Genomic DNA, 72,089 nt, shown 5'->3' with positions numbered 1-72,089 from the left:
AGAAAACCCAACCCAACAAAGTGCCAGCACGCAGGGTACAAGTCAGCAAAACTGTATTCACATTTTCATAATTCATGTGAGCTGCCATACCTGCTAAACTGCTTTGGGCCACTGGACAAGTGTGGGGTGAAAAAAGAAGCAGAAAGGGAGACAAACAAGCCATTCATAAGGGCATCACTGCAGCACTTTATGGCATTTCATGCTCATGGAAAGGAATCATTGCAAACACCGGAAGGAGGTTCATCGTTAACTGTTGCACAGGTCTTGAACTCTCCTGCTACTTAAAAGTAGATATGTTCTGTCACTCCATGGCTGGTCTGTTAAGGGGGACCCCACCTACAGATGTGTTAGGTAGGCATCAAAAATGGAAGTTTTGCTTTTCCTAGTTTGCTGAGGTGCACAGGGCATATTTGGAGTTAAATCGTGAGCTGCTATTTTTATTGTTTCTCACTCATTAGAGAGGAAAAAAACCCAGAAGGGGCAAAAAGAAAATAACTTGATTTGTGGCACTGTGTATGAACACTGAACTTCTTTAGTGTAGTTAGTTTTGACAGTAACCAGACTGAGTGACTTGAAGGAAAATATTTCATGCTTGACATTACTATTTGAAAGATTTCACAGGAATCTTTCTTTTCTCCCCTGGAATGGATGGGCAAATAACCAAAGCAATACTATCAGCTGGGAAAGAGATGAATATCATTTTAGTCAAACCATTTTGTAAGAGACGTATTGTAAAATATGCCAAAAGCATTGTCCTATGAATTTATTCAACAGACTTCAGTCACTGGTGGATCTGGTGGCAATCAAAAAACTGCAATGCTTTTTTCTGCCAGTAAAGCACATTTTTGAAACAATTGGTTATATGCGACTGAAAAATCAGAAACTGCTTCTCTGCATACTTGAAACCTACCACTTGTAGAAGTAGCTGACTGCTTAAAAGCCCCCACAAAAGACTTCAGTATTGCTGAAGAAATGTAATAAAAGAAAGAACAAAGTACTTCCTCCTGAAAAAAAAAATATTGCAACCTTACACAATTAGATGCAAGACTAAAGCAGAATTAGGAGTACAGCCTGTGTCTCTGAGCTCCATCTTCTGTGTATTTCACTGTATGCAGGCTTACAGATAAGGTGCAATTTCTTTTCTTCTTTCAGTATGTGAATTAAATATAAAAAGGCCTCAATTGTCTGGAAAAAAGAGGGAACAACAAGTAAAGATATAGAAGTTTAGGTAAGAGTCAACTAAGTCTAAAACTGTGAGGAAAACATTATTAGAGAAATTAAAATATTCAGTGATTTTGGGAGTTTTTATCCCACTAACAGCATTGAAATGCAACAGTGAACATAGATTTTTTTTTTTTTAACTTGTTTTCTTTGATCAGGTTGATCAACTACAGACAGAGAATCTATTTTATCTTTAATTTATATTTAATTCCATAAATTGATCCCCTCTGATACCGCACTTTATTGAAGTGATATTTAACTTTGTTATCTCATACAAGGATTAGCTCCAAGGTCTAGTACTCATAGTATCTGACACGTTTTCAAGGCATCCAATATTTGCCATTCCTTTCTCTGGAGAAAAAGAATCAAACACACTAAATTCATAAACATACTATACCCAAACCAGCCAATTTAGGGAAAAAAAAAAAAAGCTCCTTAAACATAACTAAGAGTTTCAAAGTATTTGTACACATAGTTAAGCTTCTTCAGATTCCTCATTAGCCAAAGTCTGTGAAATTCTGTCATTTTTGGTAACAGCTACAGTCCTGTGCTTAAGGAAAATAATGCCTCAGATTATTACCCATATTAATGAAAACTCGATATACCCTTTGAATTTCACAGCTGAACCCTTAATAACAGCTGAAACCCCATTCCTGCTAAGTGCTACAGAACTTGTCTGATTTCATGGTGGGGGCAGCCTGGTCATCTATTTATAGCATTGAGGTGAACGTTTGCTGACATACACATGGAAACAATTGGGAATGCAAAGTGGCTCATGCTGGGTCACAGACTGACACACATTTGTTAATCCCCAGTTTCGCCTTCACCTGAAATTGGAAAGAAATGGTGATCACACTTCAGGCTAAACATCTCCAGTGAACGTTTCAATTAGAGCTGATAAGACACTTGGCATGTTTTGGTTAAATAGTGAAGGCACTGTGAAAAAAACTAATTAAGTTTAATTGTTGTGCAGTGGTTTAATCAATGTGGTTTGTAATTAAGTGCAAATTATGCACATAATATATTACAGATGTGGAGCCTTACTTTTGAAACATAGAGCTATTATGGGATGTAGGAGAGGTTGTAAGGAGGGGAAGAAATTTGTTGCTAAAGTTGCATTGGAGACTTTGGTTACCCAAGGGTGAGGTTATATATCTCTGTGTGTCACAGTAGTTTTAACATTGGAGCTTATTCTATCAAGAACCTTCTTTGTTGTTGGGCTTTAAACCAGCAGAAAATTTAGACAACTCAAACCCTAAAATATGGGATGTTGGTGAGATTTGTGATGGTTATTAGTTTCCTCAGAACTTGAGTAATACCGTAAACACAATAAACTTGAGTTGAAAGACTCATTCCATTCTAACCCACTGTTTTTATATCTTCCCACATAACTTTCTCAAAAAAAATTTCCTTTCTGGCTACAATTTCTCATGTTTAGTCTGAACTTAGAGGTGACTTTTGTTTCTTTCAAGGCTGAAATAAAATTAGCTACTTGGTTACTATAAGGTTAAAGACGCGAGGAAGAAGATTGTTGGAATGAATTTCCTTGCTTTATATATGATGCATCATATAAATAAATAAATAGGATATTTTAAAAGGGTTTGTCAATTTTTCCTTTTGAATTCAGCCTGGAAAGAGTAAAAAAATTCTTGGCAATGGGGTATCTTACAGTAAGGAAAAGGTTTTTAAATGCTCTGAAGAAATTTGGTTAAAATTGAGTGATTTCAGAAGTCTGGCTTTGATTCCGCGTCAAACATAACTAAAGAGAGGCATAGGACTGTATGAACATGCACAGACCACACTTACTTTGAATCAGCTGCTTCTGTTTTATTATCAGCACTTGCAAATGTAGTGCCATCCATCATTCACTAAGGGAAATACTCTGAGTAGCAGTAAGGTAGTAAGCTAAAAAGATAATCCTTTTAACAGAAACAACTGATTTTCAATTTATTTGAAGAAAAATGCAGTTAACTGTCTTACGTTTGATCATCTGAAGCATACCACTGACTATATGTTCACCACTCTTTGAGAAAGAGAAGTTCAATAAGTTCCATTTTATAAATGGGGAAACTGAGGCACGGTGGGGAAAAAATGGGTTGATTATGGTTTCTCAGGAGGTGTATAACAGTATCAGCCTGACCCACCAAACTTCTGACATCTGCTTATCTTCTACACTTTCTCCTCTTTTTTACCTAAGCTAAGTTAACCAAGCAGTATACATATATAATACTAATTCTGTCCTTGGGCAGACTCATGATTTTAAGCCTTCTGTCAAGCTCTATAAGATTTTTTATCTAGAATATGAGGTGTGAATAAAAAGAACTGCTAAAACAATTGAGGTCAGAACCTGCCCACTGGATATGAGAACTCCTGTGGACTTTAATGGGATTATTTGCCTGAATAAAAAGAGCAGGGATACCCCATGGCTTCCTCATTTATTTCCAGAAAATGGAAACCCGGTGTTATATGACCAGAAGAAAATGAAAAAGAAGTGGTTGGAGTCTGGTAGTTCTCCAGTAATTTTATAACTAACTGAAAAACCCTGAATTTCCAAAGAAACGTTCTCGTTTACTGCCAAAACCCCCAAACCTAACACTTTTCCAATTTTTAACAACTGTTCTTCAGTTACTTCCTGGTTTCTGAAAATTAAAACATCTTCAGATATATTCATATATTTCTCTCTTTTGGTTTTCAGCCACTCCTTCCTTACAGAATCCAGTAACTAAATCATCCCAGCAGAAATATAAAATTTAGCCAAAAAATTCAGTTAGAAGAAAAAGCCCTTTTTTGTTCCAAATAAACCCTGGAGGGCAGCTTAACTTGTGATAATAATTATAATATCAGACAAAGGTTCAAGATGAAATGTTGCTGCAGCCCAGCCCAGGTAGAGCTGTGCAGATCCTGTCAGTAATATACCCCAGCCTTCATAGGGAAAGGTCAATGGGAAAGGTATCCCCATGCCCTCTTCGCTCCTTAGGACAATGAAGTCCATATGTTGCATGCGCTCCCGAGACCATTGTGACTGGAAGAAGGTCAGCAATGCAGAATTATGGGGAGGAAAGTGAAAAAGTGAAAAGAGGTTTCCAAAGGCCAAAAAGCAAGTCTTTCATTTTATATTTAATTTATCTTTTCACCTCTGAAAAGGGCACAGAGGTTGGAAATTATGATTGAGTTTTTTAATTTTATTAATGGCAGGCTTTGTGGTTGCTAGGGGAATTTGACCCAACCAGGAGAAAGAAAAAAATTGCCCAACTCGGTATTATCAGGATTAATCTCCTGCCTTGAAATAGTTGGATCTCTCTCCATTGGCCTCACAAGTCCTTCCTTCTCTGTTTCTATCTCCACGACCACCTTGTTGACATGAGCCTACCGCTTAATCCTTGGAAGGAAACCTAACCCTTGGCCTCAGAGAGATGTCCCTGAGAGAGGGTAACCAGAGTGCAGCCGTGCAGGAGGTGAACCCCACTGGAGCTGGCGTTCAAACCTCCAGGTAGTTGCTCCCATCAGACAATAAAGCAGCGAGCACAAGTGAGACGCTAATTTAACGGGAGGCTTGATTACACTGCGATAGGGCCCTGCTGGCTGTTTCTAACAGACCCCTTTATGGCATTAGTATTTATTACACCCCATATTATAAGGCATGGGGATTTGCTTCTGTAGGGCAGTTTGGCTGAGCAATGAAACATAACGTTCCTTTTATTGCTCAATAAACACTGTTCTCTCTTTCACTACCTCTCCAGCCCAGCTTTTTCAAGCCCGTTAAGCCTCTAACACAATAATCTTAGAGCCCAGCAATGAGAGATTGAAGTTTCTAACCATTTTTGGTTAATTCTGAGGCCTCCTAGAGGTGAGATTTGTGGATAATTCAGTCTCTGGGACTTTTGCAATCCCCACCTAAGGGTTTTTTTGGAAGTTGAGGTTTTTTTGAAAGGTTTTAGTCTGCTGGATGGAGAGGTTCGATGGGTTCTCCTCACTACACACAAAGAGAGAAGAAACCCAGTGTTGAACTGAAGAATATGGCTGTAGAGCATCTGGTATTTTGTTTTCCCATCCGTGTATATCCACGTGTGGGTTTGCATCCCATGATTTAACGCTCCTGGTTGGAGCCAGGTGAAGTGCTGACAAGCAACCTACAGGCATCTTCCACACTTCTCTGCCAACAAACCCAAATCTTTTCCTGTGACATGCCCGCCTCAGAGCCGTTTCCAGCTTGGCCTTCTCCTCTGAGGAGACCAGTGTCTGTAGCATATTAATTGATAGTGTTATGAAGTGTTCAGCTCTCCCACCACAGTCAAGAATAAGATTTTCCAGTGTCGACTTCCCTTCTGCATTAGTTAATGTTTGGAAACTTAGTACATCAACATGCCGGACTTCTGCACTGGCCTCTCATCACCTTGTAGGGCTCCTAATGTGCCAGGCCATTATCCCTCATGCTGTAACGGGATACAGCGATCACAAATACACCTCCTTGCAATAATATTGCGAATGGGTAGTATTTACAGCAGTGAAATTGAACCATTTTAGACATTGGTTATGTAGGGCAAACAATTAAGGACTTAAAAAACCCACTATACAAGCTCTAAGGGTGTGACCAAAGGTTACAGACAAGTATGACAGTGATTACTGAAATTTTGCACGTTATGTTTTTAATTTCAGTTTCATTTTTTACACTCAAACTAACGCTAAACTTCTGTTTTTCTTTTCTAATTTTCAAAGCATCACAAATCTTTGGGTTAGATTGTGCCAAAATCTTGCACAGGATTTGTGTTTTGTGTGATTTATTATGAATGGTGACAGCAGTGTGTGTGCCATTGGAAACCCTCTTTCAAGCAAGTGGCTCTTTCTCTGAAGTTCTCCTTGAAATATAACCTTTGATTTTTCCTTCACAGTGAACCATTTTGATTTTCTCTCTCCCTCTTTATTTTTGTCCTTAAATAATTACTCCTGAACACTCTTTTTCACATATTTGTATATCACTTTAATGTCCCCATAGGTCAATGTCAAGTTTCACTGCAGTTAGTGATTTTCTCTTTTTTTTCAGTCCATGGAGCACTCCCAGCAGGAATATTATCCGTATGATTTTGTTTTATGATGCTGTCCCCCTCTTCTGCTAAGTGATAGGGTTTTTGTTTTAATTAAATAACAAAAATATAACAATAGAATTATTGCGCTGTCTTCAATGAACATCATGTCAATTTTCATACACGCCATGATGCAGATTTCTTGTTCTTCCCTAGAGATTTTCAGGATACTAAATTTCTCTTTAAATGCCCATGCGTGCACATTTATATAAAAATCTACTGTCATATTTACCTGTTTAAAATTATTTATACATTTTTCTATATTGTAAAAAAGTTATATTGAGGGGAAATTTATACAATCAATGTTAGTACAATTGAAGAAGAAGAGAGAATCACAGAATAGTTAGAATAGTTAAGGTTGGAAAGGACCTTAAGATCATCAAGTTCCAACCCCAATAGAGAAGTTGCCAGTTACATGTTTTCTGACAAAGGTAGCCTGGTTTTAACTGAAAAATATTACTCAGAAATTAAGAAAAGTTAGTTATTGTAGCAGCAGCTTCTCTTCTCACTTCTAAGATGATTTAGTCCTGTGTAGGGAATTTTATCTTCAAACTGTCCAGATAGCCATGCTTCTTTGATTGCTAAATATTAAAATGCCTCTTTACAAGATGTTTGTTCTCATTTATTCATCTCTGTAACTAGAAACAGTGACTAGAATCTTGCTATGGATTCAATTAAAAACCTACAGAAGTCCGCTGGAAGATGTGCATTGACTTCCCTGGGTTTGAGTGTGCCCACGTTACCCTTGAGTTCTTTTAGTTTACAGGCAAGTGTAACATCCTTAGTCCAAGCCTCCAACCACATCAATGCAACCTCCTGCAGCCCTGCAAACACTCATGTTCTGAGCTCTTCCCCTTTCAAACAATCACACATCTCTATTAAACACTTTGTCCTGCCAGCTAAGGGTTAAAAAATACAGGTTCTGAAAATAATCCCTTTGAATCATGGCATGAGAGTGATCTCAAATATTTCCTCAATGGAGAGTTAGTGGAATTTTCTATAGATCTGGGGTGAAAGAAAAGTCTTCAGAAAGTCTCAGAAGAAAGATCCTTTGAAATGTCCCAACTTCTGTTATGATAAGCAGTTCGATAAGCCCACCCATGGTAAAGTTATTAGGAATTCATATCATATGGATCCCATTAACCTAAACGTTTGCTTTTAAAGTAAACTTCTCGGTACATGACTACCACTAAGTCCAAGCACTTCAGGTTTGGGGACTGTGTTTTTACAAATGAATCTAGGGTTATCCAATCAATTAGCTGAATTCCCTGTGTAATTGTGCTTAAATGAATCACCTGGTACTAATGAGGCTGCTTACCCATTAAAAAATGAAAAGGAAAAAAAATTATCACTGCCTTTAATGAAAATATTTTAAAATCTGTAGAAAACAATATTATGCAGTATGTAGTTAGTCTTTGGCACTCACTGGGATATAACCATGGCAGGTAGATCTGAAAGATTAAGTAGAAGGATTTGTGTCCTATGGCAGTCAAAATATCACTCAAGTAATTTTGAATTAATTATTACAAGACCATCTGAAACCATTATTGAGATCAAAGCACATTATTTAGGTGATAATAAGCCCAACAATAAGTTTGTAGGTTATTCTTCACAGGCAGGAAGCAGAGCAGTGCCATCGAGATGACAGATAGAAGAGGAGGAAGGAACTGAAGCTCACTGAGGCTGAATGACTAGTGCCGGTTACACAGAAATTCAGCTTTATAGCTTGGAAGAAAACCCTGTCATTTTAATCACCCTGCCTGCTACACTCTGTTGCATTTTGGAAGGGCTTAATACATGAGCTTTAAACATGAAATAATTTATCTCTGTGCCATATTATTGCACAATTTAGACATATTATAGGCGTTATAGAAGCATAAAGGATTCCAGACTAAATGGGCTATTTGTCTACCCCAGTCAGGCAACACTTAGCTATCAGTGGTTTAGTGAAGGATTTTATCATTAACTTATATTGTGCTTCTAAATGAATTCAGTTGAGCAAAAAGAAAAAGAGGAGGGAAAAAAAAACAATTAATGCCTTGCTATAACCAGTGGAGTCCACAGGCAGGAGGCTGCAGTGAATTACATGGAGCATACTTCTCACAACCACAACTTGATTGAAACAATTTACTGGATGTGTGCACTGAATAGCAGTGGATCTGAATGACTGATGGGGGAGCACCATCAGCTTTCCTCCCTCCCACCCAGGAAAAACTTGGTCCTCCTGTTCGGGAAAGGGTCAACAGTCTGTCTCACTCCACTTTGTCCTGATGTGAAGTGATGTAGCACATAGGATAGAAAGGGGCCTCCAAATCAGATATTAATCATATTGTTGAAATTATTGCATGGGCTATTTTTGGTTCATTCGGAGGTCACCACCCTTCCATGAACATGGACTTATTAGCTATTCCCCTGGACAAGCAAAGAGATAATCACTCAGCAAAATAAAAGAAGGCATTTAGAAACTGGCAAACCAGAAAATAATTTTGTTGTAGTTTCTAGAAGGTTCTGATACCTAGGGCTGGGATTTCTGGCATGTAAAAGGGGTCTGATTGAACATCTACCCAACTGTTTTCAGTGAAGTGGAAAAAAATGATAAACATGCAAGTACCTATTTTTGATCACCACAGTGTTTTGATGTCATAAATTACGTCTGAAATTAGGCATGGACTGGAAAATGTGAGTGTGTTTTCTCTTGGTCTGGGAGCTTCTTGTTTTAAGAGAAGGAGCACTGTTTCTCTACCTTCACCAAATATCTGCTTTATTTTTTCCATCTCTTCTTTCTAACAAGTAGCTTTCTCTTGCCATTTGTCAGACGTGTCATGAGTATAGGATGAAGAAGCATTGCATATTGCTCTTTCTTTCTGCTCTGGGACTTCCTCAGTCTAAAACTCAAGCTTAGATCCAAAGAGACCTGAAAATGTTCCAGTCTAAGGAGCAGGTTGACCTACAGCCTAATCTCATCCCAACTGTCATAACACTATGTTAGCCATGCACAGCTAATAAATCATAATAATGCTCGCTTAATGGACTAGGCTTTGACAGTGCCAGGATTAGAAGGGCATACAATAAACAAAGAGTGTCTGAGTAGAGAGGTACAGTAGAGCAGTGAAAAATCACCAAACGATGCCACAAATCTTCTGCTGGTATTTCCATGGGCCTCTGCTATAGGCGGTGCTGAGGGGAGCTCAGCTCCCTCCTGCTGTCCCTCTCCTGTTCCTCTTTTACCAAACCCTAAGAAAAGGCATAAGAAAAAGAGGCTTGCTGTAGGAGCTCAGCCTGGTATAACGTGCAGCTGAAGAGACAGGATGGGCTGTGGAAGTGTGTGAGAAAAGGCTGGTGGATTATCTTGCCTCAAGCAGAGATTTCCTCCTCTAGCAGTAGCATTGCTCACCATCAAGGCTGGCAGTTTGTAAGAGAGAGCACAGTCCATCTGTCTGAGATGAAGCATTGCCTTAAGTGTGCCACCAGGTTCAATTTAAACAGAGATAATGAATAAAGAGAGAAAATCACATCAGAAAAAGCTGCACATTTGTTGCATATTTCAGGATGTCCTACAGAATAGACACACGCTCAAAGAAATTTCCCTGTAACTTCTACAACTTCTGAAGCAAACATGTGCATAGGTAGAAAATCTGTGGAGATGCTTATTATCTTTTTATTAGAATGGTTTTGGCATCTCTTGGATCCTGAAATAGATTTTGCCATTGTTTTTTTACCCTGTCATGGGAAAGAGGGTGGATTTTTTCAACCTTTGTTAATGATGGACAAGCCTGAAGACTTTTGATAATTTACTTCACAATGGGTAAATAGCCAAAGTAACCTTATCTGAACTAGCCAGGATCATTTGGCCTGAATAAAGAAGCTGAAAGCCTCATGAGAATGGGACTTCTTACAAGATTTCCCATTATTTCCTCTTTCCAGTAGGAAAAGTGACATAAAGAGGATATCCTATCTTTCTGTATTTCGGCACCTCTGTTTCTCCTCAGAGCTGGAACCAAGAAACTGCAAAGTCATGTGAAACTAGAGATTGGGAATCATGTAACTGACCTTTTGAAAAGATTAAATGTGGCTGTAGGTTTATCTGCATAACCACATAGTGATAGAGAAACAACATTTCTTTGATGCATTTCTTCTGTTAAGCCTACTAATTCCAGTGGTGTCACTTCTTCACTTACATATTTTGTTAAGAGATGAATCAGAACACTCTTTATCCCTTATTCTTCAGCAATTTTTTTTTTTTTTCTGGTAGAACTGGGGCTGTTTTAACAGATGAAAAATCTTAATTCACCTTGTAGGCACCCAGAGAGGTGAAAGAAGTTGAAAGAGTAAATCGTCAACACAGAGGCACTATAAGCCGGAGTGAGCAAAGTGTGATTTAGCTTTCAAATGTGAACTTTTAGAATTGCTAGAAATAACCCTTTCCTGCAATCTCTTGGATTTCCAAGACAAAATTATTAAAACAGTACAAAAGGTCTGGCTGACTTGACTAATATGGAAACGCACCATTTGTAAGTGTTCTGAGCTAGAAAAAATAGGGAACCTGACATAAGTAATAGTTTGCACCTCCAGACAGTAATGGGACCTTATGCTTTAAATTATGTGTATTAAAAAAAAAAAAAAAAAAAAAGGAAGGAAAAGAAACCCCAAAACAAAGGAAAAGAAGGGCCATGATCCATGCTTATGCCTGCATTTTTGTTATCAGCCGTGGCCCTGTCCCAGCCAAGAACATATCACATACAGAAATCAAAATTAACCATTGAACAATGTACTGAGGAGGTGGGGGGCAAAATCTCCATGTTTGGGTTTGCTCCAAGATGAGCAGAACAGTGTGATCTGGATCCACTCACACTTCAGCAAGCTCCAACAAAATCTGTTCACTGGGCTTTTGATGATGGTAAATGCCAAGGAGACCCAAATCTCATTGAAATAAGCAACCATCAGTGACTTCCTTAGTCTTTGGCTCTTCCTTTTGAGAATATATTTGACTTGTAAGAAAAGTGGGTGTCTCCCCTAATTCATGCAAGGAGTCACAAGTAATGTAATGGCTGCAAAGATTATAAACTTCTCTGTTTCAGGCAAACTGGTAAATGTCTTTTGTTAGCCAATTCTTCAATTTTATCTTTTTTTTTAATGTGTGTAACTATTGGAGGCTGAGCCCTTGGGTTGCCTCAGTATGGCTATGATCCTGTAACATGTATTTCTTCCTAGGTCAAAACAGACGTACAGTCAACTCTTGAACATTTGTGGGTGCTTTATTTTCTTGCATACTAAATTTAGTATGGGTGCAGAAAAACCTCAGTCACCTCCATGCTGATCCAGAGTACTCCAGCCAGGCTTATTAACCCAGTACAGCTCTGCCTGTACCCAGAGACAATCAAGACTCAGGCTGAACACTGGTTATTAAATCCCAAAGGCTTGAGCCTTTGCTGATGGGTATCTGCCCATCTCCTGGTGGTGCTTTCTCTCATTCATTGAATACTTGAGAACCTGATGAGTTCCTTGCCCGTTTTATGAACTGTCAAGTGTGTGAACATACGACTTAACTGCATCAAGTTGTTACTATTAGAAAAATATCTCATTTCAATTTGAGTACTAAGTTTGTTGGTTTCGCAAGTTTTATCAGGATTTTTTGTGTGCTTGTACTATGTAGTTCTGATGACCAAGAAATGGGAGAGAACATTGAACTGGGAAGCATAAAAAGGAGGAAATGTGAAAAGTGATGTTCTCTCCTTCCATAAGTAAATATTTATGATTTCACCAATAGGTTATCTTGCTTCAGCCTTGTACAAGCACTGTCTTCAGCAGAGGTATTCTTGATTTTAAGCCATGTACCCTCAGATGCAGAGTCCGGGTCTCCATTGCCTGGAATAGGGGTTGCAACAACTCAGCTGCTCACAACTTTAAAGCTTTGGTGATTAAAATATGTGTCCGTGTACTTTCTAGGCAACTGGGAAACTACTTTATGCAGATCCACTTACACAATATGCCCTGAAACTTTGCAGTGTTAGTCTTTGCAATCGCTGTCACTGAAAATGTATCTGATCTATTAAATGAATAGCTGCAATGTTGCTCAAATTCCTTGACTCTTGTTCCCTGAACACGTTTGTTTTTAAGAGATCCTGTCCCTTCAGGCTGTCCCTCCTCTTTCCTTATGATGCTTCAAACCAAACTGAAACGAAGACTGTCCTGCTGTTGACATTCTGATTTTGGTTGTGAAGAAGGATGTTTTTTCTCCGAGAGCTGGAGTTTCTGCAAACAGCTGAGTTTGTTTACTCCCCAAGCATTTCAAAGCCTGCACTGTCCCGTGGCTCCACGTCATTAGTGCAGCTTTAATGCTTGACAACAGTGCAGAGGAAAACCCCCTTGAGCACTAGATGTTACAACCTTCTGCAGAGTGGCCAACTTCAGCCTCCCAACACAAGCCTGCCAAACCACGCAGCTATAAGATGCTAAAATATGTTCTTTCCTGGCAGCACTCAAGAATGGCCAATTTAGTGGAAGAAGGAAGTTGGCAGAGTTCTGTCCATGGAAGACTTTGAAATATTATGATTTTTATCATAAATGACAACAACAAAAAGAGCGTGGGCCAAGTGTGCTCCAAAAGCTATGCTTCTCTGCTGCCTCCCTTTACTCTCACCAACGTCATGGAGAAAATCTCCTTAGGTTTTCTCCAGGGCACAAGTAAGACTGTGTATAGAAGAGTTTGACTAAGTTACTGCAAGTGTCTTGGGTCCTTATGTTTCCAAGGGACAAAGGGTGTTTTGAATAAATTATTGACAAAGCAAAAGTGTGACTCTTCTTGAGGTCGTTTAAGTGCATGAGGCTACATTCTTTCTTGCAGAGCTGGTGAAAGTAAACAACATTATTATAGATTTTGGTCATGCCCTGGCATCAGTAAGTATAGTTTCTGTGTTTGCCATATGCTCGCATTGAACTGGAACAGCAATGCGTACACAGGGAAATTGTTTAAAGAGCCAGTTCAACCTCAGCACTCTCTGTCAAAATTATGATGTACACAATTCATTTTGCTAACCACAAAAGAGGTTTTGTTTGTCAAGTGAAATAATGTGTAATTTGGTATATCATTTAGGAAAGCTTTTTTTTCTTTTTGTCAGTATCCCACCTCAGGCCAGGAGACTGCAGCGTTGGGTTAGTGGATAGCATCTTGCAGCTCCCTGGGACGACAGCGACTCAATGAGAGATAGGAGACAGAAGAGGCATAAGCCAAGACTTTAAACTGTGATTGCAGAAGGCAGCTTGCTGAGCCAAATAAAGAGAAGAGGGAAAATTGACACCCCACAAGACATGGACAATTGTTGCCACTGCTGGGAGGCCTTAAATTGCAAATCCATTTCGTATATCCAAAAGCTCACACTTTCTATTTATATATCCCACTTCTGTGCACCAAAAGTTGGAGTTGGCAAATGCAGCTATTCCCTGCAGGCAGATGGGTGAGGTTTTCTGCAGAGAAAATAAACTTGATTGTTGAAAACCTGTGTTTGCAATTAATCTGAGTTTCAATATTCTGAGGTCAAAATAGATCCTTTAAAAATCATAATGCTTTGAAACAGATTAATTTTCTTTTTGAAATGGTTATTGGATTAAAAAGAAATATAGAACCATTTTTGGTAAGCAAGTCACAACAAAATGTTTCAATAAAAATTGTGAAAATATGGAAAGAAGGAAAGGAGGAAAGAAGAAAGGAAAAGGAAAGGGGTGAAGAAAGGGGAAAAAAGGGGGAAGGGGAGGGGAGGAATGCAGGGAGGGAGGGAGGGAGGGAGGGAGGAAGAGGGGGGAAGGAAGGAAGGAAGGAAGGAAGGAAGGAAGGAAGGAAGGAAGGAAGGAAAACAAAAAGAAGAAGAAGAAGAAGAAAAAAAAGAAGAAAGAAAAGAGAAAGAGAAAGAAAGAAAAAGAGAAAAAGAAAAAGAAAAAGAAAAAGAAAAAGAAAAAGAAAAAGAAAAAGAAAAATAAAAAGAAAAAGAAAAAGAAAAAGAAAAAGAAAAAGAAAAACAAAAAGAAAAAGAAAAAGAAAAAGAAAAAAAGAATAAGAAAAAGAAAAAGAAAAAAAGAATAAGAAAAAGAAAAAAGAAAGAAAGAAAATGCAAAGTCAAGAAGTCAAGTTTTTTGCGATTAAAGACCATTTCTGCTAAAACTCATTAATTCTAAAAATGACAACCAGCTATGTTAATCAGTTCAGCCACACTGAACAGGCTAAACCAGGTTTCCAATATAACTTTTGGGAGATTATTCTATGGTCTGAGAGATCTTTGCTGGCAAAGAAGCAGGTATAAATGGTAAGAAACATTTTCTGCAGGGACTTTGGTAGACTGGATGAGAATCTTAGTTCATAAATATTGTCACAGAAAACTGCACGACTGTCTTTGGATAAAAAGCCAGATTTTGGAAGGCCTTTAAGGAGCCCCAATTTCCTTAGGAGTGAGGAACACAGGCTGGCGTTTAAACATAAATAAAAGGTCCCAATGAGGACTGAGCCAAGGAGGTCCCAGAAAGCGGGAATAACCCTTAAATTCTCAAGCAGTCATTTAAGGGTACAAACTATTTTTAATGGTCAGTTTGCTCTGTATATTTCAATGACATCTCCAGAGCATTTCAGAACAGCTTCTAGCTTGGATGACAAGCTCGAAGTGGCTTTTTGTCTTTCCAGCAATGGAGAAAGAGTAAGAAATCAGAACTTCGGTAGCAGGAATGAAAAAACAGATCCAGAAAAAACCCTCACAAGTAATTATTTAGGTCCTTGAGGCATACCAATGCAGTGCAAAAGAGCTTCAATAGGACTAAAAGCCAGAGCCTTTCTCCTCCACCTCAAACGAGAGCTACATCTGGCATTTCACCCTTGTAAGAAAACAGTGAGGGGCTTGTTCCAGAGAAGGTGCAAGGAGGGTAGTGAGAGCCCGCTCTGCATGCTTTTTGCCTTGAAATATTCCTTCACTGCACGCCCACTTGAAGGCCCCTTTATGCTAAGGAAACTTAGTGTAAATAGGAATCAGGCTCAAAGAGCCTGGAAAGCCATAGTATGAGAGTTCAAACCTTTTCAATTCAAACTCAGAGCAGCCCTAAACCTCCAACTAGATTTCACCCCACTGTACAAAGCTGCCATCATGTGCTTGTTAGGTCTGGCTGATGAGGGCTCCTAATTACTTTATGCTTGGGGCTGCCATGCTGTGGATAACAAGAACACTAAGAGTATGTTTTTGGAGAAGAGGAGGGGGTGCCTCTTAGTTCTCTTCAATTTCTTGAAAAGAAAAAGTGCTTTTTTTTCTTTTTTTTTTTTTTTAACCTTAAAGTGTTACTTGTAAATGGAGGCCAGAATTTAATTTCAGATAGTGTTACTCCACTTTGTGCAAGTGATTTCTCTTGACACTGCACTGACTACCCATGCACAAAAAGCCCTTTATGACTTACATGCCAAAGAACCTGAAGTATTTTTTGCCTCTCCGAAAATGACATTTCATTCCCCCCTCCCCTTCTTTTTTTTTTTATCACCTGAACACTGGTCTTAAAACCACAGCACGCAAAGGCCCCATGTGAAGTAGGGAAAGGCATTCAGCATCTGCTTATATCCCCAAACTGAAGCACTAGTGTGCCTAAAAAAGCTTGTATTTAAAGGCATTGCAGCTGCATCAGCTCATATTTCATCCAGCCACCAATTTCCTTTTCCCCCTGACAAACAGGCCTCAGAAAGAACCCAGGCCAGAAATTCTCCACGTTAGCGAAACATTTCCTCTTTCCCGTTCTCCCTTCCATTAACATTATTACGCTGCTCCTGGGAAAAGATGACTTTTCCAATCCAGGCAGCATATTTCTCTCTCTTTTCTTTTCTTTCTGTCTGTTTTCTCCCTCTCCAAGCTAGTGGTAAGGAAAGAACTGGGGTGGAGATAACAGGAGAAGAAGGAATATGGGGGTGAAAGGAAATACAGTGTTTCTTCAGGAAGGAGACTTTAAAATTTGCCTCCCTTTTTCATGTGAATGCAGAGGGGTGGCAACTCCGGGCTCTTCCCTCTGCTGGCTGTGGGTTACAAACTGGGAGAAAACCCACAATGCCAGTGACAGCATTCATTAGGGATCAGGTGCTCCTTGATCCATCAAGAAATGTTTAAAGCCCATTTGACTGAGCCAGGGGCTAAATTCATTCCAGACCTGATTGCAGCCAAATCTACAAACAGCTTGTTAATAAGTCAATGTTTGCAACCCTCAGCATATTACGTTTTTTTCTAGATGTCCAACAGCCTTCATGATTTGTACAATAACACTTGGGTACGTCCTACCTCCACTGAAGGTCTCCATCCTCCCACCTTGCAGGACCAGTCCTATGGCAGCTTTAACTCCCGCATCTTTACTGCTTGACACATATCAGGACCGTAACAAATGTGTTCAACCTATGCAAGACCAAAACCAGATCTGATACAAAAATGACTGATTACACTGGGTATCAGGAGAGTTGCACTCACATCAAGTCTGATTTTACCATGTGCATGTTCACTCCAGCCTGCTTTTATTTTATTTCTCCTTCAAGAACTGGAAGGCAAAGTCCCAGAGGGCAGAAAACATCTCACTGAAATTAGTGGCAGAGGAGAGCCAGGTCATAATTCCTTGCTGCTGAGCAAGCATGTCGTGACTGATCCATAAACTTTCTGTTATGCCTGTAAAAAAGGTGAACAGCAGCATCTCCTCACTCAAAATACACTCTGGCACTATTTAAAACTCACTTTACCTTATTCTAAGATAACTAACTCAGGAAATCCATTCTGGATGTGGCTGTTATCAGTTCTAATAGGCAATTGTTTCTTCTTTATAATTTTGCCTAAAAGTCCTTAAATATTTTGGGTTTATTATGTTTGATTTTTCAAGAAGTCAACACAAACAGCAAGTAGATTTCTGAAATAGTGGATAATAAAAGGGAGTGATTTCCCAGTGAAGAATAGGCTTGACAGAAAATTTCCTGCAGGTACTAGTTTCTTCATCATGTACTAGTGGCTGAGTCGGATGTTTTTGATCAATTAGATTTTATACACTGTTACAGCCATTATTGTCAGTAAGTATAAAGCAGCCTTCAAAAATGGGTGAAAAATAAAAAAGAGGGAGTCCAAGAATGGTTCATTTCAAGAGATCAGACAGCAAATTTGTGTTGTTCTGTTCCGGTTTGACTTTGTAACTTTTTAATAAAAATTATTTTCGGCATAAATTGCAACTTATAGTGAGAAAGGCAAAAATCACGTCAAGCTAGACCCCTGAACTTTTACCTCTAGGAATGGCGGAAAGGGGCAGTTTTGCTAACTGCTCTCTACCCCCCTCCTTTTTTTTTCTTACTTGCTTCTCTGTTTTTGCTTTTCACTCTGAGTTGGGAGCTTTGTTCAGACAGACTTTCCCTTGTGAATGGTTTCAGTTTCAGCAAATTGCCATTCTGTGACACCCCGCCAAATAACTACCTTGGAAAATTCCCAACCATCTTTAGTCTGTACACTGGAGCACATTTAATTTCTGAATCCTCAGCTAGCTATGACCAAACTATCCCTGGGCATAGCTCCCTTGGCTCCAGGGTATCTCCTCTGCGAGGGAGCTTGGCCCCACAGTACGGTGAGGGAGTTTGTATCAGAGGAGAGCAATCATTTTGGAGGTGAGATACAGTCTCCATTTAAAGCTGGGGAGGGTAGTATGCAGCAATTTTGACAAGAGCAGGGTAATGATATTGTGTCTAGTTTTGATTTAAACTTATTTGCAATGCTCCATTTAAAAAACTAAAATTATTCTTATTTTATAGGAAAAGATTAATTTTTTATTTCTGATGATTAAGTGCAGGCAATCCTCCAAACTTTATGGCTCTATGATCTTCACATAGACAATCTTGACACATTTAACAGTGTTTGCAAAAATACAGAGTCATTACAAAATTTTAAGAAGAAAAATATAAATATCGGCAATGCCAAGTTTTTGTAAAAAATGTCATTTTCTAGAGAGGATTGACAAACTTATCTATTTTTTCACTAAGCGTAATAATAAATCTATAAAGTGAAGAAGATACATATTGAGAAGCAGAAGTATTAGGTTCCAACAAGCTTGGTTAGACAACACAGGTTGATTCTTCAGTTGCACATTATGAACCTCTTGATGACTGATTCTACTCAGATCCCCCCGAATGTGATCTTGACTTAATTCTTTCTCTTTAAATTTACACTGGCACAGCTTACACAAAAGTTCTGAACCATGTTTTGACTGATTTTTTTCTTCATCTTACCTCACATGGTTTCTGTGACCTATAAGACTAATAAAAATAATAAAAACAATGGTAAAGCTATGCCTGCAGAAGTTTTACTTCAGTCCACCAATGTCAAAATACCATTCTTAGCAGTCCTCATTCACTCTCACGTGGTTAAAGATTTTTGCTTCATGCCTTTCTGGTTAGAGATGTCTTGTTAGAGAACTTTATTTTGTGCATGTCATAGAACAAATATGTTTTTCATGACATTTATGAATGTGACCAGTCTGGGAACATGCTGTCTGTCTGATCGGGCTTAAGCCAAAATTTAAGTCATTGTAACTAGAATTTCCAATTCTGGTGAGAGCGGATATATCAGCTGGGGTCAATAAATTGGCAGTCGTCTTTTATAGTATGAAAAGGTAACTTTCTTTCTGCCTTACAGGAATTGTCAGGACAAGGTTTTCATTATCTGAGATGTTAATCAGAAGGACTCCTTTTACTTTCCTCTGCCTTTTCATTAATCTAGCCCTATAAAATTTATATTACCTGTAGTATTACAGCAAAAAAAAATTCATCTGGCTTTTGAATGCCTGTCACAGAAATCGTTTTTGTCCTGAAGTGCAAAAATGAAGCGTATAGCATCAAAACATCAAAGAATTACAGTTTTATGATGTATTAAGCCTGCCTGTCTTATTTCAGCTATTCTAGCACTCTGAAATACGTGATTGAGAGCTGCTAACTCCCAATGATATGCTCTTGGCAAGCAGACTTGAGGTTTTTTAATATTTTATTTTAATTATTTTTAGTTTATAGCTCAGCAACTCGGCTGACCCAGGGGAACACTTAAAGTAAATTTGATAGATGTCAAGTTAGAAAAAATAAAGACAGCAGTGTTCTTTCTCCCTGCAATTACAAATGTTTGCTGGAGACTTTTCTGACAGTATTAAGCATAGCAGAGACCTGGGGAGACCAGAGAGAGACGTCGTACCCCTTTGCTAAGGTTGATGTTCTCCAGAACCTGGAAGGGGAGGAGAACTAGGACACCTACCAGTAGCAGTTGCTCGTAACTCCAAATAGAATGGGTTTGCTTTCTTCTTTGCCTTTTGCCTGAATCCTGATGTGTCTTGCATCAACTGCTAAAAAGAGAGTGCTTGTTTTTTCAGCTGACATTTGGAGCTGCGGAGACCTGTGAGATGCCCCACAGATGGGCTTAAAAAAGTCCCCCCCTCCACAAAAAAGGAACAACAACAAAAAAAGGGTAGACTTAATGAGCTGCAAAAAAGTGAGAAAATGCTCCAGGAAACCAGGCAAAAGCTTGCTTGTGACAGCCGACCCGAAAAACATAGAAACAACAACAACAACAAATATATTGACTGTTTTCTAGTCCATTTTTCCCCTTGTAAACCAAAAATATGAAGATGTTGTAAATACAGTGATGAAATCAGTGAAAAAGAGATAAAAATTAGTCTTTACAAAGTTCTATAAGTATTATTCAGAGGGGAAAAATGTTGCATATCTCCAGTATAATATACTGGCTAGCTGCATCAGGGAAAAGGAATGGGCTTTCCAGTCTTCTATCATTAGATCACTGGCTTAAATCTGTTCTAGGGTTTTCATCCAAAGCTCCATGAAATCAGTGGGAGTCTCATTACTCTGAATCAATATGCAGGTACACGACAAGAAAGGACTAATAAAAATTATTAGGAGGGGAAAAAAATAATTTTTGTATGTTATTTTGATAATGTTTAGAGTTTTTTTTCAAGTGGAATAAGGGGAGAAAATTCATAATGGTCTGATATTTGCAAATTTTTTTTTAGTATTTGTTTTTGGGTGATCTCTACTCCTGTAGATTCACTTCTTACATTATGTCACTGGAAAAGAAATGGAGGCATGGGCTGATAACTAAAAAAAGTCAACTTTTACCCGAAGGTTGGAAACCATCTTTATTTCTGCTTTTCTTTTTATAATGAAAAAAATAAGAATTGGATCTATGGGAGTGAATCATTTTTCCTACTGAAAGAAAAGGCTAAATAAGAAATGTTGCACAAATTGATATCATATGAAGCCGTTTCATGGTTCATGTGAATTCATCTGATGCTTTCTCAATTTAGTGAATTGAGCGAGACAGGATTGCCAGCGGGGGTGCCCACAGCACAAAGCTAAATATCTAAAATGCCCTGAGTCCTACATCTTTCTAAGGATAAAACCTGAACTACATTTTCCTGCTGGAGATGTCATGTCCTTTGTGGGAACAAAAGGTGATACTACAGTTGCTCAAGATTTAAAGTGTTTTCATTCTCTGCTTTCCAGATTTTAAAATTAACTAATTAATTAATTAAAGAAATAAATTTATTTTTTACTAATTTTAATATAAACCCTTAACTGAATGGACAGATATTTTTATAACACATTGGAGAATATATACTTAAAACAAAATGCAAATTGATTTATTTCTATAACCATAGAGGGCAAGAGTATTCCCTCTGTATTTTTCTTCCCAGCTTTCAGACAAATAAATCAACACAAGTGTGTGTGTATATATATTTGCAATACTTGGTAAGAAAAAAGTTGAGGTCATCTGAATTATTTCATAATCAGGCAGGTAAAGTGGCTTAGCAGATTATGAAACCACGTCGCCGCCAAATTGTTCCATGATGATAATTATTTGCTTCTGTTCTTTAATTCTGGGTGGGCAACACTGCTTTTCCTCTGTCCATTGGAAAAAAAAGCAGGATGGCTCTCCCTATGGTTTTTGGCTTAACTGCACACATCTGGGTTTTGTATCAAAAGAAATAAATATCAGACCTAATTAATCCTCTGAGCCTGCTGGGTACTGACTCCTGAGCAACACAGACTTTAATTGCAGCTTCAACCAGGCATAGTGATGGAGTCAGTTGCAGAAGGCTGACTGCTGATTTAATGCAGTATATCATGTCTAAAAGTATCTGGAACAACACTGATTTACATCAGCTGAATATCTGGCTCATTTGAGACTCTCTTGGGAAGGAGAGGGGGGATGCCTATATACATACATTTACCCTAATATGTTCAGATGCAATATGCAGCAGAATGTATTGCAAGATGGTTATGAAATCCAGGGAATTTTTGTAAACATAATTTGCTGAGATTAAAATGTTGAAATTGCTTAACTGGAAAAAAGATGTGATTATATGTTCTTTCAAGAAATGCAAACTACTTACTTGATTTACTAGTTCTTCATAAAAGTTTATTTATAACTGATAACATATACAATGATTTTATCAGAAGATAAAGTTCCTGCATTTCAGAAAATGATGGCAGTATTCTGATTAGTTTTTCATTTTTCTAATTCAGATAATTTAGAGATAGACTTGAGGGATTTAGTTGAACAGCAATAAAACTTGCAGGTATGGGGCCTGAAACATGTTTTATAATTCAAAAGCTGTCTATCCCTCTTTACCCCTTTCCCCTTTCTTTCTTTCTTTCTTTCTTTCTTTCTTTCTTTCTTTCTTTCTTTCTTTCTTTCTTTCTTTCTTTCTTTCTTTCTTTCTTTCTTTCTTTCTTTCTTTCTTTCTTTCTTTCTTTCTTTCTTTCTTTCTTTCTTTCTTTCTTTCTTTCTTTCTTTCTTTCTTTTCTTTTCTTTTCTTTCTTTTCTTTCTTTTCTTTCTTCTCTCTCTTCTCTCTCTTCTCTCTCTCTTTTTCTCCTTCTCTCTTCATTTTTTTTTTTTAAGACTTCTAAACCATTTTGATTGCAAATATATGAATGAATTCAGAGCAAATAAAAGTAAAAAGACTGTTAACACTGGCTTCGGTACAACCAGGCTTTCTGCAAACTTCTCCCTGTCAACATACCTCAGGTCTAGCTTGCAGTAAACCTTGTTAATTCTAGTCCAGGATTTATCTAGCAAAGAGCTGCCGATGGTACCAAATCATGTGGTCAATTTTTGTAATGAGGACTAATGAGACCACCATACTTATTTGGCCTCCCAGCTAGAGCCTGAACTGGAGCCAGCATCCCTCGAGGTTCAAACCTGGTGTCTTAATCCCCTGCAAAAGTCCTTCTGCCTCTCCCATATGCCATCTGAAGTCATAGCCATGAATCCAGGCTGGTTTTGTTGTGCTAGGCAGAGGTGTGTTTACATGGTCATCCATCTATTGCAGGATATTATTTTTCCAGTGGAGAATATTTCAAATATTTCCAATGAATTTTTTTTTTCCTGCTTTTTTATTAGTATCATAAAAATAAAAAAGGAAAGAATATCTATATTAAAGTAAGAAAAGCAGAGAAAATTAAGAATTTTAAGATGAAGCTGATGCTGATACTTGCTCCACTACATGATGACCATGGCCCTGGTTGATGCACAGATCCTAGTAAAAAATCTTACATTACATACAACATTTTCCAAAATTCCTTGCATGTGTCTCAATTTCACACTTTTACATGCATATGCCATGTGAAGACAAAGCAAGAGAATCCTCAAAAAGGATAATTAAAATAATTACAATTAACATTGGTGTACAAACTTACTTTCTGAAAATACTTCATAAACACTAAGGGACAGATTCATAGGAGCAGCGTCAGGAAATCAACAGCATACAGAAGTGATTCAATTCTATAAATCTTCCAGAATCACTGCTTTCTTGTACCTGGTCTGTATGTGTTATTTATGGAACACTCCAAGATCTGCCATTAACTCTGTTTTCAGTTTTTAAAAACCTTTGATAAAAGGAAGAAGCAAAATCACAGTTATCTAAACAATAGTTCCCATTGTTGTTAGGCTACCAAAGACTTTGTGAAAGAAAAGCAAATGGCTGAAGAAAGGTCATTACCAGGAAGCACTTCAGTGCCATCAATCCTGCTCTATCAGTCCTCCCCAGCTGATAAGACACTCTTTAGAACCTTAGGTCAAGTTCTTCTTACTGTGGTATCTTCAGACGCTCACTGACATGCTTCTGTTCTTCATGTCTGTCTGTAGGGTTGTTTTTCTCTCTTATTTTTTCTTTTACTTTAGTAAGTGTAAAAACAGGAGAACGTAGCCTCATTGGCTGTGCTTTTCTCTATTAAGAATGAATCTTCTACCAAGAAAGACCAAGGACAACTTTTTAATATGAGCATGCAACACCCATATTTGTACTTGAACGCTCACTCTACATTTATCAGCAATATGTGTGTCTGGTTTTGGTGCATACAGAGAATATGAAATTATCTCCTGACCACTTTTCTCCATGAATGGCATCATTTTTTTTTTTTTTTACCTCTATTCACACACGAAAACACACAGATAAAATTGTGTGCTTGCGAACTAGAGCAAAAGGTACCCAAGACTGCAGCACTTAATTTTCCTTCTTGTTTACTTATTTCTCCAGCTATTTATAGGGTCATGCAACCCACAATCATAGAATCATAGAATCAGATTGGTTGGAAAAGACCTTTAAAATCAGCAAGTCTAACCATTACCCCAGGACTGCCAAGACCACCACATGATAAAAATGTCAATAATATGGGTTCTGCAGTAGTTCATTCCACCTACTCTTTGTCATTCTGAGCTAAATGAAAACCCGTCATACTAATGAATAACTATTTGGATTCCCATTACAACAATATCTGTTTACTTTATTGCTTCTACACATGTATTTGCCTGATGAGAGAGATGAAATGACCCTATTTCACAGGTGGAGAACTGGGCCAGTAGAAGCTAACAGAAAGGCAGTTTAACTCAAATATATACTTGCAAATGAATTACCAAAATACAACATAAATATTACTTGTTGTGAAACCACAACTTAATGTAATCTGGGGACATTCCAGCTGGACACTAGAGGCCAATTTTTCACATGAAAACTATCAGCCACTGAAACAATCACTCCAGGAAAGCGACGGGCTCCCCAGCACTGGGTACATTTAAGATTCAGGTGGACAGGGTGCTGGGACATCTTGTCTACACTGTGCTTTTGGCAAGAAAGGTTGGACCAGATGATCCTTGGGGTCTCTTCCAACCTGGTGTTCTATGACTCTCTGATTCTCCTCCCTCTTGTCCAACATGGCATTTCAAGAACTATTCCATGTGGCTTACAGGTTGGTGTGCAGGGAGGGATAAGTGGTATGAATGAAGGCCCAGAGTCTTGTTCATGAACCCAGCTGTCTTCAAAATTAACTTTGATTACTCTCTGTTTTTGTTTTCTCTCTATAAACAACACTGAGAGGAGAAGGCAAAGTTTTGATCAAATTCATGTAACAGAGGAGCAATGCAGGTTTGGCTTACATGGGGAAAAGTTATGTTTAGTGAAGTGAAATATTCATAAGAGACTTTACATTTCTCAGAGCTGCTTAAATAGCTCAGAAAACCCCTCTGATTAGGCATTTTGCTAATAAAAGATTACTGTTTGTTTAAATAGCTTTTAAATGTCAAATCAAGGATTTATGAATTCAGAATTGAACGCAAATAAATAGTTGGCTGAGTACTTGGAACAAATTCTTTTTTATTGTGCAATTAATATTGCTGAGATTGCTATTTAAAATGTGAATGAATTTGTCTTTCTGGTTTGCACATTATTGGTAACGATGGTGAAGACAGAACTGAAAACACTTGCTGAGATGTAATTTTGGCAAAGGCCAAAAGCTGGGATGAGAGAGGCTGGTTGAACACCCTGTGCCTTTGGAACCAGTCTTACTGCACTGAAAAGCACTCTATTCTTCCAGCAGACATGACTGTCGGTCCAATTTCATCCTGCTTATTCAGCTAGGAAATATGTAGCTCAGGTGGGTCTGACTGTGATCTAATTCTTCTGAGAGAGACTTGTAATACTATTGCTTTGCTAAAAGAAGCAACAAGAGGCATTATTACCATTAAGAGCTGGTAAATCCTTTGTTGGTTGTACACTGATTATCTTCTTGTGTAAACAAAGAAAACAGGTGGATGCTTCTCTCAAGGTCCCATTTTAACAACACTCAGACACATACCTGAGGCTTAAAGGTATGTTCAATCATTTGCAGTTAAACATGTGATTAAATAATATTCTGTCTGAAGATAGCTTGCTGAATTGGAGGTCAGGCTGCAATTCTAGTGTGTTTCTGGAGAAACAGAGACAGATTATGCAGGAAATTAATTGATAACTATTTCATAAGGTGCCGTCAGGATTGCAACTGATACAAATCAGCATTGCTCAGTTGGTTTTGGGGATGGACAGGTTGGCTCAGTCTTTCAACTAGTTTATCCACCAGGGATAATTAAGAATAAAATGGCAAAGCTGTTGGGTCTCTCATGTGTGAACATGCAGTTGCTTTAGATTATGTCTCTTTATGTTATAATGCATTTGCCAAATAAGGTTTAGAACAAATACAGCCTTTCACATTTTCATTGTCTTATCTACATAGAGATTGTCTCAACCAGATGTAATTTAGAAAGTGGAGGAGGGTTTCATGGTTATTGGTTACATCACACAAATCCACTTGAGAAACAGTTTGTGAATGTTAGAGTTTGGCACAGATTTGGAAAATTTCATATCCCTTTGGCAGAGGAAGCTGATTAGAAATACTCAGTGATCAGATTTTCAAAGATGTTGAACCTCTACAGCTCTTCACATTTCCATAGCTGTGCTCCAGGGTTTAACATGGCTGAGAATCTGTTTGTTATCATCTATGTGTTTCTTTTATGACTCTCTTGGTAAAAATGAATCTCTGTAAAATGCATCTTCCAGAGAAGAATGTCTGGCCAATTTTGCCTGTGCCCTTTAGGAGTACACTCATCTTAAATCCATCGTCATTCCTACTGGCAGCCCCAAAATTCACAGCCTCCACCAGTTAGAAACTTACAGGTCTATCTACACTTCTGTTTATGTAGCTTTTGAGCATGAATTTTTATGAGAAAAATTAAAGATTTGTGCTGTGAGCTTAATTTTTTTGCTCTGTGGACAAGACATTGACATCCACTGAGCTTTAGCTTTAAAGAGGACTTTAATCCAAATGTCTGCCTCTATTGTTACGGAACATGTAGTAAGTTACTGTTTTAGGATACTTCAGCTCATTGATCACATGGATCAGATGGATACACAGATACAACATACGAAATGATTGCATAAGCTTTATATCCCTAGGGAGATCAGCTAAAAAACACTTTGAAAGGAACAGACTCACTTACAAGCAGTTGTATAATTGAAGGTGAGATTTCAGATGGACTGTGTAGATTTGGCTTCAGCCAGGAGTGGTTTGGCTGTATACATGAATGCCAAAATACACTTTAAAAAGGTGTGAAATGGAAAAATCAGAGCTTTCAGTAATATATAATTAAGCTAGGAGAGATGATTATACATATCTAATCTGCCTGCTCAATCTAATCTGCCTGCTCAATATACTACATGCTCTATTTGTCTGGGGCATATGTTTTGAAAAAATACTTCCAATCATATTTGCAAAAGTCCACTGATAACTTTGACTTTTTCTACTTAATTTTTTTTATTTTTCATCATAATAATTTCTTTCTTTTCTATTATGTCTTGATTATAAATAAGGCATTCTGGCGATAGGTGACAGAACCACTCTGGGCCAGATGTGTTGGCTGCTTATGACGGGCTTGGCCATAGGATGTTAGTGGTTTAGAGTAACAGGAAACCTGAGGAATATCATAAATCAAGCTTTTCTGACTAGGTATTTGTACAGAGTATAACAAAATGTATTGAATAACTTAAGTATGTGTGAGCCTCCTGCCTACCAAATTACTGGGGTCTGCCAGTGGAAAGCACACTAATTTGATGTTGGCCTCAAACAGAAAATTGTTAAACGAAAATTAGTTTTCAGCATTTAAACAAAAAAATCAACATAGAGTTCAGTGTTAACAGCAGCCTAAGGATTTAACTAACTGTAATAAAAATAAAGAGAGACAAAATTCTTGACTTTCTAAGCCCTAGTATTGAGAAAAGATTTCTACTTCTGGATCCCAACACAGCACGAGGGATGAAGAATGTACCAAAGGGTGGGTTTTCTTTTCTCTCTACTGTCACACATTTTATAAGGTCATAGGCTGACATTTTGTACTTTTCCACACTTCTATTGACTTTTATTAAGAACAACAGAAGGTTCTGGGCCAAAGTTATCTAATCCATGACAGGGTTTTAAAATATTAAGCTTCCTTAATATTTTAATATTTGATGTAAGGACATCAAAAGGGGCTCAGCTCAGAAGTCCTCTCACCTGGTCTGCTGGCTCTGCCCTGGACAGTGCAGGACACATAAGGGGAAGTATGAGAAACACATCTGAGCTATTTCCCATCTGGGAGCTGTTTCCAACCCTGGCTGATGTAAGCAATCACATTTCAGTGATGCCCTCGGAGATAAACTTGTCTATGGCAGTGCAGCTCCCGGTCTAACCAGCTGAAATTAGTTATTGCTAATTGATTCACCTATGGCTTTAATTAAAATATTATCTATTCTCATTATGCAATTAAAGGTCCTAAAAGGTTGTCTGTCTTTCTCCCAGCTCTTCTCTACTCACGTACATAAAGGAAGTACAAGAAGCTGACTGCCTTTTTTTTTTCTCCTTTTAACAGTTTGGTTTTTGGGAAGCACTAATTCTAAACTTCCTTCAGTTTCCTCCTTTTGACCATTTTGTGGAGACATTCATGAAATGATGATGTGCTCTTGTTCCATGAAGTGTGGATCCTGCATCAGTGCCTCAGCATCTACACCGTCTCAGATGCCCGTGTTTTCCTTTTCAGAAACCACTGCAAAGTCACTTTTAAACTTACTAAGTTAATAGACATAAGGTGGATTGGCCCAAGTTTTACCATTTCCTCCATAATATAGACGGGTTTTGGTCAATCTGATGCACTCTGTTTCCTGCTCTTTCTCCATGGTTTCGATATATGTTATACATGTACATGGACCTCCTCCTATACCAGCTTCTTACAGCTGTGAGAGCAGTTAATACATTGAATGTTAGAGAGAGCTCCTACTTGAAATGTACCCACAGGCCTTAGTCCTGGGCCATATTTCTTATACTCCTTTTTAAATACATATATTGGTTTCTGGCAGAGATACAGGGAGCGAGTGTGGCGTGCAGCATGCAGCGTTTACCAGACTGTGTAGCTTGGCACCAGAAAATAATTTCTTTAGAGTTCAAAACCTGTCAGATGCTCTCTTGAAATTGCTCTACATTTAAGACGTGTAATACTAAAATGTCACTTTCGGAGCCCAAACCAGAGTGCCTTCAGCTTTCTGATTGGCAGAAAACTGACTCCTAAGCTCCAGGGAATTTCTACTACAGCTGTAAACTTTCAAAAATACTTTGCTCCTGCAAAAAGCTATAGAGTGTGCTTTAAATTAACAATATGCCCTCTTCATATCTCATCACTAGAAAGAACACGCTTTCAACTTCAGCATGAACAGCTGGTGGTTTGATTTCTAATAGTTTTTCACCCCCCACAAAACAGTTTAAGCGGTCTAGCTCTGTTTCTACCTGTCACACAATCTAGATGTTTCAGGAAGAGGAAGAGATGGTACGGATGCTTGTGCAGATGCTTGGATCCTGTTCCCTTAGCACTCCATGCAGGGCAGATTTAACTTCCTTGTATGCGTCACAGAAGACTAGACTGTGGTCCTATTCCACCCTGGGACCTCAGAGAAAGCCAAGTCTCTAGCTAATATGTTTATGTGACATTCTGAGCTTGGCTCTCCTCTGCCCTTGTGGGCCAAATCCTAATATGACCCGGCGCTCTCGCACATCAACTGGAGTTTTGCCTGGATAAAGTATAAGTTAAAACTAAGCAATGCCTCCAGGTTTCATGCCAGTGATTCCATTTCACAAAACCTCTTTGTATTATGAGAAGATATATCAGCTCCAGCCCACTGCAGGAGGGTTGTTTCTTGGGGTTTTTGTTTAGTGTTGGGGTTTTTTTGCTTGTTTTGTTTCTAAATGATTATTCAAAATCTGAAATAGAAGCACACAGGTCTTCTCCTCCCAATCCTGTGGCTACACCCTTCCCTGAAGAAACCTACACTCAGTAGGACTTGAATCCTTCCTGAACCAGTTGCCTCCAGGGGACCAGAGCTGGTTGGCACCCTGCCTTATTGCACTCGATAGAAACATGTCTCTTGAGGTTGCCAGGGGCTGGGTCAGGTTCTATTTACTTATAAATAAACCCCATCTTTTATTCCAGTCTTATTCTCTCCCTGCACTTCATTCAAACCCAAGGAATGACTAATGGGTTTATACGAACTACCCTGACAAGCAACATAGGAAGAGCTAAACAGTCTTGGAAAAGGAGATGACAGCTCTCCAGCAGAAGAAAGGCTACTGGAAAATGGGCAGACTCAGGGAAAAGCCTCAAGCACAGATTCTCAGTGTTCTGTATGTCTTGAGTTGGCTTCATGGTGCTCACACTTGTACAGCCAGTTCTGGCTTTATATCTTACCATTCCTAGTGTTGAGGCTGGGGCTGCTGAGGGACATCTGGGTTGTCCTTTGCAGGGAACTGTAAGGAAACTTGCTGGGGGACTTTCTGCCCCTTGCAGGATGCATCAATCCCAAGCTTGAGCCTGTTGGCTAGATGAGATGGTTTTGGTTGTAAAGAGTAACACCTTCAGCTGGCATAATCTCTGGATGAACCATGGGTCTGTAAGCCAGGAAACATTGTGTGCATGGAGATATCCCTGACATCTTGGACGTAGTCTGGCTGTATGGCCTCTGTATGGGGAGACGTGCCCCCTTGCGTGGGGGTCTGCTTCCCCTGAGGTTGGATGGGGAAAAGCTTTGCCATTTTCTGAGCTCTCTGGCCAGCAACATTTGAAATAATTATGGGACCAATGAAGACAAGAAATCAGCCAAATTAATCTTTGATGTCAATCTCTCATACATTTATTTTGGAGGTGCCATTGAGTCTCTAATCACAGTGTTTTAATTGTGCCTTTTGCTTTCAAAACACATTACAGCCAAATGACTGAGTAATCATCAGAATCCCATGAATGAGCCGGATAAGTAAGATTGTGCATGGAGAAACTTAGAGAGGAAGAGAGACCACACAGCAAGCAGTGTGAGCCTTGGGATTAGAAATTAGGATTTCTTTTTCTCTATGCACAATCCACAGGGCCAAGCTACCCTGTATGATCTCATGAAAGAAGTATATTTTCCATCTGCAAGGAACTCCGAGCAGTATCAGCTAAGTGCAAATTATGATGATCATTAGCCACTTTCTGAATGAGACTGCTGCCAGGAAGCCTGTGTGTATGTTTGAGGAAGAATTCCTAATGCTTGTGAGTCTGGAGGAGTGTAAGTTCTTCTGTTCCCCTTCAGTAGCCTAATTAGATTTTACTCTGTTTATTAGAAGAGTTCAGTTGCTAGCTTAACATGAAATAAAATCTGCATGATTAAGAAGTCATGAACAGAAATGCTTACAGTATGCTGTTAGAAATTTGCCTGTCATATCAGCAACGAAGAAATCCTTCAGTGTTAAATAAAGTGTGTTTAGATCCAAGAGCCATGATCAAAACAGTGTCAAAGATGGAGGGAGGGTCAGAAGAGGGTGCAATACCATACAAATGGTGCCTGAAATAAAGGAATTACTGGAAAAGTTGCATTTTTGAGCACTTAGCAGACTAGAATAAACATCCTTCTTTATGGATCTTCACCATAAAACAAGGATAAGAAAGATGTTCTTCCATGTGAATGTATGTTCTTTTGTTCTCCTTACCACTTTCTGCAGATACAGCAGTACATCAAGAGCCAAGTGTCATAAAAAGGTGGAGTAATATATAGATCTAAGTTTATTTGAACATCATCAATAGCTGTCCAAATGTACACCCTTCAGGGGTTTATGGCCTTAGTGATATAAAATAGCTCCCACGAGTAACTATATCCATTAGATATTGAAGTGATGCCTGGTCTTGACCTTGGAATAAAAATCCACTGAAGACAACAAAATGTTTGGGGTTAGGATCAGATCGTTGCATGAAGAATGCAGAGGTCTATGTTAAACAGCTAACAACCACTAGGATTTCTGATGTGCGGAGTTTTCTTCCCAGTTTCCAGATGTGTGGCAGCACTGAAACCCAAGCATGCATCCCTCAAAACCTCCATGTAATATTTTAGGTTTTGAAGGCTGAGGAACCAGAAGACAGATATGTTGTTTCCACTGACTTTGTTGGGAACAGCTGGCAGTGTGTCATATGCAAAGTCATTAGCAACCTACAATAAGGAATTTTCCAAATGGACTTTTGAGTTGATGACCCCAAAATCCTACCCAAAAAATGTCTCCATATTCACTTGCCTGTGGAAAGAAAAATATGGACTGTTTTTTCGTTCTCTTAATAATGTGAGAAAGCAGCCCCTAATCACAAGGTAAGTTGTTCTTTTAGAGGACCTTCATTACAAAGAGCAGCTGTGTCTAAAGTAGGTTCACACCAATGCTGGGCTGCGCCCACAGCCTCTACGTCCAGGCTATCCCACTGGTAGTGGTAATCTGGTCTATAGCCACAGGCATGATGAAGTCCTACTTCTTGTACATCATTTAGAAAAACATTAGGATTTAGAGTGTGGGTGTGAGTCTGAGGACAAGTTAGGAAGCCTGGTGTAGAGAGTAAGTTCTGGAGCCTGAAAGGGAAAAGAGCAAGCCTAGAGGAGCCAGTTAGGAGTCAAGGGAAGGAGACTTGAAACCTAAAGCCTTCCCCAAAAATCAAAGGGATTTGCTTAACCCAAGGGACTAAAAGTACATTTTGGCCCATGGTCTGGTTTTCCTCAGCACGTGCCCAGCCACAAGAGTCCATGTGGTTCTTCTGTTTTCCCAAGTCTTTTGAAATATAGATGCAAGAGTCTTGAATCTCTGCATTTCTCCGCATTCCTCAAGATATTGGCCCACCAAGCAGTTGTAATTCAGGATACCACCATACACCCACGTGCAAGATTCCTTAACAACTATGCACATTTTTAGTCTCAAATATTTTAGAATTGTTTTCACTGTGCCTGAGCCGTAATTGGCTCAGCTTCCCAAGTGTTGGATCATCTAACTAGAGTGATTTTTGACTCAGAGCCCAGGCACCATATCAAAACATTTATCAATTAATCATAAAATGTAACTAACATTGTTGTCCACCCAAGAAAAACTGTCACTTACAGACTCATGTATGTTATTCCTTATGAAAGAGCTGCTATATAGAAGTTGATTTCCTGCACAGACCAGGTGGAAAATCTGCTAAAGGCAGAGGTCAAATCTAGTTTAATTTTATACCCTTTGTTAAGAATGCTCTCCCTCTCTCTCTCTCTAAAAGAAAAAACCCCAACCTAAGAAAAAAAAAAACCACCCCTGTGTTCGTTTCCAAGTTTTCTAAAGTTAATTCATGTGGAAGAAAAAAAGATTAGGATAAAATTTCAAATATTAAATTCAAATGCAGGATTAATGAGTTTTATTTCAAAGCCCCAGAGGTTGTCTGGAATTTAGGACATTTTTTTAGTAGCAGACATGAGACATAGCCAGATGCAGTCGTGTTTTGGACCAGCTCAGCACAAATTTAGCACCTTGAAGGAGAAACTTTATGTCTGTTTTGTAAAGCAAACATTTCAACTTTTCCAAAATCCGTTGTCCAGAATATATTGCTGTTGCATTGGATGAAAGAATGGATTTGAAATAATGATGATGTGTTGCTCTAGTGCTTAATAATTGCCACCCAGATCACCATCACTGTAGGTGATGTAGATCTTCTGCCCCATGCAACACAAATGTGTGATTATTGGGGTTTTTAAATACTGTAAAGCAAACCAGATTAAAAAAAAAAAAAAAAAAAAAAAAAAACCTTTTCCTGAAGCTAAATTCAAGACAGTCCTTGCAACACTCTGCAGGAAAGATCTTTTTGCAAGCTGGTTTCTTAAAGACCAGCAGGGAACAGCTTGGCAGAGGTACAAACACAATTCTCACACCCTTACAGATAGCATGGCAAACCCATGGATGATGAGCTTCTTCACTTCACACCCAGTCCCCGAGGCAAAGGAGGTGTAGGCCAAACCCATCTCTTCATTAAGGATTTTTTTTTATCCTCAAAAAATTTGTCATTATTCAACTTGCTTCTAAACAGGTTGCACCAAAGAAGCACTAAATAGCAAGTGTTTCAGGTCAACATTGCTAACTTGTTCAACCAAGAAAGATAACTTCTCTTTTCAGTCAAGGTTACACTTTACTGATGACTCAGGAAAGGCCAGTAATACCTGCAAAGCACAGCCTGCAGATCCAGAGCAGGTTATCTGGACCACGGCATCTTTTGGACAGCCAGAAGAGTTTAGCATTGGCCTGATTGTGCTTTGCCTGAAATCAAAGAATAGAATCCTGGTTGAGCTCAATAGAAGAGGGAGGCAGCCAACATTGAATTTAATACTTTGTACATCAGCATTGAGACTTCATGGGAAAGGACCAAAACCTTGCAATGAACACCTTCAAACATTGGAATCTTGTATTGAAACATTCCAATTATAGCAAGAAGAAAACACTGGCGTTTCAGTTTCAGATTCTGGCTTTTCTTCAAATTGACATACCACAGTCTGTAAATAGAACCAAAACTGAAAAATCATTCTGTTTAAATTCCTTCATTGCTTTAGAAATCCATCTCATCTATGGAGAATCAATGTAATTAGTTGTAACGCTAACAGGTAGCTAGGATCTGGTGACAGGCAAGCTTTGATGAGCTATTCCATTTATAAAAGCACTCACATAATTTTTTTCTGATGTCTTTTTGAGCTGGAAAACATACATAAACAGATTTTCTTTTCTCTCCCTTACTTTCCCCAGTGCAGAACAAAAATAGTCCATGGAAATAGCCTTGTCTCACTGTATGTCTGTTTATGACCCCTGTCAAAATCAGTAAATGTGATGACACACAAAAATATTATGCAAAGCAGCACAGGTATGTAAAGCTCTTTAAAAGTTCTGTTGGAGTTGCAACTAAATTTTGTGGTCAACCACAATTTTATCCCATTCAATTGCTCAGAATCACATCCCACCTCTAACCCTTTTAAACAGTGATGGAAGTTTGGAATTGAATCTTCACTTCCACATTGGTTTATTTCATCCGTTTGGTTTTGGTCAGGATGAGAGAAGATGGGTGCAATTGTCAGGAATTTTAGATTAAAACTACATTGAGCTATTCTGAATGCAATGCTGAGCCATCACCAAAGGAAGGGAAAACTCTGCAAGGCAATGGCATCTGCACTAACTTCAACCAGATTTCATTCACGTGAAGATAATGCCCTTTTTTGGACTTTCTCATCTCTGAAATCAAACCCTGGTGTTTTAAGCTGACAACTTAATTGAAAATCAAAAATTTCCCCAAAATTTGGTGAAGACTTGGTGTCTTGCCTAATTTAACAGGCAAAGCCTTGCTGTGTAGTATCAGTGGCACAAGTCTATGTTTCACTTTGGGTACACCAAGAAATATTTTATTCTTAAACACTATTTTGCTCATATATAATCAGTATCAATACTGTTCAGTTTGACCCAAAACACTCATGTGGAAAAGTTCTCCCCAAGATAAATCACTGTAACTTATTGTCCAGGGGCATTTAAAATGGAGACTCAGCTAAGGGACATGGTATCCAAAGGGAAACAGCAATAGCTGGAGCATATCCGATGCTCTAACAGGATGTGAACCCTACACAAGATCTTCCTTTCTGAGAATATATACTCTTAGCACAATAAAAATATTGGGCTCTGCTCCCACCTGGAGTGTGTGAGTGCCTCATGAGGCTACTTGGCTGAATAGATCTGATGGCTTTCCATTCTTGGCCTGGACTTCAGTATGAAATATTCCCACGGTCAGATGCTCATTTACACAGTGAACAAAGAGTGAAGCACCCCAGTGACCAGAAAATAGACATATGTGAGCCAAATCTTGGACTAGGTGGAAGCCTGCTCGGTGACCATTTGCTCCACACCTGACTCAGGGCTTGGGGATTTCGTACATGGTGCCCTGAGGTTTTATGGACACTCTATCCATCATTGCGTTGAGAAGAAAAAAAAAAAAAAAAAAGAAAAAAACAGCAAAAAGAGTGAAATGAAGGTTTTTATGGGCCTAGGAGGAGCTAACCTGGAAATATCATTGGCACAAATAGAGCTGTTCAGCAGACAATAGCACTCTGGTATTGCTATAAGTTTGTTTACTCAAATGTGGCCATCCTCATTGTGTAGCCCCTGTTCTGGTCCCCAGCCTGGTGAGTGTCCCCACCACCCTGTGGCTGGTGGAACACAATCACCACTGATTGCCATGCTGACAGCTTTATTGCCTCCCTGACCTTGCTATTTTTAAAGAAACAGGTTATCTCGATGATGTAAACAGGTCTTCCTCATGCAGTTATGTCGTCCCCACTGCAGGGAGCTAGAGCCTTTGGTCTGCACTTATTTGTACTGTCAAGTCAGCTGTTTCAGGTGCTGGGAGATTATGGCATTGGTTTTACTGAAAGCTGCCTAGGTGATTTTGTTTTCCCAAGTGAACATGAGCCGGCAGCGTGCGCTTGCAGCCCAGAAAGCCAACCCTAGCCTGGGCTGCATCAAAGGGAGTGTCACCAGCAGGTCGAAGGAGGTGATCCTGCCCCTTTATTCTGCTCTTGTGAGACCTCACTTGGAGTATTGTGTGTAGTTCTGGTGTCCTCAACATAAAAAGGACATGGATCTGTTGGAACAAGTCCAGAGGAGGGCCATGAGAATGATCAGGGGACTGGAGCACCTCCCATATGAAGATCAGCTGAGAAAGTTGGGACTGTTCAGCCTGGAGAAGAGAAGGCTGCGTGGAGACCTCATAGCAGCCTTCCAGTATCTGAAGGGGCATATAGGGATGCTGGGGATGAACTCTTTATTAGGGATTGTAGTGGTAGGACAAGGGATAATGCGTTAAAACTTAAACAGGGGAAGTTTAGATTGGATATAAGGAGGAAATTCTTTTCTGTTAGGGTGGTGAGGCACTGGAATAGGTTGCCCAAGGAAGTTGTGAATGCTCCATCCCTGGCAGTGTTCAAGGCCAGGTTCGACGAGGCCTTGGGTGACATGGTTTAGAGCTAGGTGTCCCTGCCCATGGCAGGGGAGTTGGAACTTGATTATCTTAAGGTCCTTTCCAACCCTAACCATTCTATAATTCTATGATTCTATAATTACTTAGAACATGCAGCTTTAGATCTCTTCTTCAAATCTAGTTAACCCAAATTGCTAGAAAGGGTTAAACTTCCCCGATTCTGAGAACCAATGCTTAAAATTGCACCAGTGCATCCTGGCTGGGGGATGAGGGCAGGTCTTTACATGAGATGCTGGATTGAGCAGGGAGCAGTTAAATATGTACTCTTGTTGCGAGAAAATGCAAGTACAAGTTTTAGTGCATAAATGATTCTTTGGTATAAGAGCAATAAGTAGGTAAATGACAACTATGGCGTTGTGAAAAATGGCATTGCCTTCTTGCTTTGAAAGGTGCTCATTGCAAATCAAGAGTAGGCAGCATGGACGGACCCTTAGCTAGGGAAAATAAAATATTTCACTTGAGTGTTAGAAATCTACTAAAAACTTAGTGACCAGATTATCTTTTCTAAGAGAGGTATGGACATAGTTATAGAAAATGTTAAAAGTTTGGGTTAAATTAAAAAAGCACTTGATAATTTCGTAACAGTTTTTCCAAGATTCTCTGTATACAAACAATATGTTTAGAATGATAATGAGTAAAATGGAAAATGTCCTAGTCTTTCTCTAATTTTAAAATTCCTACCTCCAGTCTTTATTCCATAAGCAAAGAAGAGCCCACAGCAAAGGTTAAACCAGCTCTGTCATGAGGTCTTTCTTCAGCTCACCATAAACAGAACATCTTTTTCAATATTATCCAGAATGAGGAAAAATTAAAAATAGAAGTCTTCTTGAGTTAATGCAGTCCAAACATGGCCAGAGGTACCCAAGCTGCTCCAGGTCGTTTCACCAGTCTCTGTTCTTGGTCCCAGTGTCAAGTAGGTTGTGAGACCCTATCACAAAACTGCCTGGAATATTTCCTTGGTGCCTCTAAGCCTGCAGGCCTTGAGGGGCATACATTAAAGGAAGTGGTGTCCTTTCTTTCACAATTGCTGTTGCTTAGCCCTTGGGAATGGAAAGACAGGCTTATGGGTCACTAAACACCTACATTCACTTGAGAGGTGATAGAGAAAGGTGCATCCGAGGCCTCCAGGGAGTAGCTATTGGGTGTAAACTGCACAGTGACACAGTTCCCATAACATCATAGCAGGAAGAGGTGAGTTGGTTTTAGTGAAAATGCAATTCAATTGCTCACCAGTCACCCTGCTATTTTGGAGGACTTCAGATAAGCAAATTGAAAATGATGTCATGGCTCCCATAGGACTCTGCAATACTTTACGGATTGTCCAGCCAGAGTACAACTCTTATTAGTATGATATAACACAGTAGTTGGGAACTCAATAGAAAAAACAAAGCTGGAATTTCATTAAAAAAAACTATATCTTTTAACTCATTGCCCTTAACACGCAGAGCTACTGTGAGCGCCTTAACATGAAAACTCTGAAGGCTAAAGAATGAAAGTAAAGGCAATCAGCAGATTACTAAATACCAATGGGAAATTTAGAGCTATAGAGCAAAATCCCAGAGCATTAAAGGATTTACCTCTTGGCATTGATGAGAAGTAAATCTTTGGGTTTCCATTTCTATCCTTAATTAGTAACTTAGGTTTATTTTAGTCAAAACATAGTCACAAAAGATAATACACCCTGAAAGAAAATAGAAAGCAATGCAATAAACTTATAAAATCTTATTTAAAATAATAAGAAAAAAGAATAGATTCAAATGGAAAATCAATTTCCAGCACTTCCATTTCCTTTTGTTTTCTTGTCTACCCACCCATACTCAGCTCTTTTCTAATAACATTCAGCTCTTTGCTAGAGAGGTTACCGAGGGTGGTAACAAAGATAGCATTTTAAACTCAAAAGGGAGGCTCCCTTTTAGAAAGGACATTTTAGGAGTGTTCTTGCTCCTTCACAGCTTGGGTTTTGAAAGTTTGCTGTCTCCCTGCCCAGTTCCCAGGGCCCCTCAGTGGAAGTAGAACCAAAAAGGGATGATCTGTGCCTCAGTGTGGCTCTCAGCCCTGTGAAAAACAGCTGTGTCAAATGGAGTATTTTTTGCATAGATGCTTTGGGAAAGGGGAAAGATAAGGTTAATGAAGAGATCCCTAGCTTGGTTATCCCATGTCCTGATCTGCCACTACCAGTGATGTGCTTCCAGGAGATGGAGAATCAGGAGGACCCTGGTTTGCCAGTTGCAGCTTGATTGGTCTGGAGTGTGCCCAGCTGCCAAGGCGCACCAGGGATTTGGTGTCTGATTTGCTGAACTGTGATACAGACTCACGCTGCAGCATTTCCAGCACAGCTTTTGCTGTGGCTTCAAGTAAAGCTGTGAAATATAATCAGCTTGCTCCAGAACAGGAAAACAAAAAGAGCCCATGAGTTAAATCTGAAGAAATATATAATGAAGAGCCCAGTCTCAAACAAACCACATGTTTCAGTGAGAAAGAAGCTGAAATGCCATCTTCCTGCTCTTAATCACTCTCTGATTTCCTCCCTTCCCCAGTGAACCCAAGGATACATTTGGTCCCTGTAAACGTTTATTACAGAGAGGTCTGCCTGAGTTTCCTGGGCTGAGATAAAAAGGCGATGCTTGGGCATGATGGAGTAATGAAAGGATGGTATGCTAGTGAGGCCAAGACAGGGAAAACAGACCCATTTAAGGGGAAAGATTTTAGGAAGTTTCCCTATCTGTGTAGATGTGGGCTCAGTGTGTGCCTCGGGTACCAAGACCGCAGCAAGACTTGTGAGTTGCTGGTTTCTTTGTCTTCCCTGGTCATAGGAAAGCAGGACATGGGACTGGAAGGGGATATTGGAATCATTCAATACACCATCTTCTATGGCAGGTGCTGGGTGAAAGAATTCCCATCATAAAATCACTAAACTCCTATTAAAAAAGAAAATAATTTAAATTATTTGCACTGTCTTTACCTACTGCAGTTGCTCCAGAACCTCATTTCAACATCTTCTACTGATTTCTACCCACCTAGGGAGATGGTTAGGAAAGCTGATAGAGACATGAGGGAATCTTAAATGAAAGGATACTTTCAGCACAAAAGCCAAGGTCAACAAGCTATGTCCAAGAGTTAAAATACTCATAACAGGTTTATATGTGAAACAACATAACCTCTTGATTTATCTGTTTAGATTGGGATGCATCATGCTGAATGCCAGTAGGGTCACTTCTGTGCTAAGCCCAGTAGATAAAAGATTATTTCCTGCAGGAACCATGACTCCAAGGTCCAGATCTACAGATCTGTCCCTCCAGCAGTACAGTTACATGTTGCTTCATTGTCAGGGCTTCAAGTCAAATCCAGACCCAGCATCAAATAGGTCCTCTAAGCTTATGAATCAACTAATGAACAAAATCTCATTGGGTACAGCCAACTCCAGAAGTTTCAAAACTGGTATTTACGGCTGAAAAACAGTCCTATGGCCTTAAAAAAATAGTTTAAGAAAAGCTACTTTGAATTAATTTTATTTGTCTTGTAGTTTCCATTCCTTTGGGTTGAAAACTGGGCACTAGATGCACATTGTCAAAGTTTTCATTGCAAGCGAAGAGAATTAGAGATATGAATCTCAAAATGAGCCCTGAGTATAGCCATACGATTGCAGGAGCTAACGCCTTTAAGATAAATCATCAAATACCATGCAAAGTAAAATCAGAAGCAAGCTCCCTTTCAATTAGTTCATGAAAAAAATAAGAAAACAAAATCAAACCAAACCAAAACACAGACACACATGCAAACCCCCCACAACTTGTTTAATGAATCACTTAACAAGCGGTGTTATTTCAGTTTATGGTTATTCACCGGATCCTTACTCTCATGGTGAACTGTGGTGTACTTGTTTCAAGGCATTGATGGATATCTGCCCATCTGACTTAGCAGTCCTCTTTATCTTAGTGCTTGAGAAGCTCACAGTCTTCAATGTATCTTGGTTTTTGTGACACCTCTGCTATCACTAGGAGGAAGATCGCCACAGAGGAATGTAATGGGGGAGTGTGGCAGAGCCGTGAACTGGGACTATATCCCATCTTACGGGTTGCCCTGTGGTGCTAGATCAGACAGAACAGAGAAAGCAACGCCCTCCCTTGCTTTTTTAATTTGCTAAAATAACAGCTCCATATTCCCAGGGGCAAATGTCAGGAATAATTGCACGCAAATTACACCAAAGTCTTGCCAACCCACCCACTGCCACCCAAGGGCTCCTGAAGAGTTAATATTGAGGGCTTGCTGGAGTTCAGTTAATTTACAACTGGAGACCTTTATCATCTCACACTGACATTGAGAGCTCACATTTCGCACTTAATTACTCGTTCAGCAATCACGCCTGGAAGAGATAGATGTGTTTCTGTGTTTAGCCCATGCAGCTGTGAATTGTTTATTTACTTATCGTCAGGCCGGGAATGGCTGTAATTTAAAGGTTCAGATCTCTGCTACCCTGAGCAGCGCAGGTCTTCCTTTAAACACTTCCATATTGTCGTGGTGGAATTTTGCTGGAGATGCCCGCCTTCTCCTCCTGTTCCCCGTAATGGGCCAGCAGGTGTTCCTGGTTATCGGTGACTGTGATTATTTACGCTAAACAACTGCTGCCAAGTTCACAATCATAACGAAGGACCTGCGGAGATAAGTTTTGGAAGGTAAAAAGCAGGCCAAAGGGATGAAATGAGATGAACTCAGCTTCTGGGGAATGACTCGATCCCTATCTCAGCACTGGAGTAGCTGAATCACGGCAGCTTCAAACAGTGGCTCACAGCAATTCATAGGCCAAATGGTGTAATTACAATTTAAGCTGTCAAATGGTGACCAGATGGCTTTATCTTTCACACCAGAGGCCTAAGAAGTTGGTAGGTGTGACCTTTCCGCATACCAATCCACCTGCACAGCACATGAGGTCTGCAAAAGCACACATTCCCAGCACACCCGGCTGTGTGTGCTGACCATTCATCCTTGGCTTAGATACCGTTTGAGCAGAGCTGTGTAAAATCAAGAGCACCAGTTTTCACAGGGCTTCCAGGCTGCAATACCCTTAAATGCCAAGACACAGCCACCAGCCACATCGTTGGGTTACTTCATTGCACATGAATGCTGAGAGCTCCTGGAATACAAAGAAGGGGAATGGTCCTCACTGTTCTCTTGGGGCTCTACTATCTTCCACATACAAAGGAAAGAATGAGTTCTGCAGGGCACGTGAATCTCAGATCAATAGCTAGCTGACAAAACATGTCCCATAAGGAAAACTGGTGAAAAATCCCTTCCAAGAGGGACATTGGATAACCAGCCTAGGGATATCCTCATTAACCTTACCTTTCCCCTGTCCCACAGCATCTATATAGAAAATACTCCATTTGACACAGTTGTTTTTTATAGAGCTGAAAGACATGTTGAGGCACAGATCATGCATTTTTTGTCCTACTTCCAGTGAGGGGCCCCTTCCTCATGTTCAAGAGGACAGGCTTCACCAGCCTGTGTATAGGCAGAGCCGCAATGCAAGAATGCCATATTGCAGCTGTCTTTGTAGTGTGTGTGATGGAGGAGAGGTTTGTGGTGGAAGGCTGGGCACATCACCTAAAAAAGATAGTTCCAGGCAAGCCCCAGTCCAATTTCCCAGCAGAGACCAGATCCTGAGGTTCGGAAAACATACTTCAGGACCTGTCCCATGGCAGAGACCGCTCTCTTCAGCCGCCAGGAAAACCCAGCCTGGTCCTGCACTGACCAGACGCTGCAGGAAAGTGCACAGCTTTGCATCAGGTCTCAGATTAGAGCAGTATTAAAATGAAGGACTTTGGGTTAGATATTAACCCCAGAGAATTATGCCTCTGGGCAGATGGAAGGGCAGACATATACCATTCGCAGCAGAGTTTCTGCATTAAGACTTGCAGAAACCAACTGTTTTCAAGAAAGGGCTTTCCTGTCCCGCGCTCCTATGAGAAACACACATTTCTCCCAGTCCCAAGCTTATTTCTATCTCCCAGATGAGGAGGAGGTGATGAGGGCTGACAGGGAGCATGGCAAGGAAGGCTAATGCAAAGAGGTAGTGCTTCCTAATAATTTTTTCCATTATCCTCATCACTGTTGCTGTAACAAGTTACTGATCTCTGAAGGTGGAACATCACGTAAGTTGCTTAAAAAGGATATGTAACAAACTCTTTGGTTTTGAAGAAGTGTAAGAGATATTATTGGGCATGCACAAGACAGAAGATTCCAAGGTGATTTGAATTTTCTCAGAAACAGATGCACAATCTTTTGTGTCACTTCAATAAAGCCGAAGAAAGAAGAAAAGAACCTAGGCAGGTATAATTGAATTACACAAAATCCTGGAATTTGATCAGAGATAAAGTTACCACTAATTCTCTTAAAAAAAAAAAACAACACAAGAAAATCACACACACAAAAAAGAGATGAAATTAAAATGTCAGAAGAACACAGTGAACTGCTTAATTGAACATTCAGGTTTTGGGTGCGTTCACAGTTGCGTTGGCAGCGCATCCATGTACGCACTGAAGTAAAAACACTTCAAAATGGAAAAAAAACAAACCCCTAGACAGCAACTTCTACAAAGGACTGAAAGGAACAGCTCAGAAATGCTGCAGGATTTACAAAAGAGCATTGCGAGGCAGAAACGACTACAAGCAAAATTGGAGCCAGTAACAGTCCTTTATGTTCAGGTATGCTGGTGATGAGAAGAGCTCTGTGGGTTGAGTTGATGCGGGTGGCATGACAGAATCGGATCCAGCCAGCTGGACCCAGGGTGACCACCACAAAGACCTACAGACACAGAAAATGAAAAGAAATACTTGTTTCTTTCAGTATTTTGCTATTTTCCCTCGTTTTTAATTTTTTGCTTCTGCTGGCTCTGGTCTGATGCTTAGCAGCAGCACGGGTGCTTGGGGTCGTAGCCTCAGCTTGGGCAAATGAGGCTTTTCAGTGAACTATGAAAGCTTAACTCATATGAATCCTGCCCTGATTTAACAGATCCAAAATGACAGGAGCTTATTTGCTATAAATAAGCTTCCCAGGCCACCAGAGGAATTATTGCCGAGCTGCCAGTAACCTGTGAGCACAGAGATTAAAAGCAATGGGTGCAACAAGCCGTTTTGAATGCAAGTGCAGAGGGGAAAGGGAGAGCATCCCTTCTGCCGGCTCCCCAGCACTGCCACTTTGGATGGGCTTTTCCTACACTTAATGGGAATCAAAAAAGTTCACCGGGAGACTGAGGTATCCAAGGAGGCAAGGTGGGATGGGAAGGATGTGCCCAGGGTCCTGCAGGGGGGAAAGATGTGCCAGGGTCCTTCTGGGTGCTGTAGGATGCTGGCCCAGACCTAAAAAGTACAGGGAGAGAAGGAGGACCCACACTGGTGTGCCCCAACCCACACGGCACTAGCTATTGCAATTAAATGGCTGTGTAATATTGTCCTCAAGTGTATTTCTCACACAGGCCATTTGTAGTGGAGCACTGGAGAAGATGTATTTCTGCAGATGATACCCCTTCAGCCCTGGAAACTGAGGGCAGAGGGGAGATTATGTACTCTGACAGTTGCTCTTCAGCACCCCACAATTCAAAGAGATTTTATCTGCCCAGCATAGAAGATTACCCAAACTGTTTATATTAAGAACAGCTTTTGATGCCAGCAATGAATATTACTGTATTACTGAAAGGAATCAAAAGCTAAAGTGCCTGCGTGTACAGTTAATCTATCCAAACACAAAATGTTTCTTAAAAAATTACGGCACTATTTTTATAACAAACCTCAGCCAAACTCAAAACTGAATAAATATAATATGTTCTTTTAAAAAACTTTTTTTTTTTTTATCATGGGCAAAAATACTTTCCTTGCTTTCATTCATCAGCTAATACCTCACCCCCTGCCCCATAATGGAGCCCGGAGCTTTGCCTGTGACGGGATTTCTGCTTCAGAGGCGTTCGGATTGAAACACTTCCTGAGGCGAGTGGGAAGGCGGATGCGAGCACATTAAGTTAGCATCATGGCCAGTCTGTGGTTTCTATCTGTTTTTCAAAAAAACATGAATAATACAAGAAAATGCCTCAAAAGAGCCAGCAGTGATGGGAAAGGCAGCCACCCTAGAGCCCTCATCCACCAAGAGCCTAAATAAAGGCAGAACCATATGTATTTTTATAGGATTATACAAGGGCATCTATTTCTACCGGCATGCTGTTAAGGCAAGAATACAAATTTGTGTCTTCATGTTCTTGAAAACTGGCCTGTATAGTCATTACTACAATGTAATTTTCATTAGGGTTGCTTATAGCAGTTTGGCCCTCGCATTTTGTTAATGTATTATTATTACCACTATTTTAACTAGAAGGACTGTGCAGAACATTTCCTGCAGTTTTTAAGCATTTATCTAGACTTGCATCATTGCTCAAGACCACAATTTGAATCTGTCAAGCCTCATCCCACGATCTTTTACTCCCCTAAACGCTGCTTATACTTGATTCTGTCCTGAGAAGGAGTCTAACCAAACAATTTGCAGCATGCAAGTACCCTAAAATGTAGTTAAACATTACTAGAGGAGACGGCACTGGGTGATGAATAGGCAAGCAGGGTAACCTGACCCCTGAGAGCTTACACATCCCCTTTTTGTTTGTTTGTTTGTTCTGCTGAACTTTCCAGGAGTTTCATCTGCAGGAAAACCCTGGGCCTTACTGAGCTAGTAAAAGTCATGAAAATGCTTTAATTCCTATCACCGCTTTGATCATTTGTGCATGTATCTTCTGACAAGAGATTATTCTAGCTGTAAGCTGTCATAGAGAAAATCCATTTCAGTTTCTTCCATCTGATTTTCTTCCATGAAAGAGAAATTGTGTTTGGGTGTCGTGCCGTTCCCCCTGCTTTTGCTCACTGCTTATCCTGCCACTCTGATAAAGGTCAAAAGCAGGTAATATACGTTGAAGTTTCCACAGAGCAGGGTAAGCTCTGAGGTTGTTGACTTTGATATCAGTTTTCTTCCGGGGGGGGAATCACTCCAGCTTCTCATTGATTTTTCATGGAAATTCACCGATTTCTCCTAGTTTAAGATCTGGTCTCTGATTTCTTCCTGATTATCATATTCCTCTGCCCCCCACATGAAGTACTGCTTTGTTTCAGGTCAGGGTGATGATATCATTGTTACTGCACTGAGCACGGGGCAAAAAACTCAATTTGTTAGAATGCTGGTGCTGAATGACAGAGGTTAGTTCAGGAAAAAGATAAAACACCAACCCCTAACAAACACACCTTAATAAAAGGGAAAATAATGAAAGGAAAAGCTGCACAAAGCTTGAAATATGAATGCAAAGTCCCTGTACCTTTGTGCAGAAGGTGCTAATAAGTTTGAGGTTGCAGAATTAACCACTGTCAGGACTTTAAATACTCCTTTTGGAAATCACCCTTTCCTCTGCCTGTGCTATTCTGTTTGAGCTTTCTCTTTCTTCCCTGGCTTCAGCCTTTCTGCTTTTAGGCGCAAACTAATACAAGGAGGCAAAACTTGTTTGCATTTCTGCAACTTTAGATAACACAACACGAACTGATGGAATGAGCCACGTAGTTTTATGGTCCCCCGATACTGCAAGGGGCAAAAAAAACTTTTAAACAAACTAAATTTTGGTCATCAACATGCTTAATTAGTGCAGAATTGAATTATGATGTTTCCATTGGGCTCCCAAGAGTTAAAGTCACTTTTCTTCAGGTATATTGATGTAGGTGTTGGTATTAATTCACACTTTTGGGTTCTTGCAGATGTTATGGTGAAAGTATTTAAAACTTATGCCTTAAAATGTTTCTGGGACATGAACTCTTAATTTATTATTGCGGGAGTCTAGAAATCTAAAGGAATTAATTAAAATCTTATCAATTATCATTTACTCACATATTCAAGTAGAAATGATGATATGTGATCACTACATTTAAGAAAAAAGTAGAAAAAAAGGCTTTGAAAGCTTCAGTTGTCAAAATAGGCAGAATATTCACTCCCATGAGAGCAGAGGAAAGCAGTTGGGTTATTAAAAGAAGTCTAATAAACCAGGCTAAACCAGCAAATTAAACCAGAGAAAGAAAGATACAGTAAAGAAGACAAAAGTGTGCGTGTGGGGGAATGTGCTGTAAGAAAATCTCATAGGCTAAAATAAAAAATACCTTTTTCTAGATAAAAGATAACAAATGATTTAAAATCTATTTAGCCAATAGTATGTGAAAATATTTCATCATAAGATAGACATAATTTTTATAGCTATTTCATCAAGCTAACATTTCTGAGACAGTTTACCAGTCATAACTTTGACAAATATACAATTCATCCTTTGTGAAAGTTTTAAAGACATTCGGGTGAACTCTACCTTTAAATGAAGATGAAAATACAGATTTAATTATTTAGAGCATTTTTTCCAAATGAATATAAATGTCAAGTTTGCCTTTTAAATTAAATGACAGCAAGAAGTCAGGGGAAAATAAAATAAAACAAAACAAACACTAACAAACAGTTTGAGATTGATTCAGCTCTTGCTAACTTCATTATAAATGAGAAACTGGCTCTAATTTAGGTAATGAGATTTCACCAGTGTAAATTGAATTAGACTAATTATTTTATGATTAAAATGATCCTTATCTTTGCAAACAAAATAGATGGGTTGTTTTTAACAATTGCAGGATTTTTCAAATTAAAAAAAAAAAAGAAAATTGGCATGAGTTGTAAAAGCATAACTCCCACAGACAGAGTGTTATGTGAGAAGAAAAAAATATTTTTCTTAATTGGTTTATATTTAAATCTTTCTTTTCACAATTTTAATAAATTTCTAAAATGTCCTCTATAATCTCTCAGATCAAACCAATTTGGGCTATATATATTAAAAAAGTGTTTATTTCTTATTCTCATCATTCCTTTGTGCAGCACAGAACATATCTACAGTTTGCAAGCGTGTAAAATTAATTTGCCAACGTTTGCAACTATCCCAAAAGATAAGGGCTGAATTATCAGGTGTTTGAACCTTTAGAAAACAGGAAAGGGTCGTGTTTAATCTGTTTTACATTATGTTTGTTATGTTTTTTAAGTGTCCTGTAGTAACCAATTATTTTGATAATGCCTCTAATTGCACAAAAAGCAGGTATGATGTGCACGGTTCAGGGCAAGAAAGTATTGATTTTCATTCTTGATACAGAAACTCACCCGATAAAGTTATTAAACTGTGTGTTGATGAAGCAAATTGTGCTATAAGCATATAACAAGTGCTGAAAAGATAAATACGCTTTCAATTGCAACGCAAATACACGTCCCTGCAGCAGTAGTTGACCAGTACATGAAGCCGCTTCTCCCTGCACGGCCAAACTAGCATTGCCACCTAACGGGGAGCCAGCACCTCGCACAACATGAGCAGGCATTTTCCTTGATAGTAATCTTCGCTTTGCTTTAACAGCTTTGAAAAAAGCTTTACAAAGCAATAGTTTCAGTGGAAGGATAACATAATGCTGTAGCAAAGGCTGGACAAATATTTTGATTGTCTTGCTAGATGTCAGCACTTGAAATGAGTAGCGTTGTCTCAACCCATCCCTGTCTCATGGGCAGACAGACACACATGGCCCCTAAAGTACAAGTGTTAGTTTTATATGGGGTGCACAGCTTATATTTATTAGTCTTCATAGAAATACCCGTTTCTATTAGGCAAAAACCTTGTAGATGTGACCTGGTTGCAAAGTGATAATACACTCTGATGCACTAATGAAAATACACACGAATGCACTAATCCCTGTTCTCTGACGCATGGTCATGACACGCTTTCATCTTCCCCATCACTCTCCCCTCCATGCTCCATCTCACACATCCCAACATGCACAGGCACAAGCATACACGGATGCTCACACATGTCTGTTTGCAACGAGATGCACAGACAAGAACTGAGGAGTGCAGAGAGAGAGGATAAATATGCTCTTGTCTTAAGATGGTCTTTGCACGTTGTATCTGCTTTCTGCATCATTAGAATGATGTATGTATTCACCTCCCCAGGAATGCTTTTATGTATATACCCATTGGCAGGCATGCATCACCAACACATGCATGGTTACCTATACACCCATATACATATATAAGGGTGAATTTTGTTGTGTTTTCATTGCTGCAGCAAATGAAGTTTGACCAGCTTTTGGGAATGACTCCCAAACCAGGCCCTAATTTGAAGATGATTTAAGATTTCCACCCTAGTTAAATACCCTTGGATGTAAGACTATTAGAAAGCAGTTTGGATTTTACTCCCCCCTTTCCTCACTGTAGCTGAACAAAGCACCGTTCTCTGTGACTCGTCTGTATTTTCCTTTACACTGTACCCAGGATTTTCCCCTAATTTATTTCTGTAGGGCCTGATCCAAAGCTCCTGCTGATTTCAGGAGGTTTGGGATAGGGTCCTGCTCTTCTTCAGCTCTTGACCTGCTGCAGCCAGTCTGAAGTCAGTGCTAATTTGAATGATAAACATCAGGCCACACACACACACAAAAATAGTTTAAAGGAAGGTTTTGGGGAGGAAATTTCTATAATTTTTTAATAGAATGTGCTCTGCGTATTGCCGAGGTTTGCATCCCACACACTGCTATTTCAAGCATATTTTAGTATGTTAAGGTTAGGGATAAAAATCAGCTATAAGGTACAGTTTTAAAAGCAGCGGGATTAAATGCAGCAGTTAGAGACAGTGGAGCTGGAAAAAACCCCAATAACGGTGCAAAGAGCAACTTTGCTGATCTCAAAAAAGAAAGAAAAAAAAAAAGAGAGAGAAAAAAATCGAAATAATAGAAAAATTAACTCAAACGAGCCCAACAACAGAAAACCCGAGGCAAATAAAAGCGAGTGGAACAGATTTCCGTGTTTGCTTTTCTTTCTGCACTTGGATCCCTTGTCGTAGCCGCAAGAACTGCAAGGATAGGACACAGAATGGGAAATAAAAGACAGGAAAAGAGGGGGGGGGGGAAGTTTGTTGGTTTTTTTTGTTGGTTATTTTTTCTTGCCTTTTTTTTGTTTGTTTGTTTGTTTGTGGGGTTTTCTCTTTTAAAAAGGACAATTTAAGACAAAGGACGCAAACGGGAAGGCTCCAGCCCGGGAGAGCCCCGCTCTGCAGAGCAGCTCTGCCGCTTCCCCTTGCCCAGGCTCGCTCCCAGGAGCCGGCGGGTTTTTGCTAGGCAGAAAGCTGGGAGCGAGGAAGGGGATGGCTCAAATCACGGGCTCGGAGGGGAGGAAGAGGAAGAGGAGGAGGGTTTGGGGACAGGGAGAGGGAAGAGAAAAGGTCCAGTACATACAGCTCGATGAGTCCACCAGCCCCCAGCCTCCGCTTGTCTCCCTCTCTCTGCCTGTTAAGTCAAAAAGGAAATGCGGTTCTCTCTCTCTTTTTTTTTTTTTTTTTTTTTTCTTTTTTCAGAATCAGAAAACGAACCGTCAGGAAGTTGGCAAAATCTCTAACTAAACAATCAATCGAGGAAACGCAACAACTCCGCGCTGCCCGTCCGCTTTCGGCAGGGAGGGGAGCGGGGCCGGCGCGCAGCCCCGCGCAGCGCAAGCAGCTTTCCCATACTCAATACCCTCTCATTCCTGTGTTTTTACCCCACGGAAACTCATCGCTCGGGGCCAGTTACGCGCCCGCGGACCCCCAGCATCTCCTGCCGCACAGTTTGGGTACGGCAAAGCCCACGGCAGGGGCGGGGGTTGCCGACAGTGTACACCCCCCCTCCTTCCCTGGGGCTGCCCGCCCGCAGAAACACCGACATCAGCCCATCTGTCCCCAAAACGAGCTGACAGGCACACCCGCGCAATTATCCGCGGAGTTATCGTCCCTTCTCACTGGCCACGACAAGTTGAATGGAGAAAGGGGCGAGCTCCGTGCTGGTGTTCCTCCTAAGTGCGTTTCGCACAAGGATGAGTGTAGCAAGGGGAGATTTGGGTTTGGTTTGGGTTCGTTTTTCACAGCTATCGTCCCTGCTTTCCCGAAGTTTTCCCTATTTCACCCGTTCCTTCCCCTTCCCGTTTCGAAATGCCGGTCTCTGCCTGCTGACCCGTACCGAAGGGCTCCCCCCTCCTTACGCGAACGCAACAAGCACATGAATAGACAAGCTACGGGAGCGGAGCAGTTACTTTCCTTGGGCGACAATAACCCACCAAAGCCCTGCAAGGGATCTTCTGAGGGGGGGTGTTTCATCCAGATGCTGCTGAAAGCGGCTGGAGACCCCCTCCTTGCCCTTCTGCTGTTGCCCCCCCCGGGGAATAAGGGGCTGGGACTTGGACACCCCTGGGGGCAACGGGGGTTGCCCTCCCCCAGAACTGCGGGACACGCTCCGGGGTCACTGCTAAAAGCAACACAACTACGGATTTTTTAATAAAGAGCTTTCTCTTGCGAGCTGGCTGCCTTCCACCCGCCCCACGGATGAGCTGGCTCTGTAAACACGGGATAGCAGATTAACGCTGCTGTTCTAACCTCGGGGGGGTGGGACGGGGAAGGGGGACGGGGACGGACCAGTGCCATGCGAAAGCTCTTACGGCCGCTGATCTTTGGGCTCCATAATAGCCCTTTTGTTTGGGGAGGGGGCACAACAGCGCAGAGTCCTGCTGCCGCTCCCCCCCCCCCCCTCCACCCCGAGCTTGGCTCTGCCCGACCCGGCCCTTCTCCATCCTCCATCTCCATCCACTCCGTCCCCATCCCTCCCCTGCCCGTGGCTGGCCGGGGCTCCGGGTGTTATCCGCGGCACCACCGGTTGCAAAAATCGCGTAGAAGGAGGCTTTTTCTTTAAATTTTGTATTTTTAAAGTATTTTTTTAATGGGTGATGGCTTTCGTTTGGCAGCTCAGAAGAACCCGTGGAAAGCGGCAAAGTGAACTGCCAGCAAGGGGGGCTGCTCTTTTATCAGCTGGAGAGAAACGGTGGGCGGGGGGGGGGGTGGGGGCGTACAGGGTACAGAATAAAGGGGAAATAAGGGAAACAAGTACTGGAAGAAGAGCCCGGGCTGGGGGAGCTGAGCACTGCAGCCACGCCGCAGCCTCCCCGCAGCCCTCACAGCCACCCGCCTGCAACCGAGCCCAGCCTCCAGAAAGAGTGGTTTATTGGCAGAAAAGCAGTTGAAACAAGAACAAGCGGAGGGGAGGGGGGGGGGGGTTGGGGGAGGTCGGGGGGGGGGGGGGGGTGGAGGAAACAAATGAAAAGGAAAAACAAAGGGAAATGAGTATTTTAAAGAAAATAAAATAAAAGGACCTAAAAATCAGAAATAAAAGAGAAAAAAAGGAAAAATAAAGGAAATGAAGAAAAAGGAAAAAAGAAAATAAATGCAAAAAGAAAAGGAAAAATAGGAGGGAAAATGGCAAAAAAATGGTTCTGTTTCCCCACTCGGGAGAAAAAAAAAAAAAAAAGACCTTTACATTTTGAAATATTTCCCTGAGTAAGGATTTTCCCCCATATCATTTTACTCTCTCAATCCCTTTTGGTAAATCCCTTCCATGCACGATGCATTTGGGGTTTTTCTCCTCCGTTTGCCCTTTCTGTGTAACACGGGCATGATCTCCCTTAATGGTTTGACTTGATTTGGCCACATCCCCTATGACAGCGAGACGGGGGCATTTAAAAACTATATAAAATCGGAATAAAACAGCAGATGGAAGTTGGAGTACCCGGAAAACCTCTAGACAGAGCACACTGTAGCCAGAATGGGCTTTACCTTTATGAGACGCTAAAAAATGCTGCTATGAACGCTTTGGAGACCTTTGAAATCCCTTCATTTGCTATTTGATGCATTTGACATCCGAGCTCATTGTACCCCCGAGGCGTCCAAAACCTTGAAAATCGGGTTTTATTAACCTAATAAAATGCAAGCACGCAAAATTCAGAGGGAAATACAAGAATTAAAAAAGAAAAAAAAAAAAAAAAAAGGAAAACAAACAAAACAACCCCAAAACACAAACCCCTAAACAACCCTCTGACGAGTTTCTGGAGTTATTTCAAGGTTGTATTAAATGTGGAGGAGGTGAACCATTTTTTTTTTTGTCAGAATAGAATTTTCCTTTTTATTTATTTATTACAGAGGCGATTAGTTTTATAGCAGAATCGCTTTATAGAAGAAATCTAACATCCCTTTACATTTATAACTGACAAGCTGTCTTCGTTTCCATCTTTATGATATATTTCCCCTCTTCCTTGATTCCTGCATTATGCAATAACTCAGCAATTTTTATGAACAAAGGGGAAATATAATGAGAACCATTACAGCAGGAGTGTGCATTTTCTGCTCCACTAGCAGAAGGGTTTGCATGCAATATATTTTGTTTGAAGCCCAAACTAGCGATCTTAACGTTTTACATGATGGGAAAGGATGTATTTACAGTGTGGCCGTTGTTCTCTGGGACATTGGGATTTTACGGTACCATAAGAATCACCTGGCTGGAGGTACCAGCTCCACTTCCCTCCCCTTGATAGACAGCATCCCTCCTCCTGCAGTATCGGGGAGAAAGGGGCCAGATGTTCCCCCCCCCCGGCTCTTCTTTTCCGTAAAGAGAACTGTTAACGAAAAACCGAATTAACAATGAATAAGAAGGAAATAAGAAGGAAACCATAATAAAAAGCCACTTCTGTAATGGCTATTACTCCCAAAATGTAAATAAGTTCCAAGTTTCCCCGAACGCAGCTGGAATTCCGTTGCAGCCGCCTCAGGCTCTTAGTGCCCGGGGCACATACTGCTGGCTTAAAGCAGCGTCTGGCTTTAGAAGAAACCCCACCTTTTTCTATCATATTCAGCTCTAAAGTGCTTGTTCCCACCAAAAAAAAAGTGTGGTTTGGGGCTCTCTGGAGCATGGCTGTGCTCACGGGCACCTGCCACAGATAGCCGGGTCTGTTCTTACTATAATTGAGGCACAAGTGCCATAAACTCAGCAGCAATTAACAACTGGTAAATAAGTGTGCAGACTATAAAGCTAAGTGTTGCATCCCTCAGATAACGGCTTATCTATATAGCCATTACAACCACAGCTGCCTCTTCACCATGTAGAGAGGCTGGAGGTGCTGGCTCCTATAGGAAAATATTTGTCCAGTCCCTTTGGGACAGGAGGTTTTAACCCAGTCTGACTTTATTTGCCAGGAGAAAGCCTTTTCTTGTTTTTGTTTGGTGGGTTGTCGTGCCATGGATTAAAATCCTTAAAAGCTTGTTGTTTGCCCACAAAACAGATAATCTGGGTGGAGCAACAGGAGTCCTAATCGAGTCTTCAGACAGGTATCTTTTTTGTCATTCCTTCTTGGTAAAGATCATCATTTGACTGTATACACAGGCTTTTGGTAAAAACAAGCTTTATATACATTCCAGAAAAAGAAAAACAAGAAAGGAAAATAGGAGCCAATCCCTGAAGCACACTGGTCCATGTGGTCCAGCTGAGCTAAAAGCAAAGCAAGCAGCAAGTCTCCCTTGAATCTGGGTACCACTCAAATAGGGCCCTGGAGATGGGCACGGGAAGGAATATCTGGAAAGAATCTCTCCACACTGGCACCAGTGTACACTGGTTTTCTGATCCAGGGTGTTAGGATGGTTCATGAATTACTGGGTGGATTAAGAAGAATTAACCAGATTTAGGTGCTGGTCCTTTATTCTCAGTCTTTTTACTTAGCAGGGTTTTATCTACTTAAGAATGCTCTGATGCAGCATGGACTGCAGGGTACTAGAGACCTCGAACACCAGACTTGTATTGACATTACAACAGCAGTGCAAACTAGAAAAATGTTCTGTTATTTTTTTTTTTGTAAATTTCAAGGTTTAATACAAAGAATAGCATGTATTTTAAATTTTTTAATTTTTTGATTTATTTTAATAGATGAGGAAACAGGCACTAGTAAAAAAAAGGGCTATCCAAGGTGTGTTTTCAGCGGTAAAGGATCCCAACACAGGTTATTTGCATTCCAGCCTAGTGTGTTTATATCAAACCTACTCTGACTTTCAGATAAGAGTCTTTGCCTGGTTCTTACTGAAGTGGATGGACATTTTAGGACCACTTTCAAAGAAGAGCTGAGGAGAGTGGTAAATGATCAGTCCCTATTGATCCTTTCTAAACAGCTCTCTGTTTCTTCCTTTCTTTTTTTCCTTCACATAAGCAAATCTCCCGGCCCCGGAATTTGGGGGGGGGGGGGGGGGGGGACGGGCGGCTGTAGAAAAATGGGAGCATTGGTATGCTTTGGTCCAGAGGGAAGCAAAATAATCAGTCTTCCAAGCAGCATTTTCAAACAGGGGAAAGCTGCAACCTGAACCCTTTCTCTCAACTAAACTAGTCCATTTTTAGAAGGGTACCCTTTCTGTTCCATCTATAAAATCCTAAAACATGACAATTTTGCTGGAAGCAGAATGCATAAGAGCAGCAGGGTGAATTTCACATGTGAAAGCCAAGTCATAACTTTCCATGATGCTGCACACACAAAATTTGGGGCTTAGACATGAGTAGAAATCTTACATGCTTTAACTTAATCCCAGTGTAATGGAGCCAGATTACAAGAAAGAAGGTTTTTCTCAGTAGATTTGAGGGTAAAGCTGTGGATTTCATCTCACTATCTTCCTATCCCCGCAGATGAAACTAAAATCCAGAGCCCCAGAAGTAGGGGGGAATTTTGCCACTGAGTTAAGTGAGAATCATAGTGAGAAGAGATGAAATCTCTAGATAAAAAAAACCCCAATATTCCATTTTAGCTGTTTTTGGCCAAATACTGTCCTGTGTTTGTAATCTGATTCTCTTCAGCAATGGTCATTTGGGTGCAGGAATCTTGTTAGCTTCACCAGCAAAGCCATGTAAGCCAGAACTGCAGTATCAGGGCACTGTCAGTCTTGGCCATGAGATTTGAAGGCACTGAGTTCTCTGCAAGAGAAGCTTTTTTAGGCCAAACTTTCAAAAGTGTCCTCTGAGAGCTATGGGAAGTTAGATGCTCCAAGGAGGTGGTCACATACATGTGGGTCTGATCACCCCATGCCTACATTTGCAGGTTGTTGATGCTGTGCCTTCCATGGGGTCCCACTGGTGATCTCACCGTGTTTACCCAGCACTCTCATTGCAGTCAATTGGATGATTGACTGGAAGACTGACCTACAATAGGATTTTCTTGCCCAAAATGTTATTCCTGGGGGCCTCTGACAGCTCCCTTCTGTGATGCCATAAAACTCCTCCCTCCCTGTTCTGATCCTCTCCTGCATTTGGTCTTGGCAAATGTGCTAAAAGAGAAATGAATGGGCCAATAAGTAGTTTATTGCTGTCACTCATTTGGGATGCACAATGACCCTGAGTACCCCCTGCCTTGTAATCACATTAAATGGTGCTAGCCCTCAGCCTGCCACAGAAAGGTCTATTTCATATATTTCTGTGCTTTCACCAAAAAAAAAAAGTGCCAAGGTAAGACCTGCCACTCAATATTTCAGGCTGTAATTGCTGATCTGTTGAGTGCAACACAAGCCAGCAGTAATTCCAAAGGCTCCAGGTGATTTTTATGACTTTTTTTTTTTTTCTTTTTTTTTCCTCTGGTTTGCAACAAAAATGCTCAAAACTAAAACAAAGCTGGGTCTCCACAGCTGAAGGTTTAAAAGACTCAGGAGTTTTCTAAGGAGCTGAAGGAATGAGCAGGAAGAAGGAATGGCCACAGCCAGAGGGAGAAGATATTAGGGTTCCTGTAAACACCTTTCTTCCAGGAGTATCTTATCAATATGAATCAAAGAGCAGTTGAGCCCTTTATAATGATGTGGTATTCATTTGGATAATCTTCCCAACTGGTCTCTTCCTTTCCTCCTGCTGCACGTGGTTTCTGACCTGGAGATGGGGCTCAAGCAGTAAAGGCTCCGTTTGTTCCACCTGCCAAGTCCAGCGCATCCCGCCTGGATGCAGCCGCTGTACACTGGCTGCACATCTCCCGGCTGTACCCTCTAGTGGACTCTGTGTGCATTTTCTCTTGGAAAATGAGGAAAAGTGATTTAATACAACTTCCATCTTCACTGAGCATACTGCTGAGAAGCTTCGCATCACCTTCCCTGCTGCGTTGGAGGGTATCCTCATTGTTCTGATACCTTGCACACCCAACAGGCTCTATTCTGACCCCTTTTTAAAGGGATCTAAAAAACACAGAGCAAGAAAGAAGCCCTCCAAAGCAAACACATTTTTCCCTCGTGGGAAGAAAGCTGAACATCTTTCTAATATTCCAGGCATGAAAGGGCAGACAATTCCAGCCTAAAGCAAAGGACTTAAAGAAGTGTTAATATATTTTGATTACATTTTATAACTGTATGGATCTTATTAAAAGTAATCTTCCTAAAATAATTTCCAGGATGAGTGCTCATGGGAAATATATATGATAGATTAGTCTTGTGAACAAAACCAGTTCTCTTATTCAGGAGTATGAAATTTGAATGATGAATGAAAAAAAAGATGAAAAACACTTCAAATTTGCTCTTTACCATCATCACACTGACTTTTAAGCCTGACACAGTTACAAAAAAAGTATATAAAGTTATGAAAATTCTATCCAGATTTAAAACAATGATAGTGACAGCACTTGGTTCTAAAAAGGAAATCCAGCTTTGAGGGAAATGTTTATATTATGTGTTAAAATTTCAAACAACTGCTTTTTTTATCTAGGACTGCCTTGGGTTTTGCTTTCCTTTAAATAGTGCAAGTTACACATATGACAAATATAGGGAAGTACAGTCCAGAGCTGAGCACTTCATAGTCTACAGTGGGGAAAAGAAGAGAGGAAGAGAGTGATAACTTATATCTAAATTTAAAAAAAAAAAAATCCTACAAACAAGAGTTATCACTTCTCAACCAGACAAATGCTGTAAATTCCTCATTTATTGGGCATAATCAGGTATCTCAGCTCTGTAGTCAGCCCAGACTGGTGACAGGTCAAGAAAATGTCATTGTTGGATTGCTCCAGGTCAGAAAAACTCAAGAAGATTCAAAGCAGGTTGAGATGTTCATAATGATTTTCCTGTTTTTCCACGCTTTGCAAACACCAGGATCAGCTTGTGCCCCTGTGTTGGTCTGGGATTGGTTTAGATTTATTTTTTTCTCTTTTTTTGACTTTCAATATAAAAAATGTGCTTAGCAAATAGGACACCATGAGTGCGCGGCCATGTGTGGCGGGTGGGACTCTGTCCATGGTATCTGTCCAAGGCACCTCAACCACCCCTTCCCTCCATGAGCATATGGCCTTAATGCCACCACCCCAAGCCCACATGAGGCACCAGATTTCACTTCTATCGCAGCTGTACTGGAGATGGCCCCCTAAGAACCAGTGCAGGACAGACCATGTGCAACGATGGCCAAGAGCTGATAACAGAGCTCTCCTCCTGGCCATCTCTTTGAGTTGCTGAGTTAGCAAAGGAAAGAAGCAACGCAGAGGCAGCTTGCCCTGATTCCGAGCTCCTCAGTGCTCCTGGCAGCTATAACTTGAGGGATGTTCTCAGAATAGTTAGATGCACCAAGCCTGGAAGTTACATGGCAGTAGCAGCAGAAAAAAACGTATTATAACCACACCACCTTGTGTTTGCAAAGGTCTCCAGCCCAAAGCAGCTCTCCTGCAGGCTTTTGGCATTAAACATTTATATTCATTTTATGCTTTGTTTATTTAATTGTAGGAGGAGGAAACCAATGTGCTTCCCTATGGAAGGAACTCTTTATCAGGCACTGTAACGATAGGGCAAGGGGTGATGGGCTCAAACTAAAATAGGCAGACTTCAGGTTAGATATAAGGAAGAAGTTCTTTACTCTGAGAATGGTGAGTCCCTGGCACAGATTGCCCACAGAAGTGGTAAAGGTTCCATCCCTGGCAGTGTTCAAGGCCACGTTGGACAGGGCCTTGGGTGACATGGTCTAGGGTGAGGCATCCCTGACCATGGGAGGGGGCTGGAACTAGATGATCATAAGGTCCTTTCCAACCCTGACTATTCTGTGATTATCAGAGGAGAAGGAACAGTTGGAGGAAATCAGGTAAGTGAAATTACCCTGCTGTGCAGAGAAGGGGTTTTGTTCCTTAAAAAGTTTTCACTGGAGAAAACAAGTATCTCATGCAGCAAAGCTGCCTCCTTTGTTTCATGTCAAGCCCCCTTCCCAGCTCTTTGCCATGGATCCAATTACCTTTCCCTGGGAACAAGATGTGGCACTAAATTAAATCAAACCAGTTATTTGTCTGGGGCAGCTTGGCTAAGATACCATGTGGTTTTCAGAGAAGTTGCTGCCGTCTGAATGTGTGTCTCTGCAGTTGTCACTCCTCATCAAGAAAAGGAGAGGCATGGGTTCTTCTGTCAGATTGGCATCGCTATTTGTTAGCCTTTTCTTTTTCCGTTCAAGGGAAAGACATAGGATGGGTCTTCTTTTCTTTATCGGTGCTACTTTCCTGTCTCCATTCACAATTTTTCTTTCTGAAAATACATTTTCCTGTGCTGGAGACATGCACATTTCAACGTACCCCAAAATATCTTCTTTTCAAAGTTTGATTTCTTCCAGGTCTCTCAAAACAGACTCTATACATGTAAAGACCTAAGAAGTGTGTTCTGGGGAAGAATCCTGTGAATATACCTGCCTTTTGTTCCAGGCTGAAAGGAAGGTGGGAGTTTTCTTTCCACTTTGAGACTGAAATAAGCCTTTCAGTGCCTGTGCCTGTCTAGCCTTTTTCCTGTAAGGGCCCTTCACCAGGGAGATGCCCCCAAACCACATCAGAAGGCAGTTTTAGGACTTTAAAACTCCTACATTTTATTATACATGCTCCCTTTCTGATGGGAACTCATCCATAACAGTCTTTGGGACTGAAATGATGGTGTTCTCTCCCTGTTTACAGTTTAGAATGGGTTTTACGGTATATATATGTAAGACATTTGTGATAGTAGGCTGCTGAAACAGCCATAGTAGCCTGTGGTCTTAGGGGCATACAAAGGAGCTCATCAGACCCTCCTAAGAACAACTCCTTAAGGAATGAGATGCAAGGAAATAATTCAGGTTTCTAGGGATGTGTTAGTGGACATAAACACTGCTTATGTCTGGTCTTATGTCTCACCAAACAAGCAATCACACATAGAGACCTTCAAAAGAATTTAAATCTTTGAACATTTCAGTGTTTCCCATGAGCTGTTGAAAAAAACAAGTGCCTCCAGGGCACACGGAGAAAGAAAGCCCAGACAGCAGCTTTCCAATAAGCTAGAACCATCCTGAAGGCAAAGAGATAAATCAGAAAAAGATGGGAGACCTACAGCCAAAAGGGCAGGCACTTTAGGAGGCAGTTGACCTCCTGGGCACTAGGGCACATGTTGGCAGCAGATAACATCCAGTTTTGCATTTCCATCTGTGATTTTCCCTGTCCCTAATCCAGACGCCTGCAGACTTTCAGAAATGGTCCCCCAATGGGACCCTGTCCCTGCAGCGGGTCCTTGCCACAACCCCTGCTTTACACACGGTCCATTGTACCGCTGTAAACACAGAGTGGTGGTGAATTAGAGACACGTTTTGGGAACAGGCTTCTGCTTCTGTGTTAGGTTAATTAGTGGTTTGGTAGTATGTTAACTGCTCTGCACATTGACCTCACGCTGGTTTGTCTGTAATGAACAAAAGCAGTTCTCCAGCAACAGGTAACCACCGATTTCTCAGGGACTATAACTTAACTAACAAGCATTGAGTTACTGAGTCTCCCATCTGGCCAAGAAGTGAGAAAATCCTTCTTAGGAAATTCATCGTCTCCATCCCTTAAAGAAAGAGGTTACTAGAATGATCTTGAGTCTAATTTAAAACTCAAAGCCTGGGATAGTTTGAAACCTTCCTTGTTTCTTCTCAGTAAACTCCCCCAAAGCTGAAATGACTTTTTGGGCCATGGTCTGATGACTGCCAATTTTGTTTCTACCGTAAAATTCATCAAGAAAAGTTCATCAAGAAAAAATTCACCTTTTGTAGGAAACCCCATTTTGATCAGGAAATGTGTTTTGCCAGTGTTAGGTGCAGCTAGACAGGCTCTTGTCAAGAAATAAGGTAGGGCAAGGCTGAAAATCCAAGATTTTTTCCCTTTGCTGTTACGATGTCCTTGCTTTGGCAGGTTATAAAGCTAAAACCTGCTCTGACAAAAACCCAACAAACCCAAACCATCAGCAATGCACAGAGATGGGTCTTGGGTGACCCAATAGCCTGGTTGCTGTCCTTTTTTTCCATGGGATTTAGGAAGAATTGCAAATGCTGCAAGCCTTTACAAAAGAAATGCTGTGAGCAATGTTGAGCGCATTGGCTGCCAGGAGTTTCGCGATGATCCCTGGAAACACATTTGGTTTTAATCAGGCCCCTGCACTGTGGAACATCCTGTTTGTCTACACTTATTATTACTGACAAATTATCCTCCTCCAAATCTCAGGGAGCATTCACTTTATCCTCACATTAAACCTGATTGGAAACAGTAGGTTTAATTTGACTCAGCATGAGGCCCAGTCGTAAACTGCACCAGTTCCCTTTTTTATTGTGGCATTCACTAGATGTGTGAAAATACTATATTTCATATACAGAACCCAATTTGCTACTGCAAAGGCTGTTAAAGACGATGCACAGATGCCCTGTGTTACAAGAACAACCTCTGCCCACTCTCAGCGTACCTAAGGCCAGGAAGACTTTGCCATTCTTAGCAGTCTGTGAACATAATATATTGTTCCAGAGGAAAGGATCTGGTCCCAAAAACCTGAGAGTTGTCTTCCATCACTAACTGCACCCTGTGGTTTGCAGGACTGTAAGTCTGCTCTGCTTCAGCTGAGGTGGAGAGTTTTAAATAGATGGAGAAGCCAGTGAAGGGTGTGAAGGCTTATCCTCTCCTTGGTTTTGCTGAGAAACACAAGCGCCTTTTTCCCCCCATTAGGTGAAGACTTTTTCCTAGGAAAAGCATGTTGCAGTAAGCAAACCTGTGAGGTAAAAGGTGCATGGCTTTAGTTTAATATACTGAGAGCTTGTGAGGATAGTTGATTATACGGGAGAACAGCAGAAACCCTTACGCCTGCTGGAGCCCACTGGTTTTGGACAGGCATGAGGATAGGGTTACATGTTTGGCTAATGCTCTGAGACCTTTCCACCATCTCTGATTTTCCCTTGTTGGGGTTGACCCCCCAGCATGGATGCCTCATCCAGGTGTGCATTGCAGGGAGAGCCAGGTGTTTCCACATCAGTGAGAAGTCCAGTGAGGTGTCATGTAGTGGCAATCTTGGGTAGGAGCCCAGAAAGTAAGCTTGTGTCCCACGTTGTTGAGAGCTACTGGCAGGAACTGAACTATTAAGTAACCTCTTTCCAATGTCCTGGCTGTAGAAAAGCATGAGACAGCATGATCTGTCTGGGTTTCAGAAGAAGAGGAATAAACAAACCAGCAGAAGACAAACAGAGAACCCAACCTCCTTGCTATTCATGTTTACACAATTGGGAATTACTCATTAGGAGCTGAAGGTGGGAAGGCGTGTGATCTGCTGAAATGAAGCTTTTAATGACAGTACGGTGCCTCGTAAGTGGGTAAAACAATACTATTCAAGGGATTATCCTATGCTGAATTTTATTTTTAGCTGAATTTAAATAGCATTTCCATGTGCTCTGGAATCAAATCTAGAGTGCATTTGCTGTTCTTCCCGTTTGTAAGATGCTTCTTTCTGTGTTTTGCCAAAAAAACTCTTGGAGATCATAAAAGCTTCCCATGGGCTGTTGATTAAGGCTCCTTACTAGAAAAACAAATAGAAAAGGGATTGCAAAGGTAATGAGTATACAGAAGATGGAGACCTGTCCCAAGCTGCACCAGAGCACAGCTCTTACTCCAAACTGTGTATGGCAAAATCTGTACCTCATGCTATCCATTGGGCAAATAGTGTCATTGTGAAGCTCCTCGCAGTGGCACAAAACCTTTAACTATCAATCTTAACATTTTGGTTTGTACTTTTAAATTGCTTGCTTGATCAGATGCTGGTTGCTTTCTGGAGACTTTTATTGATATGTTTCTAGAGGAACTTCTAAAGAGGTCACAGAGGAAGGCTTTCTTCTAGGTGCCTGTGATACTGGGCATGCTCAGCGCATCTGAAAATGCTCATCTGCTCATCTATTAAATATCAGCCCTGTAAAGGTATAAGTAGATGTGTCTTCCTGGAGTACTAAATCCTCAGTGCTTTCCTGAAGGCCTCATGAATGCAGTTCTGGAGATGATCCCTGCTGTCCCTCAGATCTACCTTCAGTGCAGGCAGGAGATGTGCAGCCAGGGTTACCCCACACACACCCCACCAAAGCAGGGTCAGTAAACCAAACATGCTGCCTTTTCCCCCTTCTTCTTCTCCTAACCTGGAGTATAAATTTTTACCACGTAAGTTTTGGGTGCTTTCTCCTTTCTGCACCTTCTTTCCTTTGGTTTAATTCCTGAGGTATGCACCCGTCATGTGTTACTTTGGGGTACATTTTAAATAGACAAATCCACAAGCGAGCTAAGGCTGAGATACCAACACACGTCACAGAGTCAAGGCACTCGGCTTGCATTGAGAATTGCTTATATCTTTCTTGATTCAGTATGTTTCCTGTATGATATTTTGAAACAAAACACACTGCAGTGGTTAGAAGAGATGTGGAGCTTCTTACCAGATGGAGGTGGCCTGACAGCTTGTAAAAAACCCTTTGCAAACAGTTAGCAGTAACAACAACTGACCTCAATTACTGGAGCCTTTCATTTCTCCATCTGGGTAGTGCACTCAAGACTGCGCAATGCTGGGGTGATAAACAGGCAGGGAGGCATACGGAAAGAGTCTGTGTAAAACCATGGTGCTTTTGAAAACATATCCCACAAAACAAACCCTTTCTCATGCTGAATTTTTCCCCCAGTTCAGCTTTGGTACTGAACTTTCCATTTTCAACTGACCAACATAAATTAAAGCCAAACATTGGCATAGAGAGGAAAGATGGAGAAAGTTGACCATTTCCCTCAGGAGGTCAGCCACAAATTCCTGCTGTTGTCTGAGAAATGATGAGCTACTCTTTGGAGACATGACTTAGATCATTTAGTGTCACAGGGAAACTTTTCAGGCGTTTCAACAAGCGTTGAAATATGTCATGTTCCCTCCCCCCCCCCCCCCTTTTTTATAAATAGTTTTAGACTATGTGTGTTTTTTTTTTTTTCTCTCTTTTTTTTTATTTTAATATAGACTTCTATGCAAAAGTCAGTTGTGCATGGTGCTATTTCCTTTGGGCAGTCTTACAAGAAATGTTCCCAGCTTGCTTCATGCTGCTACAAATATCTCTTTACCTCAGAGAAAAGGGCACATCACTCACTTTGCAGGCCTAAACAAATTTGACTGCTTAGAGCTCTAACAGCTCTGGGTGACAAAATACGTCAAGGAAAATACGCCATTCCCCCTTCATCATAATTCTCACTTTTGTTATTCATAAATATAAGATATAAATCCACTGCCTCTAAAAGGGCTATCTGTCATGGGAGACAAGCTAGATGGCTATTGCCTCCCAGTCTACCCCTCTGAGTTCTGAGACAAATTTCCAATCAAATGGAAACTCAAAGTGCTAAGAAGGGAGGATTTAGAAGATCTTGTAGGTGACATTTCCAGACAGAAGGAAAACAAACTTTCAATTTCACCTAAAATGGTAAATAAGAAGAAATGGTTTCAAACCTTCAGCAGAGGCTTTTCTGGTTTTCACATTTACAGCAGCTCCTTGCTGACTGACTTAACAGATGCAACAACCCCTATTTAGCAGGGACGAGTAAAATGGTTCTAGACGCCGTAAATGTTCATCAAAAAACTCACACGAAGCCTGAAATGGGCTTTCTGCTGAGGTTCTCAAAAATAACTTTTTTTAATTCCTCGTCATCATGTAACGGCTCTGGCCCCACTTTCATCCCTGGATTTCATCCAGGGAAAGAAGTCAAAGACATTTCTTCTGCTGAGATATTTATTACATTTGCTGTTCTAGGAAGTATTTGTAACTTGTTCAAAGTTCAAAAAATCACCTCAAATATTGCAGATTGACCTATTAACCTGCTGCAGATTCATTTCTAAGGGAATAAAATACAGGTTTGAAGCTTTTACAGTTTGGGGGGGGGGGGGGGAGGAAAGAATGGTATAAAAAAATGCTCTTACTACTAATTCTAATTCTCTACAAATGCCTAAAAACAAATAAATTACTCCCCTGGGACATCACTCTTATGCTGGTCTTTTGCTAAATTAAAGAAAATCTTTCTTTTCACTGTCTCTTGTAATTACAATGGTCTTCTACTTGACACAAGGGATTTGGGTGACAGTTGGGGTCATCTTACTTTTTATCTGCTGGTGAACTGTTGTAAATGCCACTAGTTGGACACTAGGATGTTGGCGGATTAGCCAGTAATATCAGCATAGTTCTTATACCCTTGATTTAAATAATCATTTCCAAGGCAGGTGTTACAGAGTTTTCTTTTTTGCATTTTTGCTGTTAGGAACTTACACTTCACACCTCACTTTTTTTAATTACCCACAGCCAGTGTAATTTAGCGGTATGTAAATCCACCAGCAGTTTCAGAGCCTGCAGATCATTTAATTGAAAGAGGCATCTGGGGACAAGGGGAAAATTCCACCGTGAACTCCCAGGCCCTGCTTCCCGCTGTATCACATCCACTGAGACTCAGAAAAGAGGCGCTGAAACAAGGAAGAAAGTGTCAGGAGAAGGTCTGTGAGCACCGCACTGAGCAGACCACCCTGCCTGCATCCAGAGGTCAGTGATTCAGCCTAAAAACTGAAAGCAGAGCTGAGCACATTCCCAAGCAGTGAGCATCAGCAGGGGCTGTGTTTTACCTGATTAAGACCATCTCTGTAACACACTTTACTCCCTTCCTTTTTGGAAGCAAAAAGGGCCTTTCATTTGTATTTCAACTATAGGCATAGTGTTAGTAATGGTAACAGCAACAGCAGTGATAATTGTGGTTACGAATGACATACTGGCTCGTGGCTCCCCCCAAAACTTGTTTATAGCAGAGGACTGGTACCCATCTATGATAGTAGCTTTGGAAATAAATATTGGCCATCATCAGTGCAAGGAGATCAAGGTTCTGCATCACTAAACATGGGTATTTCTTGGAAAGATTTCCCATCCCTCCCTTCATTAATATTTCCAGTATATTTGCTTTAGAGATGAATGCAGCATTTTCTGCAAACAACATTTCTAGGAATGCTTTATGATGGCTCATACCTGAGCGTCACTGAATAGACAGAATAAGGGAGACGGATGTTTCCTGTTATCAGTTGTGAAAAAATTATGGTTTCCCTGTCAGGATGTACCCTAGCACTGGAGGTGTAAAAGCTTAATCATAATAAAAAGAATTAGCTTAGTGAGCATATTAAAACACAACAGAGAGTGAGCTTGTGGTGGTAAACAGCAAAATCCTAAAATGTGGGACCTACTTGTTTTCTGGTACAAGAACACAAACTTTCTGCAAGAAAACTTCTTTTCAACATAACCCTTTAGCTATGAAAATATGGGTTCAATTTGTTTTAAAGGTGCATTATGGAGCTGGAGTTTGAAATTAGGCATTTACAGTTTCAAAGAAAAGACATCTTTGGGCAGGGAGGAACTTGTAATTTTGTCAAATTACACAGAATATGAAATTGGAGGAGCAATAAAGTGCCTGAAATGAGGTAGTGAAAAGTCCCACAATGAAAAACCCCTATGTGCTGCACATGCAGAAAACACGTCTCAGTCGCCTTTACTTAATTCTGCACATTTCTCCACAAGTAATAATGACATAGTCTTGCTTTCACTCTTAAATACATGGCTCTTTGTTTAACTTTTTCTATATTAAAATGGGAGGATAACCATTCTCAATTGCATTTTGCCTTTCCTGCAACCTTAACTGTCCAGATTCAAAAAACATAATTTGATTCAGACAGGTAAATAGTCCCTAATCTTGAAAAAAAAGAAAAAGAAAAAGCGAAATCAGCTGTCATGAATTAAAAACCGTTTTTCCCTAACCCCAAATAAACATTAGTCAGCCTGAATTTGATTGTAATAACACAGTTGTCATTTCAGATGTAGCATGTTGGAAGTTTTTTTTCCTAAAGGCTTTATTGGAATTCCTTGGACTAAATTTGCTGTGGGTTTATGATGGCTTCATTAAAAATCAGAAACCAAACGGATGTGAAGGACTCCGAAGGGTTTGTAGTACAATCATGAAACAGAAATAGCTTGTAAGATGTTTCATTTTGAAGCTGCTCCTGTTTCAGAGGCGCTTGAAATTTGTCACATAGCAGGAATTTGGGGCCAAATGTGAAGTGCTAAAGTGATAGCAGGAATTTGGGGCCAAATGTGAAGTGCTAAAGTGGTTACTGTATTTATTTTGGGTTGCCAGCTATAGTTGAAATTCATGTGCAATGTTGTTTCTCTCTTACTTACAGTAAATCCAGAGTAAATCTGCTCAAATGCTTAAGTTTTCATTAATTTTACATCAATAAAGATCTCAGGGAAGCTCAGAATGGAAATCCCACTCATTAAACAGTGACACACCTCCAGAAAAGAGTTTTATTGCAATTAATCACAGCTTGTACTTAAAACTATCTGATGCAAAGTTATAGTCACTTTTATGAAGTGGGATCTTTAGGTTCTTCCTTGTTTCAATTGCAGAGCAGAGGGACAAACACGGGCACAGAATCTGAAATCACAATTTCTGGTTGCCTTTTTCTGGTAACTGTGGAGCAAAAGCAAATGTCAGGCTTTGGCTTCATTCTGAATCTAATTAAATCAGTAAAAGGTGTCCATTAATTATAATGGGACTGTAATCAGGTTATTTGCCATACTAATAGTGTTTTAAATCTGAATACCTGAAAGCTGCTGCAGAGTGTATGGAGTGATATCTTTTCTCCATATTCTTGGGCTGATGGAACAAGAAGAAATAGGATTGTGTTGCAGCAAGAAATGCTTGAATTAAGAATTAATAGAGCTTCCAAACAGTGAAGGTGACAAAACATAGTCCTGCATGGCTCAGGGAGTGGGGTTCCATGATGGCTGCAGACCTTTGAGGAAGTGCTGCATGTTTCTTCTGATCGAACAGTTTTATTTTGTCTTTTCTGGGTCACAACTATTGGGTCTGATCATTTTGTAGGTCAGTTTGACCTTGTTTTCCCATTTTGTGATGAAGTGTCAAAGCAGTATCCAAATATACTCAATGACCAATGAGTAATAATGTGAGTTGTAACTCATTGTAGGTGTTCAGATGGCAAATGGTCATGACATGAAGCTTTTAAAACATAATCAGTAGAGGTAAAGGGGAGCAGAAATGGAGCAGAAGTTAAACACGTAACCTTCTTCCTCAGTTACCTCCCAAATCCATATGCCCGGTATTCACTAGCCCTCATTTACTCTAGAATAGACCCATTTTACTTTCCCTTTCATATTTTACCCTGCTGGAAGGTAGCCCACTCTCTTATGTCAGACCTGACAGGATGTGAATTATCTCCATCCAGCCTTGACATAACTTTGTGCATGGTGATGTAATGCTCCAAAAAGTCTGGTTACCAAAAAAAAAGGAGACGGTACTTATTAACAGGAAAGGAAACAAGCCTCTGTTTGACAACCAGTGGCTGAATATCAAGGAGAGCTTTCTTAGGGGAAAAAGAGAAAAAATCGTTTATGACCATATGAATTACTATTATTTATTCATAGGGAAGAAATGGCTATTGAATTTTTAACTGGAATCAGCTGGCTAAGCAACCTACAAGGACCAGGTATTTGGGCATGACTTCCAGGTACATTCAGACAGGAAAAGCTCAAGTCTGCTCCCTGTGGGATCAATAAGACTACCACAGCTTGAGTGTGAGCTGGAGCAAGCGTAGCCTGAAACAGTTTCCCTATGCTCCCCTTCCTCTCCCCCTGTGGGAATGTACCAGAGTAGCATTACCCCACTCTAGCAGTCCCTTTTTCCTTCTTTTTTTCCCCATCTCCTGCGAGTGCAATACTCTCATGTGAAACCCCAGCTCTGCCACCCCCTCATCCCTTCTGCTCTGAGCCCTTGAAGCCAGGACTGCATTCCAGCGGTGCGATGTGAAACCATATCCCTCTAAGTTCATGAAGTATTCGGCATGTGTGCGTGTGGACTTGTGAACTTTTACCTTTTACCTATCAGCAAGGCAGCTCGTTTCACCCTTTCCTTCCCTTGAACTTGCTGGAAGTAAGTGGTGGAGACCTGATCTGCACTGTGTCATGGAAAGGTCTCCAGCATAGTGTCATGGCAAAGTAGCTCCCTATCTACATGATTTCCTTGCTGTGCTGTTAACCCTGGGATAACACTGGAAACATCGGAGAATGTTGCAGGGAACTCAGATGCATTTGAAGATTAAAGCACATTTTGGCAGCCCTGGGAGGTGCCAGCTAATGCAGCATTGCTGCAGGTGATGGTATCAGGCAGAATAGGAGACCAGATATACCAAGAGTGGTTTGATATATCTATGATCAATAACTTTTGTGGCAGCCGGAGCTCCCTTTAAGCTTCCATGAGCAGTACCCCTGGTGCTGGGCCCAGGGAATTCAACATGGGGGGGGGGGGGGTGGGCATGGAGAGATGGAGTGAATCGATCTTTTTTTTCCTTTTCTAGGATAAATTACACTCTAGGTCTGAGTGCAATGTTTTGAGAAGAGGAAATTCTAGGGTGACCTGACTCACAGCCCTGCCTGCGTGAGACACAAGACCCCCTGTTTAGTGACCGTAACTCAGGGATGATAAAACCCCATCTTGTGTCAGCATTTTGCGTCAGCATTTTGCTCGTTTCTTTTCTAACCAGCAGAGTGATGCCTGGGGATAGTGCATGGAGCAAGCTATGGAGTAGCAACAGGAGCTTGAAGGAGCTTCTTGAGCTGGCTTGTACTTTTCCAAGCACATTTTTATTCCCTTTCTGTTTAGTTCGCCTCACTGCAACCCATTGCTTAGTTAGTTGATGGCAGTGTGCCATCAGCTGTGTGTCTCAGCTATGCTGTCCACACTGCGTCCACAGGTCCCAAGGGAGATCCCCAGCAGAACTCGTGAGGGCTTGGTGGGATTGCAAACCACCAAGTCAAGTGCTGGGAGTTGAGGGACTATCAGCAAGGCACTCAGGAGTAAGTAGGCCATGGAGGTGGCAAATGGGAAATGAATTTTATAAATGAGAGACACATGTAAGATACAGATAAGTGCTGCTGTGCATTGCTGCAACCCATCTTGAGCTACATTAAAGGCATCAGATGCAAGAAAGTAATGCAGTAATGAATGTTTCTGTCCGTGCCTTTAATAAAATGGTCTTCAGCTCAGGCTTTTCAAGACTTTCAGCTAACATTATAATTATTCATGAAAGGAAGCAAAGAACTTGAACACTCTTTCTAATCTACCTATATCACTTCTATTTTTGCAAACCAATTTGATGTTTATACATGTGTGGTTTCTGTGAAACAGACAGCATGCGTGTCTATATGTACCAATGTATGATTGCATGTTGGACTTTTTGTTAGCTGCAAACTTAGATGCCAGTTTACTTTTACTATCCCCTGCTTAATTACAAGATGAATTTGGTTCCTGGGGAGGTCAGTCTGACTGCAATGGTTATAGCCAGACATATCGCAATGTCAAGCTTTCCCACGCAGAGCTCTGCCAATGTCTTCCAGCCTTGACCTTGAAACACCCTCTGCCATTCCAAGCTCTCAGTGAAAGCTGAAAAATGTGCTGACACTGAAATCCCTGCTGGGGATATGCAATATTCAGGGACATTGCAGAACTATCACGTTTGTTCTGCAAACCTGCTCCTAGGCTCAAGGCGCTGGGTGAGAGCTGAGTGCTGTGATAACTGTGTTTGCCAATTACACACTAATGACACTTAAATCCAACCGAGCCCTATTTATCTCTATTATAATCTAAAGTGGGCCGGTTAAATCTCAGGTCCTTAATTCCAGTTCTTTGTTATTCATGGAGAAGTAGAAGTGCTGCAAGTGTGCTCTGACTCCAGGGTGACTGTGGTGATTTGGGAACCTGGGTTGTTATCTCTTGTCAGTCTTCCACAAACGCATTCGCAATCTCAGGGTCCAACTGGAAACATTTGTCAGTGCCCTTACATAATACTGGGTTTTATGGAAAAATTGAACCCTCCAGTACATGCAGAGGAAATTCCAGAGCAAGCTTACTGACAGACACGTCTTGGAAGTTGGTTGGTTATTTTGGCAGAGACCCAGCACTTTTCTTCCTCTTCCCCACCACCCTTACAAGAAAAAAGGACAATATAATCTCTTTGGAGCAGAGGGTCTTGAAACCCAGGAAACCCCTCTGGTGCTTCACTTTCAACTCTCTTGAGAATATTTGGTGCGAGTCAAGATGGTGCATGCAGAAAAACAAAAGCCATTTGTGATAAAGCAAGCTGTCAGCAGGAGAAACCTCTAGAAGGCTGGCTTTTTGGTGTTTAATGTATGAAAACTCCGTGGCTTCTTTGATCGAATTTAATAGTTACTGAAATACTGAAATCTGGCTAATGAGTCCTCTGCTGAAGCGGGCTATAGAAGCTTAGTGTGTGTTTTAAGGAAGACAGAGATCTGATTTTGCTGTGGAAGAGAAGGAGCCTGTGACCAAAAGGCTCTCACCTGATGTTTAACCCAGAAACTGAATTGAGACAGGAATCCTCTGGGAAACTGAGTCAGCAACAGCTACAGGCAGAATGAATCCCTGTGGGTGGGTGTCCAGTAGGACTGTGAACTAAAACAGAAAAATAAATGGTTGCTAGTGTGAAGTGACAGAGTGCTGTGTCTGTGTTAAGGCTGTAAATGCACCAAAAGTGCATTTGTTCAGATGTTTTGGAGGATAACCTAAATGCATTTATCCGTAGGAGCCTTTGAAGGTGATGTCCCTAAAACTCTGGTTTAAAAGAGCCTTTTGATAAACTTCCCATGGACTTTGATATAGCACCCAGCTGCCCTGTAAACAGGAATGAGTCTTGCCTTGCACCCCCCCTATCCCAAACACTCATTCAGGTTTCCTCATCTTTCAGGTCAGGGAAGCGTGTGCCTGAAAGCTGAATACACTGGAGGTACTTCCAGCTGAAACAGACATTTTCATCCCTCCATGCTCACACCATGCTCCTCACCTTAACCAGGAAGTGTGAAAGCAGCTTTGTGTCCCTCCTCTATCCCCTGACAATGCCTGAGGTGACACTGCTGTGACTGGCACCTACTCCTGGCTCTTACAAGGGACCAAGTGTTAGAGAAAGTGCATAAGGAGTTTTTCAGAGCTTTCTTGCTCCTCCACTCTGCTCCTGGTTTGTGGCTTTTCTGAGTCATCTTGTAAACATCAGTCTCTGCAGCAAGCAGGACCAACAAAAAAGAAAGAGGAAAGGAAAAAAACCCCAATGAAAATATGAGAGAAATGGAGAAAATCGAACCCCTCCTCCTGCTTCCCACCAACGCCCCTCACATTTGTTATTGCATAGGATCTTCCTGGCCAGACTTGACCTGCAAACAGTGGTCACCAGTGAACCATCAAAGGCCTTTCACATCTCCAGCAGCTGCAGGGAGGGTTCCTGTAAGCGCTCCTATCACT

The 72,089-nt window shown here is 40.7% G+C and overlaps 1 long non-coding RNA gene across 1 annotated transcript; it reads right to left on the bottom strand.

Annotated features, from left to right (window-relative positions):
• Window positions 1-22,212: 22,212 nt before the first annotated feature.
• LOC133209778 (uncharacterized) lies at window positions 22,213-49,891 on the bottom strand. The gene is made up of 3 exons (XR_009724762.1): window positions 49,841-49,891; window positions 33,685-33,781; window positions 22,213-23,577 (listed from the first exon to the last, which is right to left on the bottom strand). It is a non-coding gene; the product is annotated as an uncharacterized LOC133209778 (long non-coding RNA).
• Between the last annotated feature and the right edge of the window lie 22,198 nt (window positions 49,892-72,089).

This window comes from Neopsephotus bourkii, unplaced genomic scaffold (assembly GCF_033783945.1).
Source record: "Neopsephotus bourkii isolate Nb327-2 ecotype Australia unplaced genomic scaffold, CSIRO-AGI_Nbou_v1 NB_363, whole genome shotgun sequence".
Classification (NCBI taxonomy): Eukaryota; Metazoa; Chordata; class Aves; order Psittaciformes; family Psittacidae; genus Neopsephotus; species Neopsephotus bourkii.
This window is presented reverse-complemented; position numbering and strand designations above follow the sequence as displayed.